Raw genomic sequence first — 72089 nt, 5'->3', positions numbered from 1 at the left:
TGGCACGAGGAGCCATGTTGCCTGGCACACCAAGCTTTCTTGGTTTCTGGCGTTAATATGCGCCGCACATGCGCACAGAAACCGAACGTTAATTGAGCTCCTTTTACATTGTGCAATCCTCTTCTCCCGCTTGCTGCTCCGACTCCTTTCTCTTGAGTGTAAATTGACCAAATTAGATGGGCTAGCGGAGGGGTGACTGGAGGGGGCGATGGCTGTGAAGCCTCGGGGCTCCTGGAGCTTATGGTTGCATCTCGCCCCAAAGAATGAGGGGGGTCTGTTTTTCCCCCCGCAGCTGCGAAGACTGGGCCGGGCCGAACAAACAGCCCAAGAGACCACAAGAGGAGCACCGCGCCTATCTGCCGGCAGCTTCTTTGGAGGAAGGGAAAGAGGAAGGAGAAGCCAAGACAGGGAGGAGGCTACCAGGAAAGGGAGAGAGCAGGAGAAAGAAAGGCTGGGTGGAGGGAGGGCTGAAGGGTGCTTGTGGGGCTCGTTTGTGAATATTAACGAGGGTACTCCAAGCAGAGAGAGACAACGCAGAGGAGCTGAAGTGACCTCCTCTGGGCATCTTCCATTCCTCCCCCAGCCCTGCACGTCTAGGTTTAAAGCCGACTCTCCTTAGCTGGGCAAGGCTCGATTCCTCCCACAGCGATTCCCTCACAATGCAGCAGGGAAAGAGAGGAGCCCACCCATTCACACTTGTTTGACTCATCAGGTGCCCTCGTGCGAAGCCCAGCAAAGGTGGGCGAATGCCTCTCACCTTTGCAACCCGAAGAGTTGGCATTTCGCCTCTGCAGCGTGAATTGGGCCTCGAGCCGTGCCCCCCCTGCCTTCCCTTGTAGCTGCCGGCTGCCCATGGAAGACAGGAGGTGTGTAAGACAAGGCAGGCGAGTGGGCAGGTGACTCTGCCCGGGAAAATGTAGAAGCTCTGCCTGAAGGTTTGGAGCTTTTGGGGAAAGGGTTTGGAGCTTTTGGGGAGACGCGCTGCCTTATTCTTTTTATTCTTGCAACCCAAGTATCACAAAGCAATAAAACTGGATGGAGTGGTTGAAAAGGCTTGAAGCTCCCCCTCCCTGTCAGCTGATGCCTCCCTAGAGGAGCAAAGGAGAAGCCTCTTTTTTGGCTAGTGAGCAAGGTGGGGGAGCTCCCAGCCTTCTCGCCTTCAGGAAGAACTGATTTCCCTCATGCCTCTTGCAGCCCCCGACTGCTCAGAGAAGAAGAGACACGTGTAGGACAAGATCGGCGGGCAGGCAGCAACTCCTTTGCTCCTCTAGGGAGGCGTCAGCTGGTGGTGGTGGTGGGGGAAGCTTCGAGCCTTCTCAACCACTCTGTCCTGTTTTATTGCTTTGTGACACTTGGGTTGCAAGAATAAAAAGAATAAGGCAGCGTGTCTCCCCAAAAGCTCCAAGCCTTTTCGTCTTCAGGCAGAGCTTCTACATTTTCCCGGGCAGAGTCACCTGCCCCCCGCTTGCCTGTCTTGTCCCTGAGCAGCCGGGGGCTGCAAGAGGCATGAGGGAAATCAGTTCTTCCTGAAGGTGCTCCAAAGGCATCAGGGAAGCCTCCTGATGGTCCCTGAAGCCTTCGGAGCGCTCAAAACGACCCTTCGAGCAAACCGGAAGTCACTTCTGGTTTGCTCGGAGGGTCATTTTGACTGATCCGGAGGCTTCAGGGAAGCCTCCTGAAGCCTCCGGAGGGCGTCTGGAGGGGCGGGGGAGGCTGTTTTCACACTCCCCAGGGTCCTATAAAGACTTTGGAGCCTGGGGAGGGTGAAAAAAGCATGTAAAAATGGGGGGGAGCACCTGTAGCGCACGCATGCGCACTGAGGGGCGCATTGCATTATGGGTGCGGCACGCCCGCACACGACCCCCCTGCGCTCCCCCCACTTATGGCACGCGAGCCCAAAAAGGTTCACCATTGCTGATCTAGGTGATGCTACTTGTTTTAATTATACCACTCTTGCTACTCCAAACCTTCCATTAAAATTGTAATTTTCAAAAAGTCTTTAGTGCAGTTTTGTAATTACTGAGTCTATAATTTAATCTATGTACATGTAATCAAAGCTGCGTATATTTTCACTGTTTACCCATTCTCCCTCCCTTCCTCTGTTATTTTTCCTGTTTAAGATTCTAAATCAGCAATAGATGCTGTATTAGATGATCAACAGTAAGAACATGTCTTTGTCTATTTTCATTTATTTCCAGTGAATAAATAAATTATTTTTAGTTCCCTAAATTTTCTATTGGTTTCTATTTTTATGTTCTTTCTTCTTTTCTACCCCATCCATATTTTAAAAATTTGTTATTTCTTGTCTCTTTCCACTTTGTTTAGTTTTTTTCCGAATGACACTACAATGCAAATTTCATGTTGGTAGGATGACGTAAGTCTTTTTAAAATTGGAGTGGGAATTTATTTATGGAGGACAGAAGGAGAAACTGTTATATATGCCAAATTCAGAATATTGTTAAATTATCATTGTTCAATGTATGAAAGCAGAAAAAATAGATAGGAAAAGGGATCAAGAGTATGGACATGAAGAGCAAGTTTGAAAGAGGCAGCAGAATTAAAATCATATGTTAAACTTGTAAATATATTTTAGCATGCATTAGTAAATTTGAAAAAATGTATATAAATGTGCAGCATGTAAGTTTAACCATGTGTCATAGTTACTTAATACAATTATTAGACCAAATTGGTCAAAGAGGTTTACAATATGGTAGTGGCCTGTTATTTGTCTTCACACTATTTTCCATCATGCTGCAGGCGCCAACTTGCATGCAAACTCTGAATATGTGATTTAGAGAAGCCTGTTGTTGACTTTCAACCAAGAAAGTGCTGAAATAGTCAAAAATGAAAGTACAGTGCTTTTACTATCCAATAAGAATATCATGTGTAATTTTTTTTAAAAAAAGATTTATTCACTGACAGGGACCAATGATATTAAACATGTGTGGGAAGAATATTGTGCAATATATAATACTGAATTCTTTTTATTGGAGCACTACTTTGGGTAGTAATATGATGCTAAATTTAGTGTTATTTGAATAACTTTGCTGCATCTAGATTCTTTCCTAGACTCTTTCTTTAGAATGTTCCTATTAACATTGAAAAACATTGAAATCAGTAGATCTGAGGATAAGAGAAGTTGCATTAAGTAAGCCATTGTTATAATTGGCTTCTGATTAAAGCGAATGAGTGGATTAAAAAACCTGGAAGCTCCACTTAAAAAACAATTCACTTTGAAGTATTTCTTAGGGTCTTTGATTTTACAGAGAGATGGGAAGGAAGCAAAAGCATGTGAAGTTTGGACCGAACATGATTAGTCACTCAAAAAATTATGCTTCTATCATCTTTGCAGTCACTTTAACAAAATGAAAGGTTATATACCTTCATTAAAACTCACATTGATTTAAGCAAAATGTCTATGTTGGATCCTAGGACTTTTCCCAATGATTTTAAGGCCAGCAAATTTTATCGTCTGATTCATTTCTAGCTATAGTAGTGTGGGAACTAATTCTGCATGGTACAGTAATATTCAGTTTTAATAATATATGATGGAGATGGAGAAGGAGGAGGAGGAAGCAGCTATTAAATGCCTATTAAATGACCAGAGCAATGAAGAATCAAATAGCAGATAATAATCTCCTTGTGGCAATGACATGTTAAAGACAATAATACATAGTTGTGAATAAAAGTTTTCTTTGCATCATTTTATCGATTGAATGACATAGTAACAGGTGACAAAATCTGAAAGCTCAGGACAGTACATCGTTGGTTTGGGAACCTATTTTATGATTTTATTTAATGTCTATAAATCAAGAGTATTACTAGAGATCACATGCTAATTAATTCTTCTCTAATAATAATAATAATAATAATAATAATAATAATAATAATAATAATAATAATAATAATAATCTTTTATTTCTAGACCGCACCCTTTCCTAAGCAGGACTCGGGGCGGTGTACAGTCATTATTAAAACCATATACAAATACATAGACATAGACATAGACGTAGACGGAAGAGGTAGAAAATACTGTACAATACTTAGTTAAAATATAAATAAAATTAAAATTCCCTTAAAAAATTCCCCAATAAAATGTTTGCCAGGAGGTGGAAGATGGAGCTATAAATCGGCTAAGCCAGCTAATTGGAACAGGTGGGTCTTGAGCTTCTGTCGGAAGGAGCGGAGGTCGTTAGTGGTTCTAATATCGGGGGGGAGGTCATTCCAGAGGGTTGGGCCCATCACAGAGAAGGCTCTACTCCTAGGCGTCACCCACTGGCACTGCTTGGCAGATGGCACCTGGAGGAGTCCCTCCCTGTGAGAGCGGATAGGTCGTAGAGATGTGTGAGGTGAGATGCGGTCCCGCAGGTAACTAGGTCCCATGCCATGGAGCGCTTTGAAGATAGTAACCAACATCTTGAAATGCACCCGAAAAACCACAGGCAGCCAGTGCAGCTCGCGCAGGAATGGTGTTATATGGGAGTATCTTGTTCCTCCCATGATAACCCGTGCGGCCGCATTCTGAACTAGTTGTAGTCTTCGGGTGCATCTCAAGGGGAGCCCCATGTAGAGAGCATTGCAGTAGTCCAGGCGAGACGTCACCAGCGCATGAGTGACTGTGCGTAGGGCGTCCCGATCCAATAGGGGGCGCAATTGGCGCACCAGGCGAACCTGGTGGAACGCCCCCTCTGTTATTTTCTTATTAAAAACATGAGTTTCTTATTATTATTTAATAATAATAATAATAATAATAATAATAATAATAATAATAATAATAATAATAATAATAATAATAATAATTTATTATTAATAATTATTATTATTAATTATTATTATTAATTATTATTATTAATTATTATTATTAATTATTATTATTATTATTATTATTATTATTATATAAAAACATGAGATTCTTATTAAAAACATGAGATTCTTATTATTAAAAACATGAGATTCTAATGCCATATAAATTCAGAGCTGTGAACATGTTTTAAGAGAAACAAAATCTTTACACTCACTATTTTCCTTCAGAGAAATATGTAGACTGTATTCATCCTTCAACCATAGAAATAAATAAACTAAAACAATCAACTACAATGCATCTCTCAGATTAAGATCACAGATTTCTGTTCAAATAAAGCTGCACCTCCAAACAAGACTTGCCAGGCTATAAGCCCCATTGGAACATAATGATATTTATTCAAGAAAATTAAATACGGGTAGTCCTTGACTTATGATCACAATTGACTCTGCACATTTATGTTGTTCACTGCAGTTGTTGAGTTAGTAAATGCATCTGGCTTTTCCATTGACTTTGCTTGTCAGAAGGTCGCAAAATTGACCTTCTGTCAATTCACATGACTCTTAGGCAGAGCAATGGTCATAAATATGAACCAGTTGCCAAGCATCTTAATGTTGATCACATGATTAAGGGAATGCTGCAAAGTTTGTTACTGTGAAAAATAGTCATAAGTCAATTTTTTCAGTGCCGTTCTAACTTTGAATGGTTATTAAATAAACTGTTGTAAGTCAAGAACTACCTATATACATAATTGTGCTAATAGTGAACAATGATAAAGTATACCTTATCTATACATTCAGGAGAAGTCATTTCAGTCTATGTGTATGTGGGGCAGAGGGAAATGCTCACAGAAAATATTTCATCTGAGCGGTGGTTGAATTCTGAAGTGATCAAATGGATTAATTTTTTCATTAAATTTAGTAAAACATGTTGGTTAAAATATAATTTCAACAGTTATAGTATTTTTAATATTTCAACACATTCATACTTTGTAAAAAAGCAGGTTAGACTTACAATTATATAGATAATCAGATGAATTTAAATTAACACAAGCACTTAAATTAACATAATTTCCTAGGATATTTCCCAACAGCTGTTACCAAAACAAGATACCAAAAAATCCCCTCTCAAAAGAGATGGAATCCATGTGGCAGACAAATAATTGCATCAATAAATATGTTGTTCTGTATTTTTCTCCTTGTGCAGCTCACCAGGAATTATTATTTCTACTGTTATTGAATATCCTGGTTGCTCCAATTTGTTTTACCTCAAAATAATATTATCAATCTGATTTTATTGTTTTGATCACAACCAAGTACTTGCTGTTCTGTACTTTGCACAGTACAACATACACTATTAACTTTAACCACTTTAAGGTATTTCAATATATATCTATTTTTTTCTTTAATCTTAATTGTTTTATTTACTGGTCTACAATCAAATGAAGATTGATTTGATGTGATTCCAAATGTTTTAAATTCAGAATATTTGTTGCATTATTTATATTATAATGCAATAATAAATTAAATAATCAATATTTTACAGGGTCTTTACATTTACAAATTAAATTCAAAGACTAGAGCATATTTCTGTGTTTAGGACAGAAACGTAGTAATTTCTTACTGAGATTAATCAAATTCAATTTAGTTACTTATAAAAATTTTCTCTGATACTTCAGTAAGATTCAAACATAGCTAAGTATATTTTTAAGAAAAGAAAGTTGGCAACTTTATTAGTTGAAGTTAAAGATACACTTATGAGTACGCCCTCTGTATGAAGGAGAAGAAAGAACATTGTTTACCTTGAAATATACTATGAGTTACATATTGTTATTTTCTCACCTTTCCAATAAAGTAGGCCACCAGACACTTAGTCGTAAATATAGATTGTAATTAATCAAAAAGCATTTGCTACTTTAAAAAAAACAACTGAAACAATTTACACTCATTTTAGGAGTATAGATCTTAGTTAAAAGTATTGGATTTGTATTCGTTTCTGCTTCTTGTACAATGTACTAACTTGAAGAGTTCTTATAAATTATGAATCAATGCTTTCTAATCTAATCAAGATAATCAAGGAGAGAATCAATTTAGAACTAGGGAGAAATTTCCTGACAGTGAGAATAATTAATGAAAGGAATAGCTTGCCATCAGAAATTGTGAGTGGTCCATCACTAAAGATTTTTAAGAAGAAACTGAACAGCCATTTATCTGAAATGGCATAGGACAGTGATGGTTAACCTTTTCGGCACTGATTGCCGAAACTGGAGGGTGGGCACCAGTGGTGGGATTCAAATTTTTTTTACTACCGGTTCTGTGGGTGTGGCTTAGTGGGTGTGGCATGGCTTGGTGGGCATGGTAGGGGAAGTATACTGCAAAATCCCCATTCCCTCATAATCAGCTGAGACTCAGGAGGCAGAGAATAGATGGGGTGGAGCCAGTCAGAGGTGCTATTTATTGGTTCTCCGAACTGCTCCAAAGTTTCTCTACCAATTCTCCTGACTGGTCAGAACGTGCTAAATACCACCTTTGGCATTCTGGAACTCGGAAGAGAGCAGCTGGCTGGTGAGCATGTGCACTGCATGTGCTCTGGCCAGCTTCTATCTTCCAGGTTCCGGCATTCCAGTGCATGCGCTGCTCCAGTTTCCACACTTGGTGCCAAAAAGGTTAACCATCACTGGCTATACCAGTGGTGGGCAACCTTTTTTTTCAACTGAGCCAAATCTCGCCAAAACCACGATTGAAATTTATTTTGAGAGCCACATTTTTAAAACCGAAAATACATAGGATGGTACACTGCTTTTAGTTTCAATAAGTTTTTATTGAGAATATTCTGCATGCAAGTATCCACATAGGTCGGGAGGATACAAATAACACAACTAATAAAACAAAAACTTTAGAACGATATTATTTATCGATAACGTTAAATTCCGTAAAATTTGCCTTACAATGTAGAGAAAATTACATCCTGACAATGACTGACAAAGTCACAACCACTAATGTGAACATTGGCCTTGCATTTCCTTGGATAGTTTGAGTAAGTCAGGTTTGTATGTTGTTGTTTTTAATTTCATCTCTCTCTCCCACTTTCTTTCTTTTTTTCTTTTTCTTTCTCTCTCTCTCTCTCTGGCTCTTTGCTCTCTCTCCCTCCCTCCCTGTCTCCCTCTGTCATTTTCTCTGGGTGTCTATCTGTCTGTCTGTCTCTCTGTATCTCTGTCTCTCTCTCCTCCTTCCCCCATCTCTGTCACTCTGTGTGTGTGTGTGTCTGTCTGTCTGTCTCTCACTCACTCTGTGTGTGTGTGTGTGTCTGTCTCTGTCTCTCCCTCTGTCTCTCTCCCCTCCCTTCCTCTCTCTCTGTCACTCTGTGTATGTGGGTGTGTCTGTCTCTCACTCATTCACTTAATCACTCACTCTGTGTGTGTTTCTCTCTCTGTCTGTCTATCTTTCTCTCCCTCCCTCCCCTTCTCTGTCTCTCTCTGTCTGTCTGTGTGTGTGTGTCTGTCAGTCTCTCTCTGATTCCCTCCCTCACTCCCTCTCTCTGTTCCTCTCTCTGTCTGTCTGTCTCACTCACTCACACACACACACACACTGTGGTCACCTTGTTGAGTGTTCCAATCACATTTGAAACACTCAACAACTGGCCTGCATTTATGGTATTTTGCAGCATTCTGCAGTCATAGGACCAAAATCAGAACATCCCAAGACTTCAGAGGGAAGCTTACAACCCGGAGCAGGAGCAAAGCCCCTTTCCCAACTGGCCCTTCCTCCCTCGGAACGCTTCGGAGGAAAGCTTCTGCAAAAGCCCGGGTGAGTGACAACAAGTTCCCGCCGTTACGAAGTCTCCAAGGCTGTAATTTTCTGAGCTGCGCCTGTTTTCCAAGGCGTAGAGCAGTGGCGAGATTCTGCGCGGTGAGCGATGATTCCGGGGGCCATCCGGGAAGATGAGGAATGTGAGGGGGGACTCTGCCCCCCCACTGATGGCCTCCGGAATCATCGCTCGCCGCTGCTCCACGCCGTGGAAAACAGGCGCGCGCACACAGCTCAAAAAATTACAGCCTCGGAGACTTCATAACGGCAGGAACTTGTTGTCACTCGCCCGGGCTTTTGCAGAAGCTTCCCTCCGAATCCCGAGAGGAGGGAGGGGAGCGGGCGCCCGGCACACAGAAGAGCCGCATTAAAGGGTGTAAAGAGCCGCATGTGGCTCACGAGCCGCGGCTTGCCGACCACTGGTCTATACCATTTTAGACAAATGACTGTTCAGTTTCTTCTTAAATATCTTTAGTGATTGACCATTCAAAATTTCTGAAGGCAAGTTGTCCAGAAGAGAACAGCTGGACAACATGCATGTGTGTTAAGTAATTAAGCTCCCCGTTCGAAGAGCGAGTATGCAGAGAAACGTAATGAGAGTGATATGGAATAACGCACACAAACCAGCATACAGAGACACTGAATAGTATAAAAATATAGTAGTTTACTATGTAGAAATATAGAAGTATTCAGAGTCCGGTTAACAGTCCAAGTCATACACGGTTCAGTAATTCAGTTATCAAAATAGTCAGTCTGTTCTGTAGGGAGAACGAGGCAGACAGGGACTGAGGCAAGGCAGGTTGAAGCTAACACAACCTTTATTAACAGTGACAAACAGCTCAGAAGTACAGCAAATCTCAGATAGGCAAACAGCAAGCAAATGACAGATGACAGCTCTTTTATAGTCGAGCTGTCAGATGATAGACCAATCAGGTGGCTGTATTCTCCCGCCGGCTGGCTGCTGTTTCTTGGCCAATCAGGGGCGATCAATGTAAGTCTATGGCAGGAGAAGTTAGCAAGGCAAGTCTATGGCAGGAGAGTTTAATACACAACACCCCTCCCCTCCCAGTTGGCACATGCGTAGTCCGCCAAGTACGCAGGCTGACGTCGGATCCGCCCTGATCGTCTTAGTTCAGGGGCGGCAGCCATAGGAGGAGTCTCTGCTGGCTGAGCCTGCAGAACTGCTGGAGACTGAGCGGCAGAGACGGCGGGAAGTGAAGCCATTGCTGGACCAACTGGACTTCCAGGTAGGGTTGCCAAATGGATTCGTGCCCATGGAGCCTGGGGCATGTCCCACTCTCTGATGGGCACTGATGGGGGAGCTGGCCTCGACTGCTGGCACTGCTAGCAGCAGCAACCCAGTCTTCAATCTGTTGGTCAATTTTGGGCCACCACACATAGCTCCTGCCCAGTGCCTTCATGCACACGATTCCTGGGTGAGCGGTGTGCAGGCAGTTCAAAATTGGCACCCTGAACTTGGGGGGAGCTACTATCCGGTTTCCCCACAGCAGGCATCCATTGAGGATGGATAGCTTGTGCTGACGAATGGAGAAGGGCTGGAACTCCTGCCTAACTGGCCTTGTGGCCACCCCCTGTGCACCCAGTCCAGCACTTGGGAGAGAACAGGGTCTTTGGCGGATATTGGCAATGCTAATTCCTCTACCAGGAGGATAGAGGTAGTGGGAGCCGGGTCAACCACTGGCGCTGGCAAAGGGCAGCGGCTGAGGGCATCAGCATGCCCCAAGTTCTTCCCTGGTCTGTAAAGCAGCTGGTAGTTGTAGGCAGCCAGGAAAACTGTCCACCTTGACATTCTAGGGGACAGGATCTGCGGGGTCTGACAGTCTCCAGCAAAAAGACCCAAGAGGGGTTTGTGGTCAGTGACCAATTGAAAAAAACGACCATAAAGGTAATCATGAAAGTGCTTGACACCAGCGACAGCAGCTAGGGCCTCTTTGTCAATCTGGCTGTAGTTGCGTTCCGCAGCTGAGAGAGTGCGGGAATAGTAGGCAATCGAGGCTTCTGAAGAACGTGGCTCAGAACAGCCCCTATGCCAAAAGGTGATCCATCGCACGCCAAAATCAGAGGGAGGTGGTCGCTGTATTGGACCAACAGAGACTGGGACATGAGGACTGTCAGGGGAAGATTTATTTCACCCTGAACTAGACGAGGTCTTAGACCGCGGCTGTTTCCAACAGCATATTCTTTAAGGTGCGAAGAAAAGAAATAAACATTCTGGAGAAACATATTCTAATTAATAAACAAACTTTAATACAAAAATAATAAAAGGAAATAAAACAAATACTAACTAATTGTTACATTTTGATAAAAGAGTTCCGTCTTCCAGTTTTCCTGGCAGCCGGACAAAAAATCAGAAGTAGCTCAGGAATGTGTGAAGCATGCGCAGTACATCACTGTCAGATAAGACTTTTATGACCTGCGCAATAACTCTTTCAGTTTAACTATTTAGTGTCAATTCAGTCAGTTCAGGCTAGCAAACAATTTAACACAGTGACAAGGACATCCTTAACTGCTCTGAAGGCATGGGCTTCCTTAGGACCCCAGTGCCAGAGTCCAATAACCTGTGTAGGGGCTTGGCTAAGGAAGCCTTATGTGGCAAAAAAATTGTGTAAAAATTGAGGAGCCCAAGAAAAGCTTGGAGCTCCACTTTAGACGTGGGCATGGGGGCCTTTTTGATTGCCTCAACCTTTGACGGGGTAGGGTGGATGCCTTTGGCATCCACGAGGTACCCCAAAAATTCAACGCTGAGAACCCCTAATTTGCATTTCCCTCGTTTGAGTTTAAGCCCCGCCTGGTGAAACCTAAGCAGGACAGCCCTTAATTTGATGATGAGGTCGGCTTGATCCTTGGCGGATACAAGCACATCATTGAAATAAGGCACCACCCCAGGCAGCCCTTGGAGCAATCGCTCCATCAGGCTTTGAAAGATGCCTGGGGCAATGCTGACCCCAAACTGCAACCTCTTGCACTTGAAAGCTCCCCGGTGGGTCACTATGGTCTGGGCCAATGCAGTGGCCTCGTCAACAGGGAGCTGCTGATAGGCTTGAACTAAGTCTAATTTAGCAAAAATATTACCCCAACCCAGGGATTGGAGCACGTGCTGCACCACAGGTACAGAGTAAGGGTTGGCTTGTAACCCCCTATTAATGATGCATTTAAAGTCACCACAGATCCTAATGCTTCCATCCTGCTTGATGGGGATGACAATGGGGGTCTCCCAGGGGGAGTGGTCCACTGCCTCTAGCACCCCTTGCGTTATTAGTTTACCTAATTCAATGTCTACCTTAGGCCGTAGGGCGAATGGCACCCTCCTAGGTTTAAGGCGGATTGGTGCCACCTGGGGATCCAAATTAAACGAGATAGGTGTCCCCATATATTTACCCAGCCGGTCGTCGAAAACGTCCACGAACTTGCTGGTCAGCGCAGCAAAAGGGTCTGGAACCACGGAGTGGATGCTGGAAACGTTGAGCCCCAGCGCAGAGAACCAGTCCAGCCCCAGGAGGCTGGGCAGTTGGCCATCAACAATGACGAGAGGGAGAGGCCCCTTGAAGTTTTGACAGGCAACCTGGAATGTGCCACAGCCCACAATAGGGATCTGCTGCCCTTGATAGTCTCTGAGGCGAATTTGGCATTGCCTCAGGGTAGCCTTAGTAAGGCTGGACAGTATCTGCTTAATAGTGGCCACGAGACAAGGGATTTTGAAGACCCTGGGTCCACCTCCATTTTACAGGGCTTCCCTTTGATTTTGACAGTCAGAAAAATTTTTGGAGTCAGCTTTGAGAGCGATGTGTGACTGACAGCCCATTCAGATAGCTGCTGGCAATCGGCAATAGCAAAACAGTCCCGGCGGCATGTAGGCGCTTGCCTTGTGGCTTGCTTTGGCAAGGCAGGTTCAGGAGTCCGGAGAGTAGCTGGCATGGCCGTCCTGCACAGCTTAGCCAAATGTCCCTTCCTGTCACAACGTTGACAGGTGGTGGCTTTGAACCTGCAATTCGCCCTTGCATGGTTCCCACCACAGCTGAGGCAATCTGACTGAGGCAAAAAGTCTCTCTGTGACCGGCTTTTTCGGGTTGTGAGGTTGAGGTGGCTAATGTCCTTTTCAATGTCTGAGAGATCATCTGCTTCGACCTCGTCATAGTGGACAGCATGGCCCCTGCTGGCATGGGTGGCCAGTGGCAGAAATCTTTGAATCTCTGGAGTAGATTTGTCAGACATTTTGTACGCCATGGCTTCATCCATGGCTGTCTGAAGTGTCAGCTCTTTTCGCGCCAGCAAACGACGCTGAAGTCTGAGGTCTCTGATACCACAGACCAGCTGTTCGAGTAGGGCATCGTCCAGAACAGGAAAATTGCAGTGAAGAGCTGCCGTTCTGAGAGACGCCATGTAATCCGACACAGATTCGTCCTCTCTCTGGACTCTCTTTGGAAAGCATAGCGCCTCGCCATGTGTGAGGGATTTGGAGAATAGTGGTTCTTCAGCTTCTCCAATAGCATATCCCAAGGCATGGAGTGCACTGACTGAGGGGCTGCTAAGGCCCTGGCTGTGCCAAACATCTCGTGGCCACAGGCACTGAGGAAATAGCCTATTTTACGGCCGCTAGACAAACCCGTGAAGTTGTTTGCCTCTAGGAAGCACTCAAACCTTTCGAGGTAAGCGTCCCACATTTCGGTGGCCAGGCTGAATGCCGAGAATGCCAGTTAGGTAGCCATCCTGAAAAGGACGGTGTGTTTGAAGTATCAGAGAGGGAAAACAAAATTCAGCAATGAGAGACATCTCGTCGCTTCGTGACTTGAGACAGCTCTGACAATGACTTCGCCTTTGTCCTTTACCTCAGACCTGATCCCACCTTCGTCGCCAGTGTTCTGTAGGGAGAACGAGGCAGACAGGGACTGAGGCAAGGCAGGTTGAAGCTAACACAACCTTTATTTTTTATTTTTTTGAAAAAAATTTTTATTGGTTTTTACAAATGTTTTAAGGAAAAGGGTAAATAGGTATAGAAAATTTTGACAGCTACATCATGCGGAAGGTAGAAATCCCCCCAAATCTCACAACTTTTACATAAAAGAAAAAGAAAACATCAAAATTTGAATAAACATTGGCAGCTTTTGGTTTTACATTAAATCATCAATATATTCAATCATCTTTTATGTCACTTCCAACTAACACAACCTTTATTAACAGTGACAAACAGCTCAGAAGTACGGCAAATCTCAGATAGGCAAACAGCAAGCAAATGATAGCTGACAGCTCTTTTATAGTCGAGCTGTCAGACAATAGACCAATCAGGTGGCTGGATTCTCCCGCCGGCTGGCTGCTGCGTCTTGGCCAATCAGGCGACCAATGTAAGTCTATGGCAGGAGAAGTTAGCAAGGCAAGTCTATGGCAGGAGAGTTTAATACACAACACAGTCTAACATACAAAGTATAGCTAAACAATAGCAAACCACAATACCTCAAAATACACCGACCAGCATCTAACAAAACAGAGAGCTAACAGTGATTCTGGCTGCCTCTTATAGCTGCTTGAGGTAACAATTACATCTGTGAATCATTTAAAGTAACAGATACATTTGTTAGAATCATGGCTTATATACATTGCCAAGCCAAGCCTAGGGTTACATCCCTAACAATGTGCATGCCAGAATCCAGAAGATAGCCAGGGTTCATGTGCGCTGGACCAGCTGGTTGGTGTGCATGAGTGCAACGGAACCTGGAAGAACACTGGGAATGGTGCACATGCTCACAGAGAGGCTCTGCGTGCCACCTCTGGCACATGTGCCATAGGTTCGCTGTATAGGATCTTCTATTTGAGCAGGGGATTGTAGTAGAAGACCTCCAAAATCCCTTCCAATTCTATTATTCTGTTATTCTTTGTTCAAACAGCATAAGCCACAGTGCTTAATTTTGGTTTGTAGTAAGCCTTATAGTTTGTTGCACGACAAGAATGTATGTATAATTTAGATAACATGGATTGGATACTATGTGTGACTAGAGAGAAAATACTACAAGATGCCAAAAACCATCCTAGACCCAAAATGTAGAATAGTATGTAAACTGAGAGATTAGTGGCTGTCACAAGCTATAATTGGTTTGTTTTTAGCTTAGCATTATAAGTGAGCCATCTATTATGACCTATTTAGTAATCCAGTTTTACAAAATCTGCCTTATTGTTACATGTATGCGAGTTCAGCCAACACTTATTGGAGTAAATACCTGGGGGAAAGGGAGGGAGTTTCCTTGGTTTGTAAAAAGGTACTTTCCATTCATTCATCTATTAAAAGAAACCTTTGTTCATTGCTGTTTGCTCATCAAGCACTATTCTCATCAAGTGAGAATTGTAAATTTGTAATGTGGAAAACCATCCATGCGTTTTTCTGCATTTGTATCCTTAATCCAGGGTAGCCCATTAAGACATATTAAACTATTATTTTAAATGATTTACAGGAAATGGAGAAAAAGCATTATGTTCAGCTTTACAGAGGGATATGAAAGAAGACATCCACGGTTAATAATTGTTAGAAGAATTAGTATGAGAAAAGACAGAATGAATCATATTTATTACTCCTAATAGTGGGAAGAAAAACACATGGCCCTTTATTTTGTATTCTCTCTTTTTTCACATTGGAAGTATCTAGCAATAATGTCTATATCTATTTCTCTCTGCTAGTATTTGTGTATTTCTCTGAATGTGTGTGTGTGTGTGTGTGTGTAGTCTTCCAATGTTTATGGAGTCTTTCAGTCCAAGTTAATTATTCTGCGGTCTTAATGTTACAACCATGAAAACTTTGCACGAGCTGTCAATTACAGCCCAATTTGGAACAGAGTTGGTAACGCTTTGAATTATGGGAAGAACCATTATAGCTCAATGCTAAACCCATGTAGATAATCCCAGTTAAGCTGTATGCACTAATCAGCTAGATTTAAGGGGTTGGGAGAAAATAACTGCAATCGAAGTAAACAGTATTGGGCTGGACAAGTAATATGATCTAGATTATAATGGCTTCCGGATATAAATCAGGACCGGATAATTATGGGCTTTAATAAACTGAATAACAGTACTAATTGTTTTCATATCATGTTACATATTAAGCTGTGTGATACATTTGAATGGGATATAGTCTTGAAGGCATTCCACAATTATAAATTTCATTCAAGCAGAGATTTCTCATGGTCTGGAGAGAATCAGTATAGCTGAGACTTAATTTTGATCTAAACAAGAGGCAGAAAATTTTTGGGCAACTAGGGATTTGCACCGAAATCTTATTTGCCCCTGAAAGGATGAAAGCAAGAATAAGGGGGGCAAACCTTATGTGATGATGCATATGGGTAGTCTTTGATTTACAACACTTCATTAATGACCATTCAGTGTTACAACAGCACTGAAAAAAATGATTTATGAACATCTTTCACACAACTGTTTCAGCATCCTCATGGTAATGTGATCAAAATTGTTTTGTAATGGACTCATATTTATGATGGTTGCAATGTTCCCGGAGTCATGTGATGACCTTCGGACAAGCAGAGTCAATGGGGAAGCCAGATTCATTTAACAACTGCTTTGATTCACTTAAGAACTGTGGCAAGAAAGGTTAAAAAATGGTAGGGAATTCATTTAACAACTCTTAGCCTTACTTAGCAACAGAAGTTTGGGGCTCAATTGTGGTCATAAATCGAGGGCTACCTGCACGGATTAGGATTTTTTGGACACTTCTTCAAAAGGGGAAGGGGAAGTTTCAGAAATATTAGTTTTAGAATCTTCGCTTTAAGCCTTACTGGGAGATGCAAAGAGGGTCTGTATGTGTAGGTACACATTTGGATATCAAAAGTATATTCGGGAGGGGGGGCAGTTTACTGCTAAGGCAGCAGGCTAGATTCTAATCTTGCTTTAGGCATGAAAGCCAACTTGCAAACTACAAAAATAATAAAGTATATATGTTGTATTTGTGCTGATAAATAAATAAAGGGAGACTAGTATAGATCTATTTCAAGCTATTTAGCTCTCATCAGGTAGCCATACCCTTACTGGGATTCGAACCTGGACTGTATTACATATTAGGCAGAAGTATTAGCCACTAAGCCACAGGCTCTCCTCCTTATCATCTGAGCCAGGGAAATAGGTATGTATTTGTGTTACAACCCCTGGTATGCCCAAATATGGTAAGGAACTCACTACTCCCCCTTTCTGGCTATCAGCTCACTACAGGAGACCATCTAGGCAGAAAACCATATTTTTAATGTTGCCTTTTTATAATAACAAATATAAAAAGGCAACATTAAAAATATGGTTTTCTGCCTGGATGGTCTCCTGTTGTGAGCTGATAGCCAGAAAGGGGGAGTAGTGAGTTCCCTCCCATATTTGGGCATACCAGGGGTTGTAACACACATACATACATACATGCATACATGCATACATACATACATGCATACATACAGACTGAAAAAGAGCTGATGTGGTTCCCATCTTCAAAAAAGGGAAAAAGATACATCCAGGAAACTACAGACCTATCAGCCTGACCTCAATACCAGGAAAGATTCTGGAAAAGATAATCAAGCAACGAATTAACGAACACCTAGAAGTAAACAAAGTAATAGCCAAAAGCCAACATGGGTTTGTCAAAAACAGATCATGCCAGACTAATCTTATTGTCTTCTTCGACAAAGTGACAAAATTAGTGGACCAGAGGAATGCCATCGATATAGTTTACTTGGACTTCAGTAAGGCATTTGACAAGGTAGACCATAACCTATTACTAGATAAAGTAGAAGAATGTGGGTTAGACAGCATCACCACCAGATGGATTCATAACTGGCTGACGAACCACACTCAATGTATAGTCCTCAGTAGAACTGCATCTCCATGGAGGGAAGTATGCAGTGGAGTATCCCAAGGCTCTGTTTTAGGTCCAGTACTCTTCAACATCCTCATCAATGATTTGGATGAGGAAATAAATGGGGAATTCATCAAATTTGCAGATGACACCAAACTGGCAGGAATAACCGTGTTGAAGATAGGCTTAAGATACAGAAGGATCTTGACAAACTTGAACATTGGGCACTATCTAATAAAATGAAATTCAATGGTGAAAAGAGTAAGGGTCTACATTTAGGCAAGAAAAATAAAATGCACAGGTACAGAATAGGTTGTACCTTGCTCAATAGTAGTAACTGTGAGAGGGATCTTGGAATCCTAATGGACAACCATTTAAATATGAGCCAGCAGTGTGCAGCAGCTGCCAAAAAAGCCAACACAGTTCTAGGTTACATAAACAGACGGATAGAATCAAGATCACGTGAAGTGTTAATACCACTTTATAATGCCTTGGTAAGGCCACACTTGGAATACTGCATTCAGTTCTGGTCGCCATGATGTAGAAAAGATGTGGAGACTCTAGAAAGAGTGCAGAGAAGAGCAACAAAGATGATTAGGGGACTGGAGACTAAAACATATGAAGAACGGTTGCAGGAACTGGATATGTCTAGTTTAATAGAAAGAAGGACTACGGGAGACATGATAGCAGTGTTCCATATGTCAGGGGTTGCCACAAAGAAGAGGGAGTCAAACTATTCTCCAGGGCATCCGAGGGTAGAACAAGAAGCAATGAGTGGAAACTAATCAAGGAGAGAAGCAACATAGAACTGAGGAGAAATTTCCTGACAGTTAGAACAATTAATCAGTGGAACAGCTTGCCTCCAGAGGTTGTGAATGCCCCAACACTGGAAGTCTTTAAGAAGATGTTGGATAGCCATTTGTCTGAAACGGTATAGGGTTTCCTGCCTAGGCAGGGGGTTGGACTAGAAGACCTCCAAAGTCCCTTCCAACTCTGTTATTGTATTGTATTATATTGTATTGTATTGTATTGTATTGTGTGTGTGTGTGTGTGTGTGTGTGTGTGTGTATGTCTCTCTCTGTTTGTCTGTTTGTGTATCATCTATATATCCATCCATCCATCCACCTATCCCTCCATATGTGACACCTGACCTATTCATGGAGTAGAATTATTAGGAATGAGTCAGTCATTGAACCAAAGTAAATACTGGGCTGTAGATGTTCTAGAACAACTTATAGAAAATATCCTGGCTGCATTCATATATTGTGCTAAGATGTAAAATGGTTTGTTTCATTTAACAAAGTGTATTCCATGTTACTGTACTTGGCTAATCATTATTTATAGGCCTTACAAGCCTTACCAGCCACTTGCGGACACATTGTGGACAGCCCACAACCTGTTCGAACACCATTTATCGCTTAAATATATTCTAGAATTAGGCTGCTGAGTTGAAACCATGGTTAAAAACTGGCTTGTGAAATTGGAACATAGGAATGAATTGGAGCTACATTTAGTTACACTTTTAAAGCTGACTCACTTATACAATATAATTAATCCAAAATACATTGAGTTAAATCCAGGTTAAAATAGTGGAAGTGAATCCCACTATTCGGTACTTAGTGGGAATTTTTACAGCATTGTTTATAAATGCAGCAAAACCTAATTTCTGACTGATGTAAGAATATACATGCCTGGTTTACCCTAAGGCAACATGAAGCAATTACTTCAAATAAACTACAGAGTGCAATTTTCATACTTCCTACTCATAAAATCATGGATGATGGTTTTCCTGCCATGTTGGCTTGCCTACCACTAATTATAGTTAATAAACTTTAACACCAGAGATCAGAACTGACAAGCAGAAACAAATATGATCCTTCACATTACCACCCAAGAGGTTTCAGCTTTGCAACCTCTTGTCAAGATTCTGCTTGAAATTACACAATAAAAAAATAACAATATGCTTTGCAACCTCTTGTCAAGATTCTGCTTGAAATTACACAATAAAAAATAACAATATGGTGTTCAACTACAATTCTATTATAGAAAAAGCTTTTCATGTTAGGTTAAGTTTGGTTTCTTTTTCCTTATGAACTGGCTGGAATCCTAGTTTCGGTGCAGAGTTGTCTTGGGAAAGCCACCAAACAGAGAGGAGTTAAATAGATGTGGTTTCATCAACTGGGCTTTCCACATTTCTACCCGCTGTTGTATTACTATTCAGAATGTGGGAGTGGAGGTTCCACGGTTCAAACACTGCAACTTTTCTTTTCACTTTTCTAGTGTGACAAGTGATTCTTCTTGATGAAATGAACATGCTGGACACAAGTGGCTTTAACTTGGTTTAAGCCTGGATTAGATTTATTTGTCACAGCACATCTGGTAACGTATGTGTCTGTCATTTAGAGATGGTTGTGTAGCTGTTGCAATTATATATGTGAGAATGTTAACTCTTTGGGGATCCTCAAGCAGCATAACACAGCAGGAAGTCGGGTGAACCCATCTACACAGGATGTGTACTTCTACAAAGCGCAGTTGGGATTTGGGAGGCCTTTGCGTTGGCTCACCTGCAGCTATCTGCCACCTATACTTACCCATGAAGCCCTTCTCAGCACAGGTATTAAGCAATGCCTACATGCAGTTGCATGGCATTGCTACATACCTACAGTGCAAAGGAGTTGTACATTGGCTGTAGATGACTGCAGATGGCCAACAAGAACATCACCCAAATCCCAAGTGTGCGTTTTGCTGAGGTGCTGATTGGTTGATCCAACTTCTTGTCTGTTTGAACACCCCCTAGCCGGAACGTTTAACGTTCACAGACGTATTCACGAAACAACTATGCAACCGTCTCCGAACGGCAGACGCACACATTCGCTGACGGGCAATGACGGAGAAGTCTAATCTGGGCTTTAGGCGGCTCTCGGAAAGCAGAGCGTGGGTTGATTGTCAAGCGGCAACGGAGAGGAGGGCGGAGAGAGCGGCTCGCGGCTTTGCAGCCCAGAATGGAACAATAGAGGCAGGGGCAAGAGCCTGAGCCGCTGCTACAAAACAAAGAGCGGCTGGAGACACGTCCACGCCCCGCTCTCCACCCACTCCCTGTCTTCCCTCCCTCACGTCTCTTCGATTTTGCTCTAACCTGCGGGAAGGGAAGGGAACAGAGCAGCCGGCCGAGAGTCCCACCGGCATCAAGCGAGCCTTTCGATGCCCAAACACCCGCGCCATTCCTCGACAGTTTCCCCAACACTCCGGAGATCAGAGAAGAGAGCCCTTGGCACAGATAGGCTTTCGTTCTTCACCTTCCTTTCTTCTTTCTAATTCCTCTGCTGCGAACTTGGATTTGGTTGCCTGAACAGGCGGAGGGCAGGCGGACAAAAGGCTTTTGTCAACAGTTGCTTTGCAGGCGGCGGTGGCAGCAGCAGCAGCAGCAACAGCATCCAAATCCAAGAAAGTTAAACGGGGCGCCGAGGCGGATGGAGAGTTTCTCTGGAGAAGCAGGGCGCCGCTTCTGCCGCCTTCGTCCTGTGGTTTCGGCCGAGGGATGGCCCTGTTCTCCCTAACATGCGGCCGCGCTCCCCTTCCGGCTCCGCTGCTTACTACCTGCGTCTCGGTGGGACTGGTAGTTCATCCCCTTGCCGCCTCCGCCGCGGTCTCTACAGGGTTAGCGACTCCGTGACGAGCTTCTGCGCCGGGACCATGCACGACCTCCGAGGAGAACAAAACTGCATTATGTGGATCTCACTCCTGGCTTTCCTAACGGTCGGGCTCGTCTCGCTGCACAAATGCCAGCGGCATCCCGGCCCGGTCCTGGGAATGAGTCGCCTGCTCGCGGTGATTGTGTCAGGCTCGGGGCAGCGCCGTAAGTTTCTTCTTCCCATCCCAAATCGCATCGTGTTTTCCTCTCCCTTCTTCCCTCTTCTCTGCCTGCCTGTCCACACGTAATCCTTGAGATGCACCTGACCGGCTGCTTGCATTTGTATCCGCGTCAGCCGCGTTATAACATTAGTGGGACTTGGTCCAAACACATATGAAATCGAGCTTTAGTTAAATTGAACCCGATAATCCCAAGAAATCTGAGTTTTCTTAGAGTGTAGCTCTAATATAAAGTTACAGTTATATGAATTTATACGTGCACTGTCTCTTTTATACACTTCTAAAGGATTTAATGTTAAAAACAAGGCAGGAGTGACTGATCTAAAGTAAGTCGAACTTAGAAGAGAAAGGAACTTCATATCCTTTGAGTTCATTCTTTGAAAAGTAAACTTTAATAATGTTGGGTGTTTTGATTTTGGGGTCCTAGCAGCTTCTTATCCTGACTTTGGAGAGAGACATTGGCAGTGGTTTAAAAAAAAAATTCCAGATGGTTTGAATAGGATCTCCTGCTTGAGGGGTGGACTAAAATAGTGATCAACAACCAGTGGTCTGTGGATCACTGGTGGTCTGTGAGAAAATTTTGGTGGGCCACATAAAAATTATTTGCATTTTTTATATTTCACTAAATACTATTTATCTTTTTAAAAATCAATATTAGTGGTCTGTGGGATTTAAAATTATGAATTTAGTGGTCCCTGAGGTCCGAAAAGTCCTGCTTGTAGATACAAACAACTGAAATTTAGACTTCTGGAAAATAAACAACATGATGTATCACTGAGTTTAACTATTTGCAGTTTATGTTTTCCATATGCATGAAATGAAAAACTTTAAGATGTTATCACTACTTTTTGGAAGCATATCTGTACTTAACTTCGGATAATTTAATAGTCCTAGACTTTACTTTTTGCATACTATTGCTCTTCAGTTCCATTGGTTATAATATCTATTCCCCCTGAATCCTTTGAATAGGTGTCATCAAATTGCAGGAGATTTTGCTTGATAGGTCTTCCCTGGTCCATGGAGTTGGGATAATTGAATAAGAAAATTCAACTTCTTACAGCTTAACTTCTCTGTTTAAAAAACTATGCCAGACTGAAGAACATTATTGGTTCATGAAGGGTATATGGTTATTTGCATGTTGCACTGAGTAGATCTTGATAAATCAATTATAAACAGGACAAGAATGTTAGGCTTTCTCCACAGATGTATTAATTCATTACCTAAATAAAATATGAGCAATTGTTTTACTCCCTCTCCCATGAAATAATAGTAATGAAAGAGTTTCAATAGAAGAATGGGTAGAAATTTTTAGAAACAATTGAGACTGTTCAAGAAAATAACCTATGTGGAAAAATTCTTTCATCTCTTTCTCCTCCTTATAAAATTATTTCACTAGTCTTCAGTCATCATGTACCACTGACTATATTATGTGATGTACTGATATGTCTTTTGGTGATCAGCACAAGGACACCCATGCAGCCAGGTTATATTTGCAAACTTTGTCAGCACTATGATAATTTCAAATTCTTCTCTAAAATATTTTATTGTATATTTTTAGAGAATCTATTGAACTGTTAAGGATTTTTGAAAAAAGAAACCATATTTAAAATCTTCCCCTATTGTGAAACCCTTAAGATGGTTTTAGGTTGATACCTTTCTTAATTATAATTTATATTCTATGAACTGGCACTATATAAGAAGTAAATATTTGGATTTGGCAGGAAAACTCTTACATGGAAGAAGCCAAAAGGTTCCTGCATATTTATAATTGTTCAATTAGATCTTCAATTAAACTTTTTCTGACCTGATGTTGTCCAGAAATGTTGGGATTACCACTGAGAATTTCTAATCAGAAGGTGGAATCCAACACATCTGGGATGCTTACATTGAGGAATCATGTTTTGGAATGCGACTGGATATTAGGAATGTACCTTATTTTATTTTATTTGTTTATCATATTTGTGTACTTATCCATCTAGTATGAAAGTGATTTGTGGCATACAACATTTAATTATATATATATATATATATATATATATATATATATATATATATATATATGTATGTATGTATGTATGTATGTATGTATGTATGTATTTGTGTTACATATATGTGTGTGTATGTATGTATGTATGTATGTGTATGTATATACGTATATACATATATATGTATATACGTATATATGTATATGCAATTTTAAATGTGCTTTTATTTGCATCTTAGCTAAGAATAACCCAGCAGTAATTGAAATTCAAAGACTAATTGCCATTAAACTTAGTCTGATATTTGAATTAAATGTTATAATATCTATTTAGCTGAAATAAAGACTCAATTTCCCAAATAATTTAACTGAAAGATAAAATTTTCTGGGAACATGATGCTTTTCTTGTCTAAACCTTTTTGGTGAAAGAGCAGAAAGAATTGTCTTAAATGTAGAAGCCTCATTCTTTCTGGTAAACATCTAAATCATTCCATGCCTAAATACTATGGAGAGTATGCCTTTAACTATGACAGATATGAAGCTATCTAAGAATAGGATCTGTATACAGATTACATCATTATGACGTGTGGATTCCAGATTAATTTATTCATTACATTTGCAAATATTCTTGAAACACCAAATTAATCTAATTTGGAAATTGAAGCTAAAATTTTCATTATTGATGTAGTGGATATCATGTTTCATTTCTTGATTTAAAACATAACAATATTTGTTGGGGGATAATAAATGGGTTTTTTTGCATTTATCTTATACACCAAGTTTCTGCCTGGAGTCAATTAAAATATTCATGCTGGAACAAGTATGTTGTTAAATATTTGACAAGTTAATAGCTCATATTGGACATAACAATAAACAAAGGTTTGTGGAATAAATCCCTGGCTTCTATTCTGCCCCTCCCTTTTCTCTTCCAGTGTAGCTATGGGAGGGAATTTGGGAATGTTTGCTTCTGATTTCAATTAATCAGAATTACATAGTGTGCCTCAACTATAAATTATGATCTACTTCATGGCCTGAGCTATCCTCAAAAACTAAAGCTAGCCTCCTTTTACTAATCCAAATTAAAACAAATTGTAGTTTGATTAGGTTAATTCAGATATAATATTTAATTATGTTTAATTAAATATGGAAGCAACACTGAACTTTCCTTCCTATTGTTTTGTCACAGAAGAGGAATGTGAAAACCCAAATTTTACTGTTTTTTAAGTTGTTAGAATATGCTTTTATTATTAAGAATCAAAGATGTATATATCATTTGCCCAAAATGTTATTTTATGCCTCCCCATTTTTATATAATACCTGCTTTTTAAAATTTTAATTCAATACAAAGGAATATAAAATCAAACTGATTTTAAGCCAGATTTAATTATAAAACCTAGATCTGATTTGGGTATCTTTATTTATTCCACTCAAAAAGAATGGAAAACTGTTCTGAATGGCTAGTTAATGACATTTAATACTTACTTTCTTGTAAAGGAGGAAGGAAGACAGAGGAGACTTTGTAAAAATGCGATGTGATGCTTAAATGCAGCTTTTGTAGTAGATGCTACCATTTCAGTGGTGTGCCATCAATTTTAAATCAGCTGGAACCATATCTGTATTTTTAATGCCCAAAATTTTATTTTTAAATACATTTATTAATCTTGAAGGCTTTTATTATGGAAACATATTGATAAAAATAGCTCGTTTCCGCTATTCAAAATTTAATTTAAATAGGATGTAATTAGGGCATCTGGCAAGCAGACAAGAAGCTTTGCCCACTCTTAGTGCTCACCTAGTGTCTTTCTCTACTAAGTCCTTAACTACTAAAGGTGTAAACGTATTGTGCATTGTGTTACTATTGTTAGCACAGATTGGATTCATGCTATGCACGTATACTAGAGTACTAGCAGTACTCTAGTAGAGAGTTCATTTCCATCAAAGTGCTGCCTATTTAAAATGAAAAAGTAAAATATGTAAAGTTTTACCATGTTTTAAGTTAGTATTGTGACCTTGCTATATAGCTTCTGTATGACAACAAGAGCCATTCTCAGACATAAGAATACATTTGTAAACAACGAAAGCCTTGCCTCTCCTTCATAGTAGCAGGTTATTTAGATCTCTTAATGCACTTCTTGAGAAGGACTAGTTTTGAAGTGTACCAGAGTCAGTGAGAAGTTAGCAAATCTATGATTATCATTTCAGCCAGTTCTTTTAGTTACTCCTGCCCACATAAACAAAACAGAGTGCTTAATTTATGAAAAGAAACACAATGTGAAAATAGACCTCAAATCTGGCAATTGTTAGGAAAAAGTTTAGAATGCTGATAAGGAAGAACAGCTTTATGGCCCAGCGACAAAGAATCTCCTGTGACTTTCACCAAATGGTAACTTAATTCAGCCAAATGAAACAAATATCTGGTGTTGGGATTAAAACACAGGTGAATGCTAAAATCATTTCTCACAACAAGTTGTCTTAATTTCCCCCCAAGTAATTTGAAGGTTATCAAATGAATATATTTTAATAGCAAGAACAAAGATAATTGTCTAATATTAATTAACTACATTAATTTAGAATTTGGGAATGGTCTACTTTGGCAGGTATAATGATTCAAAGCTTACTTGAAACTATCTAGAAATGTTTAATGTAAGAAAAACCATGTATAATAAGCAAAAATTGCCCATTTAAAAGAGAAATAGGAGAATTTAGGAGATTCAAAATGTATGTAGATTACACAGAAGAGCTAAAACAAATTGAAGAATGATTCGTTTGAAGTTTTAAGTAAAAATGGTCTTATTCTGTCTAGGGAAACGTCTTCCATTTAGTCTGCCCACCCTTTTTATCTGCTATTATTTCCATTTGCTGCTTTAGTTGAATTAGAAGAAGAAAAAATAAATGTTACAAGAATGAAAACTTCCACAGGATTACATTAAAAAGTGCTGTAAAAGGATGTGTGGAATGTAGGGTAATAGGGGATGCCTTGCATGTAAACCTGTTTTCAGCTTTGATCACTGATAATGGGAAGTTTATTGCCATTTCATCCATTCTTTTGGAGAAAGATAGCCATTTTGAGTGTATCATTTTAAATCTTCCCAGGGACAGAATGGATTGTAGCATTTTCATGATCTTTGGAAGGTTTCACCTAGTGACCATTTGAGGTTACAAAGTCACATTTACAACCATTGCAGCCTCCTCGAGGTCATGTGATCAGAATTCAGATGCTTGGCAACTGGCATGTACTTATGATGGTTTGTGATGTCCCAGGGTCATATGATCACCTTTTGCAACCTTCTGACAAAATCAACAGGGAAGTCAGATTCACTTAACAACAAATATTTTTCCTCTGCTTTCCTTTTACTCTCTGGAAAATGAAGAAAATCCTTTCTGAAAAGTCCGTTCCTACTTTTGTAGGCTGAGATAGGTTTTACAGGCTGTTTATCCATCTATGACTCTTTCTTTATCTCCCAAGGTCATTACCACATGCCGTTTCATAAGGATAGCATTGATCTGTTAGTCTTAATTAATAGTTCAATTATTTGAATGCACACTTTTTGGTTATGTTTGGATATAATTTAAGGCACAGTTTAGTGGCCAGAGAATGAGCTATTCACCCCCCCCCCAAACGATTTGGTCATAAGAGAAATAAGAGTTATTTGTCTATTATTTTCAGGTAAATGTAGTTCGTTGTATCATTTCCCTCCTCTCTCGATTTACTGTCAGCATCAACAATTTTCTCGTCACTTTGTTCATGTTTTTCTGCAATTTTTTGAACTCTGTCTTCAAGTTTCATCATTGTTTCATCAATAGTCTCAGCTCTTCCCTCCATTCCTCTGTTCTTTGTTCTATAAACTCCAGATTCTTTTCTATTCTTTCTGTGCTTATTAGGATTTTTTGAATTTCTAACATGATTCTTTGCAATGTTAATTCCTCTTCTTCTTCATGTTGCACCATCTTTTCAAGTTGTAAACACTTCCACTAGGACATCCAAGACTTTTTGCTAGGTTTCAATAAATTCAGTTTAATCTTTCAAGTCAGGGCTTTCTCTTTACTCCAAAAGAACACCTGTATAAACAAGACGTGTTTTCTCTCTGGCCCTTTCAGTAAGCAAAGCCAATGGAATATAGAAAATAGAAAAAAAAATGTTTAAAAGTTCCGATCTGGCCGAGAATTTAGAGGAAAAGATTCTTAGTCCACAAATACAAATAATGGGAAAAAATAGAAGAAGAAGGAGAAAAGGTACCAGTCCAATTTAAAAGTAAGAGGCATTTGTAAAAATTCCATACATAGAAACAAAATGAAATTAAAGAAAAAAAAAGATAACACAATAGTTTTAATTCAAGCTAATCCACCGCTTGTTCTCTTCTATCTTCAATTTTCGTTTTACTAAAATTACTAAAATACTTTTTGGGTATTGTCTTCTCTAATTATAAAATTTATCTCACCAATTTTGACACACTCTGTTTCCTCTGCTTCCATTGCAGGGGGGCTGTCCCAACCTTATGCAGCTTCGGCTGCTTTTCTTGAAGCTGAAAAAAAGCTTTTCCTGGATTGATCAGGGGCTTTGTGATGCCCCTGAGATCAGCAGGATGTACTCTTCTCTATCACCATCTCTACGGGACGGTTTAGGTCCAAAAAGGACCGTACAGCAACAGAGATTTCAATAGCAATACTGGAGCTCCAAGATTGCATGTTGTGTTGTAGCAGCATCAGCCCTGGAAGTCCATGAAGGCACAGTTCTGACAATGATTTAAGCCAATGATCCAGGGTCATGAATTGCATTTTTGAAGCTGGTTTACTCAGACCTAAGATTTAAGTAATTTCAAAGTATTCAGCTACTCAAGTTAAACTAATTTATTCTATCTAAATCTAAGGTTTCGTTTTCTTAACTTGATTAGTAAGTTCATTAGTATAAATCAGAAATGAATGTTCACACTTTGTAGAATGATAGCTAAGATTATAACACGTAGATGCACTTTTACTTATTTTTACCCTTATTATTTTCACAAATAGCAGTGATCATATCCAACACACCTTCCTTCTCCTATTTTCATCACCACAATAATACTGTGAGGTGAGTTGGGCTGAGAAAGTGTGATTGGCTAATGTCTAAGGTAGGACTTTAACTCACAGTCTCTCATTTTCTAATCTGGTGCCTTAACCATTAGACCAAACTGGCTCTCTTTTTAAATCAAGCACTTTTACCTCTCTTTTTATCTTTAAAATAAACAGATGGTATTTACATTGCAGCCAAACGATTATAGATAAATATGAGAAAGAGCTAATTTGGACATACTTTTCCTTAAACAAATTGCAGAGAGTTTAAGAAAGTTTCTGGAAGTAATAGGGAAGGGTTTGGAGGTCATTGCATATGTTTACCATAGTGTAAAAGAACACTAGCAGAATGTGGTGGGATGTGGTTTCTTCCTGTTCGGAACAGCACTTACAGAGGCCTTGCCAGTGACTCTCTCAAAGGTCTCTTGGTAGGCATAGCCAACAAGGAAATCTTTGTGGTATTCCTGTTGACTTTTTGAAGAGTATAATACCGCCTACAGTAGTATTACATTTATGTATATGAGGATATCATTTGACGTGGCAGTCAACAATTGATGAATTCATGTGCATATTAGCTCAGAGTCTAACATGATTGAATAAGCAGGACTGGTATAAAAAAGCTTGGCAACTGGGTTTTTTTGTTTTTTTTGTTTTTTTTGCTATATTCACAAGAAAGAACTTACTCTTGACATCCTAGGAAACTCCAACTCCAAATTCATTGCTACTTTCAAACTCATTGTTGTCACTCAAGCAAGACAGGAAAAAAAATTAAAGAATTATGAGAAGTGTTACATGAATGATTTCAGTTTATAATTTCTTAAACTATTGGTACTGCAAGAGAAATATTAAGGTGCATGAAAAAAGCTTATAATAATCCTGAAGGAAAACAAAATGGACTAAACATTTTCAAGAATGTTTCAAAGATGAATAATAATTAATATTTTCATGTTTGAATAGTATACATATTAGATTCACTTGAATACTAGGACTTTGCTTAAAAGTGAGCAACATTCATTCTATCAGGAGGAAACATGAGATTTGCATTTGGGTGCAAATAGTATCTTTTGAATTATTTTTGTTGGTGAAGCATATTTAGTTTTTAATGAGAGCCTAATTCAGATATATGCAGATGATTGAAAAGATTAATCTGCTTGCAATGAGGAAATTTTTCAAGAGTAAAATTAATATGAACAAATTTCTCCATAGTATTTGATCAAAATAAACAAAACATACACATTAGCACAAATGGAAAGTATACTTTTGCTAAGAAAATGTACTTATTGTCATAATTAATTCATTTAACATGAGTTAAAGACTGTCCAATACAGTTATTTTAGTAACTTTAAGGCTTCCTGAGATAAAACCTCTAAGATATTGAGATAGGCAAACATTTAATTCCAGAACTGTCTGAAATTTGGACAGATCTAGCTCCTTGTTTCTCCACTACTGCTCCTGATCTAGAATTTGAAAATCAAATGTCTTACTGTGGATTAAATAACCATGTACAGTATTGAGTACTGAGGTTTCCTGCCATTGACTTACATTGCTAGCTTCCGATTGGCTGAGACGCAAGGAGCCTACTGGCGGGAGAATCTAGCTACGTGATTGGCTAAGTGTCTGACAGCTCTAGTATAAAAGAGCTGTCAGCTGTCCTTGCTTTGCTGTTTGCCAGTTCGAGGTTTGCCTTACATATGAGCTATTTGTCACTGTTAATAAATGTTGTGTTAGCTTCAACCTGTCTTGTCTCAGTCCCTGTCTGCCTCGTTCTCCCTACAGAACACTGGCGACCAAGGTGGGATAGGTCTGAGGTAAAGGACAATAGGCTAAGTCACTGTAGAGCTGTCTCAAGTCACCAGGGGATGAGACGTCGCTCAGAGCTGATTCTTTCCGCCCGTCCTTCTCAGGATGGCTATCTTACCGGCATTCAGCCCGGCCACCAAAACATGGGACGCTTACCTCGAGCGGTTTGAGTGCTTCCTGGAGGCAAATGACTTCACTGGTTTGTCTAGTGGCTGTAAAAGAGGCTATTTCCTCAGCGCCTGTGGCCATGAGATGTTCGGCATAGCCAGGGCTTTAGCAGCCCCTCAGTCAGTGCACTCAATGCCCTGGGAGATGCTCTTGGAGAAGTTAAAAAACCATTATTATCCAACTCCCTCACATATGGCGAGGTGCTATGCGTTCCGACAGAGGATCCAGAGAGAGGGGGAATCCGTGACGGACTACATGGCTTCCCTCAAGACAGCGGCTCTACATTGCAACTTCCCTGTGTTGGACGATGCCCTGCTGGAACAGCTGACCTCAGACTTCAGCAACGTTTGCTGGCGCGAAAAGAGCTGACACTTCAGGCAGCCGTGGATGAAGCCACGGCATATGAAATATCTGTTAAGTCTACCGCAGAGATTCAAAAATTTCTGCCACCGGCCACCCATGCCAGCAGGAGCCACGCAGTCCACCACGACGAAGTCAGTTTGCAGGTTCAAAGCCGCCATCTGCCAGCGGTGTGACAGGAAGGGACATTTGGTTAAGGTGTGCAGGGTGGCCATGCCAGTTGCTGCTTGGCCTCCTGTGTCACGACACCCCTTCTTTTGCTAGTCTGAGGACGCCATCTTGTCTTCAAAACAACAGCCTAAGACACACCCCACAGAGTTCATTGGTCAATTAGAACAAAGAGACATGTACACGTCACTGAGGTCACGTGGTCCTTTTGAGTCAACTGAACTTCCGCATATGTATAGACAACTGCAGCCAAAAAGTGAGGCTGCACTGCCATCTGCTGGCGGAGAAAAATTATTACAGCAAAAGATGATGCAGCTTCGTGACAATTTTAAAGAATTGGCTATGAGTCCTTTAGAAGCCAAAACTTTGCCTCCAAAGGTTAAGTCTTCAACACCCCCTGGCGGCATTGAATCCTCCCTAGATGGAAAAAGGCAAAGCCAAAGGCGAATTCGAGGAAGCCAATTTGATGTTGCCACGCAAAGGCCAATGATGCAACCCCAGCATCCCCTGGTTCAACAACCAGCTTTGCAACCAGGACAACAAATTGTTCCAATGCACATTCCTCAGCAGGTATTCACAGTCACCCCCTTGACTGGTGAGTCCAAATTAAAGGAGTCAGGAGAGAATTATAAAGCCTGGGTCAGTGAAATTACGCTCTTGCTTCGAAGAGAAGGCACACATTCCATGGTTTTTAATCCTCCTCCTCAACCCTGGACTGATTCTTTTCAGTTTGGCCAAATGTCCACCAATTCGTTCACCAGGTTTCAACTTCGAACCATGGAACTCAGACATGAGCAAACATGAAGATTCAATTGAAACGGGCCTGTAGCAATCTTCCAAAATAGCCCAAATTTCTTGGGCAGTTGCACCAGGTGGAAAGATACCTTGGATCTCAATTTCCATTGACATGAGCAAAGTCGTGATTGCTCTGTTTTCGAGGTCTCTCATTGCAGGTGTCCAGGGAAGTTTGCTAGGCCTGAACTGAATGAATTGACACTCAAGAGTTAAACTAAGAAAGAGTTATTGCGCAGGTCATAAAAGTTCTTATCCGAAAGTGTTTTATTGCGCATGCGTTACACATTCCAAAATTTCTTTCTTCTTTGTTCGGCTGCCAACTTGGCAACCGGAGATTTTCATTATCAAAATGTAACAATTAGTTATTTTCTGTTTTATTTTATTATTAAAGTTTGTTTATTAATTAGAATACTTGTCAAAGACTTTTATTTATTTTTTTAATATCTCAAAAGATATGCGGAAGGGAATCAGCCTCGGTCCATTGATCTCAGATTTCCCCAGGGCGTTTTTCCCCTGACATCCTGAACGTGTCTTGCCAAGGCAGTCCACAAGACAGGCTCCTCGGGACCGCGAGGACTGTTTCGCCATTGCGGGTGACCAGCAGCATTCTGAATGGGCCATCAGCCACACATCTCTTTCAAAGCCGGCCCACAAAATCTATTTGACTGTCCAAATTGAGGGAGAGCCCTGTAAAATGGAAGTAGACACTGGATCTTCCAAATCCCTCATCTCGTGGGCCACTATCAAGCGAATAGTGCCAAGCCTTACTAAGGCTACTCTTAAGCAGTGCCCGATTCGCCTCAGAGACTATCAAGGGCAGCAGATCCCTACTGTGGGTTGTGGCATATTCCAGGTCGCTAGCCACAATTTCCAGGGGCCTCTTCCCCTCGTCATCATCGACGGCCAGCTGCCCATCCTCCTAGGGCTGGACTGGTTCTTCGCATTGGGGCTCAACGTTTCCGGCATCCACTCCATGGTTCCAGACTGTTTCGCCATGCTGGCCTGTGAGTTCGCAGACGTCTTCGACGACCAGCTCGGTAAATATACAGGGATACCCATTTCATTTAATTTGGACCCCCAGGTGGCACCAATTCGCCTTAAGCCTAGAAGAGTGCCATTTGCCCTACGACCCAAAATAGACCTTGAATTAGACAAGCTAATCGCACAAGGGGTATTAGAGGCAGTGGATCACTCTCCCTGGGAGACGCCCATAGTGATACCCATCAAACAGGATGGCAGCATTGGAATCTGTGGTGACTTTAAATGCACCATCATTAGAGAGTTGCAAGCTAACCCTTACCCTGTACCAGTGGTGCAGCACCTGCTCCACTCCCTGGGGTGGGAAAATGTGTTTGCCAAGTTGAACTTGGCACAAGCCTACCAGCAGCTTCCGGTAGACGAGGCCACTGCCATGGCCCAGACCATCATAACCCACCGGGGAGCTTTCAAGTATAAGAGACTGCAGTTTGGGGTTAGCGTAGCCCCAGGTATTTTTCAGAGCCTGATGGAGTGATTGCTCCAGGAGCTTCCAGGGGTACTACCCTATTTTGAGAATGTGCTTGTATCTGCCAGAGATGAAGCCAAACTCATCGTGAAGCTAAGGCCCGTCCTGAGCCATTTTCGCCAGGCTGGGTTAAAACTTAAGTGGGAGAAATGCAGGATAGGGGTCCCCAGCGTGGAATTTTTGGGGTACCTGGTGGACGCCAAGGGCATCCACCCTACCCCGTCAAAAATAGAGGCCATCAAAAAAGCGCCCACTCCTCATCTAAAGTAGAGCTTCAGGCTTTTCTAGGACTTCTTAATTTTTACACCATATTTTTGCCCCATAAGGCTTCATTGGCAGAACCTCTGCACAGGCTCCTGGACTCTAAGACGCCCTGGCATTGGGGTCCCAAGGAAGCCCATGCTTTTCGGGCGGTTAAGGATGTTCTCACGTCCCAGTCATTGCTTGTCCAATACAGTGACTGCCTCCCTTTGGTTTTGGTGTGCAATGCATTGCCCTACAACATTGGGGCTATTCTGAGCCACGTCCTTCCTAATGGCTCGGAAGCCCCAATTGCCTATTATTCCCGCACACTCTCCATTGCAGAAAGGAACTACAGTCAGCTAGACAAAGAAGCTCTAGCTGCTGTAGCAGGGGTCAAGCGTTTTCATGACTACGTCTATGGTCATTTCTTTCAGTTAATTACAGACCACAAGCCCCTCTTGGGTGTCTTGGTGGGAGAGCGCCAGACCCCACAGATTTTATCACCAAGAATGTCCAGATGGACCGTTTTCCTGGCAGCTTACAATTACCAGCTTATCTATAGGCCAGGTAAAAATTTGGGGCATGCGGATGCCCTCAGTCACTGCCCTTCACCAGCCCCTGTGGAGGACCCTGCTCCCACTGCCTCAGTCCTCCTCATAGAGGAATTAGCTATGCCAGTATCCACCCGGGATATTGCCAGGCTATCTGCATCAGACCCTGTCCTCTCCAAAGTGCTGGACTGGGTGAGCAGGGGGTGGCCACAAGGGCCAGTAGGCCAGGAGTTCCAGTCTTTTTACATACGGCAGCATGAGCTATCTGTTCTCAATGGATGCCTGCTGTGGAGAAACCGGGTACTACCTTCCCCCAAGCTTAGGGCGCCAATTTTGAGTTATCTGCACACTGCTCACCCAGGTATTGTGCGCATGAAGGCGCTGGGCCAGAGCTACATATGGTGGCCCAAAATTGATCAGGAGATAGAGAACTGGGTAGCCGCCTGTCAACAGTGCCAGCAATCTAGACCGGCTCCCCCATCAGTGCCCGTCAGGGAGTGGGACATGCCTCGAGCTCCTTGGGCATGAATACACATGGACTTTGCTGGCCCTTTCTTAAGGCAGAATTTCTTAATTATTGTTGACGCCTACTCAAAGTGAGTGGAGCTGGCACTCATGCCCTCCACCACTTTGGAGGCCATCATTAAGGTGCTGGGGAGACTTTTTGCAACCCATGGGCTGCCTGATGTGGTGGTGACGGACAGCGGGCCCCAGTTCACATCGGCACCCTTCCAAAGGTTTTTAGGCCAGCATGGTATACGGCATACACCCACAGCTCTGTTTCACCTGGCCGGAAACGGCTTGGCAGAACAAACCGACCAGTCGGCTAAGGAGGCATTGGGCCGCCTGGGGCCAGGAAATTGGCATGACAAATTGTCCCAATACCTTCTGGCGCAGCATACAACTTCGTGCCCAGTTACCAACCAAAGTCCCGCAGAACGACTTATGGGTCGCCGGCTCCGGACAATGCTGGACCGGCTGCACCCCGGCTATGCTGCAGAAAAGAGCCCCAACACAGGTGACTCAACTTGAACATTTGACGTGGGAGACCTGGTCTATGCCCAAAACTACGGGGCTCAACCAAGGGGGCTCCCCAGACTAATAACACAGCTAACTGGACCCTACTCTTATAGGGTCCAGGTCGACGATGGGCAAGAGTGGTGCCGGCACATCAATCAGCTTCGTCGGAGACCTCCCAGTGCAGCAGATCAACAGCCAGGACAGCCCAAACCTGCCCTGGCGAACTAATGCCTCTAGAAGCCGCTCCCGCACCCTTCTCCAACGTGTTCTCATCTCCAACCCTACCTGGTAGTCCAGTTGGTCCAGCGGAGGTCACTCTTCCTGCCATCTCAGCTGCTCAGTCTCTGGCAGTTCCACAGGCCCAGCCAGCAGAGACTCCTCCTCTGTTTGTCACTGTTAATAAAGGTTGTGTTAGCTTCAACCTGCCTTGCCTCAGTCCCTGTCTGCTTCGTTCTCCCTACAGAACATACAAGTCTTAGAGAAGAGACTGATTTTAAGAGAGCTAATTATAATGTCAGAGTCTATGTAATTAATTTTCAGAATAAAGAATTTGATTTGAATACTCTGGAGCTTGCACAGTATATATGTCATAATCTAAATCAGGTATATATTGAATTTTATCTTGCCCAAGTAACACATTCCCCACTCTTACTCCATAGTATTCATTCTTGCAATGCCTGGCCTATTAAGTCTTATTTAGGGAAATGAAATGTAATTCTCCTAGAATGCATGTTGATATACAGTTTGACATTGTACAACTAGCTATGCCTGAGGGTTTAATACATACTGTACATAAGACTGTTTAATGTACTGGAGCCAAAATGTGGCTTCTCTTGCTTTAAAATACCCATTGATACATATTTGTTATTTAACTAAAGCCAGTAGAATCTTGCCCAATGATTTTTGACCACATAGATATTCAGTTCTACCAGTTTTGTTTGGATTCTTCTAATAAAATAGTAAAAAAAAAAAATCTACACTAGGCCAAGTTGTAAAAATATTTGCAGCTTTATTATTAGGTTTAGAAAAAAAAAAGAAAAAAATGTAAAGTGCTTTAATTCTAATTCTTTAGAAATGGACTGGCAGAAAAAAAATTCTGAGTGAATGTATCTATAAATGTTATTTCTGTCAGAAATTATTGGAACTTATTATTAACCAAACACATTTTAATGGTATTTTTAAAATTATGGAACCCTAACTCATGTTTGTTTGCTTGCAACACTATTAATATGATCTTAAAACAAATATGGTTCAAAAAGATGGTTACGGGTGATCCTTCTTAACTGTCTTCTGTAGTAGGCAGTAGTTGATTTGTTATTAGAATCTGAGATATGATAGCAAAATTTAGTTGGGCAAAAACTTTATTAACTTTTTTCCCTACTGTCAAAACTTGCACAGTTTTAGAAGGCTAAAAATTCAGCAGAGTGCAATAACAGAATATTATGCCATTGCCAGCTGTATGAAGCAGGCTATATAAAAAAAACCATTCCCACAATAAGACTATAGCCGTGATGGCGAACCTATGGCATTCGTGCAACAGGTGGCACACAGCACCTCTCTGTGGGCACGCAAGCTGTCACCCTAGTTCAGCTACAAAGTGCATGTGTGTGCGCCTCCTGCCAGCCAGCTGGTCATCAGATCTCTGCGGCACATGTTTGGGGGACGGGGTGCGTGGGGGGGGGACTGCGCACATGGGGGGTGCATGGGCATAAATGGGGGTGGGGTACATGTGGGAGGGACTGCACACATGTACAGTGGGTGCATTGGATTTTGAGTGTTCACATGCTTTGGACACTCAATCTGGAAAAAGTTAGCCATCATTAGACTATAGTATACTTTAATGAAATAAGCTGTAATAATAGAATCTTGGAAGTCTTCTTATATTTTATCTTCCATTCCCCTTATATCCTTATTGAGTCAGAGAAGAGGCAATGTAAACCTACATTATAAGCTTCAATTATTAAATAGGGCTGGGATAAACTCCTTTCTAGGATTTTTGGAGTGCTAATGCGCTTTATTGGGAAGACCTGCCTTTCTAACTATGGGCTTGGTGAAAGAAAACATTAGAAGGCATCAGCCAACACTTTAGGAAGGCAACAATTTGCAGAACACAAATAGCGATCATACAAAATTAAATGGACTAATTGTTTGAGAATGATTCATCTTACTGATATACTTTGCCCTATAATATGTCAATACAATACAATACAATACAATAATAGAGTTGGAAGGGACCTTGGAGGTCTTCTAGTCCAACCCCCTGCCTAGGCAGGAAACCCTATACCGTATAGTGTCTTCAGACACTATACATTTTAGTGTTCTAACTTTTGGTTGACTTTATAAAGTTGGTGATAGAGAGAAAGGTAAGTGATTTTTTTAAAAGGTTTTAATCATATGTTAGAAATAATGCAGCATATAAACTGAAGTAATAAATATTATGTAACTTGATTATCTTTCAAATATGAATTTGAATAAACGGACTGAAATGAAGACTTAGAGAAATTTAAACCATCAGATTCTGCACTTCTTGTAATTGGGTTATAAGCATGGAGCTCATGTCCAGCTCTTTGCCATGTGGTTTTAAGTATGTATAACCAAAATATATTTTGGAAGGGTGTTCTGGCTCTGTTTTGGCCTGCTCTAATTTCAAAATTGTTTTTAATATACCGGCATTCACTTTTTAATGAAAAGAGTCATTGACATTTTGGTTTATTCCTTTCATTTCATAGTTGGCTCCTACTGAAAAAAGAGACCTATCGTTTAATAACAAAATGTTACCATTTCTGTTATAGAATTTGAAATAAATGCACCTTTTAATTTCCATCTTCTATGGATATGGTTGCTATACTGAAACTCTGCAAAGTGACTGAACACAAAACAGATTATATTTCAATGGCTGTCTTCCAGTATCCTCTGACAAAGGGATGAAAATAGTTGATGGCATGCTGTCCTTTAGTAGAGTACAAACTTCTAACAACATATCAAATATACAAGGGATATGGTTTGAAAATAAACAGTAGTAGTCACAATAATGTGGCCAGATTAGAGTAGCTTTTTAATCTGAAACATAAATGCTTCATTTATGGCAAGTGATTTAATGTAAGAAAAGTTGAAAGGCAATAGATGTAATAGTAATGTTAGGTAGTAGTTGAATTTTTTGAAATATATATCCCATGCCTTGTTCAGCTTGCCAGTTTGACAAGTATGTTGAAAAAGGTATAATTGTAGCAGAATTGCCATAAATGAACTAAGCAGGAACCAAACTTCATGTAGCAGTTTGCATGTAACTGGATGAGTCAGAATAAGTGACATATGGCATTCTAGCTGTTGATCAAAAATTCTCATCATCCTTAAAAAGCATGAATGCTGGGGATTGTAATTTAATAGCTTCTCTAGTGGTAAACATTGCTTATCCCTGGCTTGAGGATAAAGAAGCAAGCCCAATCTCCAAAAAATCACAAAGAGATTACTACCCACTAACCAAAATTGTTCTGATCCCTTTGCTTGATTGGTTGCTTTTCAAAAACAGAGAGGGTGAAAACTTTACTTCAAATTTGAAGTTTCTAAAAGACTTTCTACCAACAACTCATCATGAATGTCTTTCTTTGTTTGTTATGATTGCATCACTTCCTATTTTGGTTAAGATCAGAAGGCTGATAATATTGTCTTCATGCTTTCCAGAAGAGTTGCCTAGTTCTAAAATAAAAGATATAAGTACAAGGATTAACATTTTATAAATTATGGCTTGGTTCTTCAAATGTTTGCAATCAGTTTAATAGTTTATTTCTTTTTGTAGCAGACAACAGATGTGTCGTATCAAATGCAGCAACATGTACTGCCTGTCTTGCGGTGGGTCCTGAATGTGGTTGGTGTGTTCAAGAGGTAAACAGTTTCTTTGTATTAGTCAGCTGTTATTTATTTGTTCATGTTTCTTTCTCCACCTATACAGTAGGATTTTGCAACACATCAACTTTGAAAGAATGGTGTTTAGGAAATTCCTGGGATTTCTCACACTTAGAAAATTCCAGTTACCTGGAGTCAACACTGACTTGAAGGCACACACATACACAAAAACAACACAAAACTGACATGAACATTGTCTTGAGGGCAGATACACATGAAAGACACAGTAGGCTCAAACTTTTTCCCATGTTTGGTCATTCATTCTCTTTTTTTTAAACAGCCTCACTCCGTTACAGTGAGATGGGTGGCAAGCAAATTTAATAAGTAAATTAAAAAATCTACTCTGGTGCTTCATCTAATAAAGCTCTTTATTAAAGTAAGGAGCTATCTTGAGTCAGTGGACAGATAGAGGCCACTAACCTTCCTGCCCAAGGTTTTAGTTGTCTCTATATTCCAACAAGTTGTCTCTATATTCCAAAGGGATGCGATCACTCAGTGGCTAAGACGCTGAACTTGTCGATCACAAATGTCAGCAGTTCGAATCCCTAGTGCCACGTAAGGGATTGAGTTCCCACTACCTGTCCCAGCTTTTGCCTACCTAGCAGTTTGAAAGCACGTAAAATTGCAAGTAGAAAAATAGGAACCACCTTTGGTGGGAAGGTAACAACGTTCCATGCTCCTTCGGCATTTAGTCATGCTGGCCACAGGATCCCGGAGACATCTTCGGACAAAGCTGGTTCTTTGGCCCTGAAACGGAAATGAGCACCGCCCCATAGAGTCAGGAATGACTGGCACATATGTGCAAGGAGAACCTTTATCTTTATATTCCAACAAGTAACCAAATCTTTGGCAAAACAACATGTAGGAATAAGCTTCTTTATGATCTCCTAATTATAAAAAGACTGAATTAATAATGTGCAGTGCTTTCTCCAAAAGAAAAGAAAGAAATAATTTTTATCTCTTTAATGAGGAATTCTACAAAGTTCATCTTTTCTCCTATGAGCACACGAAAGGGCTTCAGATTTGCTAGGCAGCTCTAAACAATCCTTTAGATAAAATTTCATCTACTATTACAGGCATTAAAGATGAATACCGGCATTTGTACTTGGTCTTAAAGTTATGTACTTTACCTTTACTACTGATGCTGATTTCTTATAAAATAGCCTGAATAGCTTTATTCCCACCTGCATCCAGTTTTGTTGCAATGCGCAGTAATATCTCCCGTCTTCAAAAACAATGGTATTATAAATGGTTTGGTTATGTTGGCTTTATTGCTGGTTTGGGATAATAACTTTTTGTTTATGTGATATTATATTTTCTGGAAATTAAAGTTCTCCAACTTCTTATACTTTTATTATGTATTTTGCTCCCCCCCCCCCCCCCAATTCAAACAGGATTTCATGGCGGGAACAAAGCTGAAAGAAAGATGTGACATAGTTTTACATTTAATCCAAAGAGGCTGCAAGCCAGATTTCCTAGAAAGTCCTAAGGTTGATGTAACAGTGCCCAGCAATGAGGCTAACATTCAAGTTATACCAGGAGAAGCTTCAGTGCACCTGCGTCCAGGTTTGGATATCAGAAATATTGTTTAATATAAAAACTACATTTTGCCTTTGGCACAGACTAGGAGACTGAAGATAAAGGATCTTGGATAAAGATTCTAACATGTTTTTCCATAATAAAAAATAGATTATGAAGATGTACTCAGTTTTGAGAAAACAAATGAAATGATTCTAATTTATTCAAAAATTACAACTTCATAATCTTTTGGATACACTAATTCAGTTAGTTGTGTACTTGATATAAAATTACTTAGAATAATTGGTTCCAACAATTTTTAATGTCCTTGCTGTCTTCTTAAATAACTAATGAGTGGCTGATGTGATTATCTATTGTCTTAATTTCTACTAGCCGTTGGTCAAAATTGGATCATTAAAGTTAATCACTCTATATTTAGTTACTGTTCTCTACATCCAAATTCTGTAAACACTTTATTTATATTGCCTATATTTCTTAGGTAGATTTTGTCTTCTTAAATTGAAGACAGGAATATTCTTCCAGGTGTGAAACCTGACTCTGATTCTAAAATGCATCTTCTGTGTGCATCATGTGCAGACGCACAAATACACACACATAAACGCATACAAAGTGGATATCTCCAGTAAACATAATACTTCACTTCTGCTGCACAATGCCTGTCATTCATTCAGTGCTGGCTGCAAAGTAGCCTTGATGTATTGCCAGGAGCAAAATATTCCAGCTGCTCTGCAAACTTGGAAAACCAGCCCCCCCTGCCCCCCCCGGTCTTTCATCCCCCCCCTCATTGGTTGGAACCTGCATTTTTCCTACCGGTATGCCTTGCTTTTTTACTGGGATCACTGACAAGCTCACCATGCTCCCAATTTCCAATTTTGTTTCACACTAACTTGATAGCAAACTCAAAAGGATCTGAATTCTGCAGCTGGTGGGGACAAAAGCAAAGGAGGCTGAATTTACAATGCACTAGGAATAGCTTGCAAATTCAATAGTTATGGCATAGCAAGGTTTCCTGTTATATGTACATATTTAGATATGATTTAAGCATTTTAATAGATTCTTGTTTTCTCTTAAGCATCTAGGTCAGTGGCGGGCCTGTGCATGTGTGTGTTCAGCTCAATTTGCATGATGGCAGGCCAGCACAGGTGCACATGCACAAGCAGTTCAACTTGAGTACATTGAACTGTGCATGCATGTGCATTCACCCCCTCCTGCTGCTTACCCAAGTCAAGCGGTGCATTTGCACCCCGGTTCACCACTCACATGGTTCCAGATAGGTCACAGCCTTGGGGTTGAGGACCCCTTATTGAGATGATCTATTTATGCTTCCTGTATGATCATTTGATGGGATGTTCATTAGTTTGAGACTCTGAGTAAAATATGCACTGTATTTGAACTTGGCAGAATTGTCAGAAAAGGCAATCAATGATAAACCATTTGGATGAGGCAGTGGGAAGAAGAAAGGTCAACCAATAAGATTACATGTTGTGTTGCATGTTGCAGCTGTTAATGCATTTGAGGATACTTGAAGCACATTGGAGGCAATATATTTTCAGAATTGAATACAGATTGGTTTGTTGTAAATATCCTCCCTTTAAGTTAATAGCATGTAGATATAAGCTTGTTTTAATGCCAAAGATACGTTCATACAGACAAGAATAGAAATCATTGTTTATTCGGATTACTCTTGGTTTGGAAATTCAGATATTGAATTTGATCATTAAAATGAAGGAAAACAAAAACTCCATTCTGACAGGCTAATTCAGTTTCTGGGAGTTATCTAGAAGTTTGAGAGCTGGTGAACTACATTTGTAAAAACATAAGGTTAAAATGAGCATTAACATACTGAATTCTGGTTTATTCAGAAATCTTGCTCCAAAAATTAGATGTATGAACCAGATACATATAAAGAATTTTCTCTGAGTTATTATTTAACTGTAGCAGAATTACTTGCCAAACATATACCTTGTCCCTAATCCTTTGTAAGTGAAGGGGAACTTCAGACTATTATTCATCTGCCTAAACTTTCCCTACCCAAATATTATTGTTTTCAACATTAACACAATTCATCATTGGTCTAGTGAATTGTACCAAGACTCCTCATTCTTCTTGGTAAATTAACTTGCTTACAATAATATTTTCTAAGTTGATGATTCCAGCTGCATTGAAAGCCTAATTTCTAGTTTTGCCTATGATCAAAGAAAGTACAATACAATCAATTTACAAGCCTAACTTGAAAAACTTTGGGTTTCATAACTGTGGTATTTCAGTGGGCATCACCTTGCAAGATTAGTGTTGGCTCATGTGGAATTGACCACAGTATAAATCTAATAAATACATAAAACAGCATTGTGCATTGCATTGATGTATGCAGACCTCCTTTTTGATATTTGTACTGATTTTAGTGATAGCTTTCATTCCTCAGTACTAGAGAAAGTTCTAATCTCAGCATTTGGATAGCTCACTTATTACAACCATCTGGCATTATCATAATAAATATGTCATTTGAATGTTGCAAGCAATATAGATTTTCTACTATTTCAACATAAGTAGAATTAAGGCAAATACCAGTACCTTTTTTGCAGTCATGGAGAAACATGGAAGAAACAAATGTAGCCCAACTGATACTGATTGCAAGTACCTCTATTAATGGTCCCTTCTTTTAGAATCCTCTACTTCAGGGGTCCCCAACCCGGGTCCATGGACCTGCACCAGTCCACGGCATGCCATAAACTGGGCTGCAAAACAGGTAAAGATTATCTGCAGGATGCAAGCAGCATACAAAACCATGCCCCCTCTCTCTATGGAACCAATCCCTGGTGCCCAAAAGTTTGGGGGACACAGCTCTATTTCACATAAAATCTCACACAAAATTGTAGAGTAGACAACCACTCAGCTATGAACATTACCCAGACAATGGAAATTTTAAAATGCATCAGTGTGCTTAATTAGCATTGTGAAATTTCCGCCAACTTAATACATCTACAGTACTGTCAGTAAGGGAGAACTACTTAATTGCTCCCTATTAAGAAAAGATTATAGGTTTTCCTCACAACCATCCGTTTAATGACCATTCAAAGTTACAACTGCATTGAAAATAGTAACTTATAACCAAGTTTCACACTTGCATCTGTTGTAGCATCATCATAGTCACACAAAACAAAAGTTGGGCATTTGGCAACTGCCATATATTTATGACAGCTGTACTGCCCATGGTCATGTGATCCGCATCCGTAACTTTCACAACTGGCTTCCGACAAGCAAAATCAATGTGGGAAGACAGATTTGCTTAAAAATTGAATGATTCACTTAACAGCTGTGGCAAAAATGTCATAAAATGAGGCACAACTCACTTAACAACTGCCTTGCTTATCAACAGAAATTTTGAGCCCAGTTATGGTCATAGGTCAAGGTTTAGTTATTCACGTTTCTGGTATAAAAAGGTATATTAAATAAAAGCCTAGGTAACTATAGTGCTGTTGAAGGGCTTTGCTACAGGGTCCGTCAGTGTTTTATTTCTACCTTAGGGAACTATAAATATATGTAGAACATGAATATCTGCAAAGGGGAACCTACTCTGGATTAATTGTGATGGGATAAACCCAGTTGTACCAGATTTCTGTACATGCACATGGGCCTTCATGCATAGGCAGAAATGCACATAGTAGTATGAAAATGGTCTGTTGTTAACCATGGAAAACTCATGCTATAGTTCTAAAATCTAGTCATAGATGATTATAAGGCAGTTTAAGTTGATTTCAGCCAATAAGAATGATCTTATAAATTTAGATTATTTTTCAGGGCAACTTGGCCAATCTTTTCATTATCCTATTCCATTCTATCCCCTTATAATAGATGTCTGTGTGCCTGAAAATAAAAGAATGCAGTATTCTGAGTCAGCTGACATTGTAGGGGAAAAATCTTTAGTCCGTAGAAAACCAGCTTTTTAAAGTTCTAACATATTTCACATTTTATCCTCTTTCAAGGAAATTGGCATAAAATAGATGAGTTAATCCCAATGTCCCTGGCCTGTAGCAACCCTGTTAGAAATAGTAGGAGTTGCCTAAAGCCACATAGTTTGTCTGTTTATATAAAGTACATAATTTTCTTAGCATCATTGGCAAAACACAGGATATTACAGTTGTGGCAGAGATAATATTTCATTGAAGTAGTGTTATGAAGTAGATTAATACTAATTCTGCTACAAGAAATGAGTTTGCATAAATTCGGATGGAAAGTGCTAAGGAGAAAAATATCTCAGATACTTTTCATTACTTTCTATCAAAGGAGCAGGAACAGTAATAAGTGAGGATACACAGTATGACTTACAGTTTTTTAATTACTATAATAATAATAATAATAAAATTTTATTTGTTAGCCGCACCCTCTCCAGAAGGACTCGGGGCGGCGTACAATAAAAACACGTAAAATACAAATATAGACAATACATACACATAAATATAGACGTATACGTGGAGGAGGTAGACAAATAAATGGAAAAGAATTAAAATTGCAATTTAAAATCCCCTAAGTAAAATTACAAAATTAAAAACCCGTCAGGAGCGATATGATCAAACTATGGTTGAGCCAGGCCAGCTACTTGGAAAAGGTGGGTCTTGAGCTTTGTTCTGAAGGAGCGGAGGTCAGAGGTAGTCCTAATATCCGGGGGGAGGTCATTCCACAGGGCTGGGCCCGCCACAGAGAAGGCTCTGCTCCTAGGCGCCGCCCCCCGACACTGTCTGGTGGACGGCACCTGGAGAAGTCCCTCTCTGTGCGAGCGAATTGGTTGCAGGGATGTATGGGGCAGGATACGATCCCGCAAGTAGCTAGGTCCTGTGCCATGGAGCGCTTTGAAGATCGTTATCAAAACCTTGAAACGCATAGAAGTACAGTGCAGAGATTGGTTCCTACCGGTTTGGCCGAACCGGTTGTGGTACGCGGGCCTGGGTCACAGAACCGGTAGAGACCCAGGCTGGCCACACTCCCCAACCGGTTCCCCAGTCATCGCTGTCACCACTGCCGCCATCTTTTTTTGGAGTTCTGCACATGCACAGAACAATTTCCATTGAAATGAATGTGCAGTGCACATCCAGCATGCGCACAAGCAAGCCAGCAGCAATGCTGGCTAGAACCCACCCTTGGTACAGTGTTGTACTTTCCCCCCCACTATTGAAAAAATGCCAACCCTGATGTAAAATGGATTTATCTTAATGATATCTTTTGATACCTTTAGAATACAAAACATCCATTTTTAAAAATAATATAAACATCCAGATAATACAGCTACCATCAGAGAGACAGATACAATATTTATTCCTATCTTATTTTTTGGTCAAAGTGACATACATACAGTACCTAATGCTGATAACCTAAGATAGCAGTTGCTTTTTCTAAAGGTGTGACCCCAGCAAAGGAGGAGAGCAGACGGGATGGGCATATATTAAATTTCATTTGAGAATTATCCTTATTAATGCTAGACTACAGTTGGTGCCCCCCTCCCTTTCCATGCGGGAAATTAGGTAAAAGGAGTCCTTGGTGCTCTCTGAGCTTGCTTGATTTCTTGCAGACCTTTCATTACTCAAGCAAGATAACATCATCAGTGCTAGTGTAAGAGATGAGAATTTATTTATTTATTATTTACTTATATTCTGTCACGTTTCTGTCGTGACTCTTGAAAACAACAGTTCCCTTATTTGTTATGGACTATCCAAGTGGGAAACTGCCATTGAAATAATATTTATTCCAACCACAAGAATGTCATGCCACATACAGTAGTCCAGGCAATTGAAAAAAATGACAGTGAATCTAAATTGACATAGAACCATCAGAAGAAGAGGAAAAGTGGTTCACAGCAACAGCATCATAATCACAGTGTTGTGATACAAAGTTCAGCTCTTTTCTTAGCCCATGGAAATATTACATGCCTGAATGGGGCAGAGCTAGGCAAAATGATGCTGGTTTTTTGTGTGTGTATGTGCACCACTTGTGTACACCAACTTCCCAATAAGGGCTAAAAGCAACAAATAGATTCATTCACAATTCTGAATTGTTAAATGCAGATATTTCACAATTTGAAACATAAACATTATTTCATCACATAATACTAGAGTAATTTATATACTTTAAAACTGCATAAGTTTTAACATTCAATTTCTTTCATCCAGTAAATCTTGTTTATTTTTTAAATAATCAATTTGAAATCTATCATAAAATATCTTATTTCTTAGAATAACCTTTTGATCCAAATTTGCTTTCTTTGTGCTTTGATTTCCTTAGGAACTGTTCTCTGTATTTATGCATTGGTAGATTTTTTTCACTAGTATTGGCCAGGTTGTTTCTTCTGTCTTTTTCCTGCTTTATTTCTAGAAGAAAGGTATGCAAACATTTTTATTGGACCATGATCCTAATGAAATCCCAACTTTTGTCCTTCTAAATGCAGTTTAATGTATGTCAATTTAATCACCTTTGTTGGGAAAATAACTGCTTCTAAGGTAAATTATTTGGTGAGGGGGAAGACATTTCTTTTAGCATTTTAGGAGATGGATATCACTAGATGATATTCTATTAGCAAATAATTGAACAAAGGGAATAGAATTGGGGCATTTTCTCCTTTTGGAGCTGCAGTGAAACCCTCCCCACCCCCAAATAATAACTAAGGGATAGTAATTTCAGCTACATTTTGTTATTTTCACCTGCATGTACAGTTTGCTTTCACTACCAGAAGGAGGAGCACTTGACTCCAGTTTATAAGGAAAGAAAACAATAACCCAGAAGCTAGCATGGAAGGGATCACTTTGTCATTGGTAGATGTTTTGCTTAGAAAAGTGATGGTTAACTGAGCAGCTGACCAGTGCGAATGCGTAACCCAGAAGAGAGCAACTGGGTTCCGGCCTATGCATGCACACCGGCCATCTGCTCTCTTCTGTGTTCCGGCATTCCAGCAGGCGCCCATGGCAGTAATCAGTGCCAAAAAAATTAACCATCACTGTGATAGGGCATTGCATTCACTCAGGATTGGAAAGTTTTTGTAAATACAGTTTATGACCATAGCCTCGATTTATGACCACAGTTGAGTCTAAATTTTCTGTTGCAAATTAAGTGAATTTTGCCCCATTTTACAACATTTGGTTAAGTAAATCACTGCAGTTGTTAAGTTAGTGACACTGTTGTTAAGTGAACCTTGCTTCCCCATTGACTTGTCAGAAGGTCACAAAAGATGATCACATGACCCTGAAAGGACATAAGTCACTTTTTCAGTAGCTTTGTAACTTTGAATGGTCACTAAATGAACTGTTGAAAGTCAAAGATTACCTGTACATATCTGAAATCCAAAGTTTTGCTATACTTAGTAATATACACTGTATAATTATATAATTTTTAACTAAACTGCCTCTTTGTCAGTAAGATAATGAGGAAAGCATAGAAAATGGAATGGCTTGAAAAGGTGTGTGTGTGTGTAATACACTTAATGCTGGTCTAGAAATTTAATAAATTATTATTATTATTATTATCATTATTATTATTATTATTATTATTATTACTACTACTACTACTACTACTACTACTACTACTACTACTACTACTACTACTATAGGATTGTATCTCAGCGGCCAGTTGATTTGCCGGATTTGGCATTGATTACTAGTCGGGCCCCACCCAGGGGCCTAGGACGTCGTAACGTATTTTCGTAATATACGTGCAGATCCAAGCAGTGCAGCTTTTTGCATTTGACTGATGGTGATTTTGTCAAGTTTTAACTGTTTTAAATGTAATTCCAGTGCTTTTGGAATAGCACCCAGTGTGCCGATTACCACTGGAATTACCACTGCTGGTTTGTGCCATAATCGTTGGATTTCAATTTTTAAGTCCTGGTATTTCGCGACTTTTTCATGTTCCTTCTCCTCAACTCTGCTATCACCTGGTATTGCGATGTCTATGATTGTAACCTTCTTTTTCTCAACCAGTGTGATGTCTGGTGTGTTATGCGCTAGTACTTTGTCTGTTTGTATACGAAAATCCCACAGGATCTTGACCATCTGATTTTCGGTGACTTTTTCAGGCTTATGTTCCCACCAGTTTGTTGTTGTTTTAATATTATAATTTTTGCACAAGTTCCAGTGGATCATTTGTGCTACTGAATTGTGCCGCAATTTATAATCAGTCTGCGCGATTTTTTTACAGCAGCTGAGTATGTGGTCAACAGTTTCATCAACTTCTTTGCAAAGTCTGCATTTGGCATCATCAGAGGATTTTTCGATTTTGGCCTTAATGGCATTTGTTCGGATAGCTTGTTCTTGCGCAGCCAGGATTAGTGACTCTGTTTCTTTCTTTAATGTACCTGTTGTTAACCATAACCAAGTTTTTTCACTGTCCACTTTATCTTTTATTTTTTCCAGAAATTGACCATGTAAGGCTTTGTTCTGCCAACTCTCCATTCTTGATTTTATCACATCTTTTCTGTATTCTTGTTTCGTCTGTTGGGCCTTCAGTAGATTTTTGTTCTTTACTTCGATTAATAGATGTTCTTGACTTTCTTTTAAATAATCAGCTAGTGCATGTTTTTCTTCTTCAACTATTTGCTTCACTTGTAATAATCCTCTGCCACCTGATTTTCGGGGCAGGTATAGTCTATCAGTGTCACCACGTGGATGTAAACTGTAGTGCATTGTCATTAGTTTCCTTGTTTTTCGGTCCAAAATGTCCAAATCAGCTTGTGTCCAGTTAACTATACCAGCTGTGTATCTTATAATTGGTATTGCCCAGGTATTTATGGCCTTGATTGTATTTCCACCATTTAATTTAGATTTCAAAATTTTCCTAACTCTGTTGGTGTACTCTCTCCTGACAATATTTTTTACTTGTCCATGTTTGATGTTATCCAACTGCAAAATGCCTAAGTATTTGTAGGCTTCATTTTCGTTGCATTTAATTAGTTGGCCATTGGGCATTTCAATTCCCTCACATGTAGTGATTTTGCCCCTTTTTATGGATACAGTGGCACATTTTTCCATGCCAAACTGCATTGAAATATCGGTGCTGAATACTCGGACAGTGTTTGTCAGTGATTGGATTTCTATTTCTGACTTTCCATAGAGTTTCAAATCATCCATATATAATAAATGTGAAATTTTTTCAGCTTCTTTGGCTGTTTGGTAGCCTAATTTCATTTTTTTTAAGATTGCTGATAGTGGGATCATCGCAATGATGAAGAGAAGAGGTGAAAGTGAATCACCCTGGAAAATTCCTCGCTTGATATTAACCATTCCATACTTCTCATTCCCTACTGCCAACTCAATTCTCCATTGTTTCATCGCCTTTTCAGTGAAGGATGTAATATTTTTACTAATGCCAGTTGTTTCTAAGCATTTTATGATCCAACTATGTGGCAATGAGTCGAATGCTTTTTTATAATCAATCCAGACCATATTCAAGTTCGTTTTTCTTTTCCTACAATTTTCTAATATCATTTTATCAATTAGGAGCTGATCTTTTGTGCCCCTACTCCTTCTTTTGTTGCCTTTTTGCTCTACTGGCAAGATGTTGTTTGTTTCCAAATAATCCATAATGTTATCTGCAATAATGCCTGTGAGTAATTTAAAGGTTGTTGGCAAGCATGTTATTGGTCTGTAGTTTTCAGGTATTGTTCCTTTAGTTGCATCTTTCTGAATCAAGTATGTTTTTCCAGTTGTCAACCATTCATCAATTTGACCATTTTGTAAAATTTCATTCAGTTGCATGGCCAACATTGCATGTAAACTGGTCAGATATTTGAGCCAGAAACCATGTAATTGATCATTTCCAGGTGATGTCCAATTCTTTACTTTTTTTACTCGATTTTTGACCATCTCAGTTGTTATTTCTAATACTTGCATTTGTTTGTTACCAATGCTTTCCTCAAAGTCATGTATCCACTTTGCTTCCTTATTGTAGTCCTTTGCATTTCCCCACAATTCTTTCCAGAATTCAGCTGTGGCCTGCTTTTCTGGTTTTTGACTTTTGGTGCTACCATTCACATTAAGACTTTGATAAAAACGCCGTTGGTCTGATTGAAATTGTTGATTTTGTTTATACTGGATGATTCGTGCCTCATATCTTTCAATTTTTCTAGCTGTTGCTGTTATCTGCTGTTTTACAATCTCTACAGCTTCATTGATGTTTCTTGTATCCAATCTATATCTTCTGATTAGCTGATCTATGATTTTTCTGTTTTTAAGCCGTTGCTCATGCATGTTCTTTAAGTTGCTAGCATCTGCCCTTAATTTTTTGACTTTTTGTTCTAATCGGATTTTCCACTTTGGCTTTGATGCTTTTTCCATTGTGTGATTAGGTACTTTGATTTTAATGCCTAGTTCATTAGTGACTATTACAGCTGCACTGTACATTAACTGATTTGTTTCCAAGATGGATCCCGATTCAATTGTTGAAAGCACTGCATTAACCATTTTCATGATAGGACCCATAATTATAAATAAATATTATAAAATTATAAAAATTATAAAATTATAAAATAATAATAATAATAATAATAATAATAATTATTATTATTATTATTATTATTATTATTATTATTATTATTATTATTACAGTTTTAAAAGCTAAACTAAATTAAACTAGTAAAACTGGAAACATATTCTGCATAGGATTTGATTTTAAAATAATGTGAATGTTCAGAAGTATTGATTATAGATCTGCTTTTTTGCATTATTAGGCTCTGAAGCAAGTTTTATGCTGAAAGTCCGCCCACTGGAAAAGTATCCTGTTGATCTTTATTATTTAGTTGATGTATCTGCATCTATGCACAGACATATAGAACGATTAAACTCTGTTGGATTTGAATTATCTCAGAAGATGGAAAATATCTCAATTGATTTGCAACTTGGATTTGGATCCTATGTAGATAAAACAGTGTCACCCTATATTAGTATTCATCCAAAAAGAATCCATAATCAGTGCAGGTAAGTGTTAAAAAAATAGATATACATAACTCAAGGGGGCATTCATGCGTGCACATTTATACATTCAGGGTCTAATTCTCTTTTGGAAAAGTAGAGTAACTAATAATTGAATTTGCATTTGCTTTATCTGCTACAAGGTTTAAATAAATATGTATTGTCATATTATAATATGGAGCTTTAGATAGCTGACTACTCCAGTATTGTGGATAAGGCTGGTAATGTATTTGTTTGATCCCAAAAGTTTTTATTTTCCAGGACTATCTGTAGGTAGTCAAGAGCAATTGCAATGATGCAAACAATGCCTGTTGTTTATGCATATGTGTATTAAAAAGAAGAATGTAAATGGCATCATTGGTTGCATTATCAACTTTTTTCTACCATGCTCTTTGGATGCACCTGTTTCATACTATTAATAAATAATATTCATTTATAAAAATCATTTAACTGTAATACTAATTTTGGAAACAAACTTAATTTGCACCCTAGTTTTAAAAGTTTTACATTTCATTTGCTGATACATGTTTAGTAGTAGGTTAGTAGTAGGAGAATGGAAATGATGTTTGTTTTTACTGACAACAATTGCATTAAAAAAAATAATCATTTTTTAAAAATAAAATATGTATATTTATATTATTTTCTCTCTCAAGTAGTATATTTTCGATTTATATAATTCACTTCTGAGACAGAAATTTAGAGGTAGATTTATGAGACCAGCTTAAAGTCACAGTTTTATGAGGCTATACTGTACACATTCAGTGATAGAAAATATAGAGATATTTTTAAAATTGTCTCCTCCTTGATATTTATAGGGACGTTGCCACCAAGTGTAAATAATTGACACACTCTTTCATATCCTTAGGATATCAGGTCCCAAAAATAGTTAAAAGTGTTTTTTTTTTTCTGAACTATGCTGATGTAACCAGTCATAGTGAGAAACCTGAATTAAAGGAAGACTTCTTAAATAAAAGCTTACCAGTGAAGAACAAAGATTATTCCTCTCTCGGTTTATATAAAGCCTTGAAGTTATCAATATAATGTTATAAATATCTATTTGCTGTGCTACATTGCCATATACAACTAGTTTAAAAAAATTCTCTGTGGGAGTTACAAGTTGCTCTTCTTTCATTCCAAACAGTGATTATGAACTTGATTGTATGCCACCTCATGGTTTTATTCATGTTTTATCACTGACTGACAAAATATCAGAATTCAGAAGTGTAATTAATAAGCAGAAAATATCTGGAAATATTGATACACCCGAAGGAGGCTTTGATGCTATGCTTCAGGCAGTGGTTTGTCAGGTAAGCAATAACAGATAATTTGACATTTTATTTTTCTCTTTTGGGGATGATTTACTCTTGTAATGTTGTAATTGTGAGGTTTCCAAAGGATGCCCTAATTAATTTACAAGCCTCGAGACAAAGTTCAAAAGAAATCCAGTCATTTATGAGGAGCAACATTTTGGCATGTTCTTCTGCAGAGCGAAAACTGATTTCCATTTAATGGTCTCTGAACTTTACCCCTGTGTCTTCCATTGCCTCAGTCTGTGTCATAAATCATATTCACCAACAAGGTACTGCAGCAGGCTGTGAACTTTGCGCCTCACACGCCTGCTGTAGAAACCTGAGATCCAACTCTGGTTGAAGGTATGCATGGAATTCTCCCTCCCATGTCAACTTGATAATAGTCATGGAAACACTTTACAAGTTGACAGTAATGTTATATGTAAATGACATATAACATGTTCATTTCCACTACAAGTTTACATTCTTTCATGTATTTATAATCCCATTTTGCCTTCTATAGTCATCAAAATACTTTTGGGGATATATTTACATTGAAACTTTGGATACAAAGAAATTGTCCTTGAAATGAAAGATTTGATACAACCACCAGTGTTTCAGATTCTTGATTTAAACCCTTTTCAATTGTACTGGATCACTATAGTGGAGCTTCTGGTCAACCATGTGACCTTCTCCCTTGGCACTTGCTGTGGTTAGTGTGGTATTTTTGTTTAATTATAGGCCATTTCATTTTTTCTCAGCCATTTTTGTGAGTTGGACATATTCATTCCCCACAACCATAGTGCCCACAGAATTCCAGATGTGCCTGTCATAATGGAATATACAAATGGTTTTTTTTTAAAGCAGTACAATATTTCTTAACACTTGTATTTTCTCTTACATTTCGATTAGAGATCAGTGGCACTCACTCCGATTATCATGAATTGCTTTGAGAAATTGGTCTGCCAGCACATCATTTCTGGTTTTCCGCATACATTTGATAAACACCAGTTTGCATACAGAACAAATTAGATCTACAGAGGATGCTATAGCCATCACTCTTCACATTGCCCTGACTCATTTGGAACGGGGAGGGGGGGAACTATGTCAGGCAGCTTTTTGTAGATTTTAGGTCTGCATTTAACACAATACTTCCACATAGACTAGTGTCTTATGGATCTTGGACTTTCTTATTCAATCTGCCTTTGGATCATGGATTATATGTCCTCAGCCCTTATTCTTAACATTGGTACCTTACAGGTTGCAAGTTGAGTCCCTTACTCTATACTCTTTATGTGCATGACTGCATCCCAACTCATGCCAGTAATACTATTATTAATTTTTTAGATGATACAACAGTGGTGAGACTCATTTCCAGGGTGGGGGGATGGGGATGATTCTGCCTATTGAGATGAGGTGGACCTGTTGCTTTTGTGGTGTGGAGACATAACTTGGTCCTTAACACCAATAAGACCAAGGAGCTTATAGTGGACTATAGAAGGAATAGATCTGACATCCAGCCCTTGATTATCAATGGAGACTGAGAGGAACAAGTGGCCAGTTTTAAGTTGTTGAGTGTTATCATAAAAGAGGACATGCTGTGGGACACTTACATTGCAGCACTGGTCAAAAGGGCCCAGCAGAGATTATACTACCTGAGACTTCTCAGGAAACAACAACTGAATGAAAAATTGCTGGTGATCTTCTACCGCTGCACTATAGAGAGTATTTTAACTTACTACACCTGTGTATGGTTTGCTAATTGCAGTTTGCTAATTGCATAGGACAGCACTCCAGAGGGTTAACATCATTGACCAGAGGATCATTGGTTGCCCTCTCCCTTCCTTGGAAGAGCTTTATAGCTCCTGCTGCCTTAAGAAAGTTCAAAACATTCTTAGAGATCCATCTCATCCTGGGAACCCTTTTTTTCAACTATTACCACCTGGCAGATGGTACAGGATAATAAAAACAAGCCCAAAAACAGCTTCTATCCCAGGGCAGTAACTACATTGAATTCTACCATATAATTCCATTTTAATGCAATATCGGGTTTTCAATTCAACTGTATAGAATGTGAAGGATGTGTGTTTATGTTTTATTTTTATACTTATAATGTACACTGAAGATGGCATTTAATTTTGTTATATGAGGTGTAATGACAATAAAGTAAACTGAAGTAAATTAAACTACATATATTACATTCCTTTATTTATTGCAGAGCCATATTGGTTGGCGTAAAGAAGCAAAACGTCTACTTCTCATGATGACTGATCAGACATCTCATTTGGCTCTTGACAGTAAATTAGCAGGGATAGTAATTCCAAATGATGGAAAATGTCATTTGAAAGAGAACGTATATATCAAAGCAAACAGTATGGTAAGGTATATGTCATAATGCAATGTTACTTTTGGACTAATTCCTAAAACATTAGAAATGTCTTTGTTCTGAGAGATATGAGCTTCTGCTCAAACGATCTTATTCAAATTATTGCATGGTTTTAATTGATCAGAGAGAATACCTAATACATTTGTTCTTGATCAGACTCGCAAGAAAAATATAGAGCAGAGCCTTTCTCTTAGATATTAGGACCATTAAAATTGAAAAATGGCTTTATACAGTTGTTGAAATATGAAAAACTGATGGAAAATTCTCCCCTTCCCCAAATATATCACTTTGCAATAAAATTGAAGTGATTAAGCTTTGACATGCATGCAGGGAGCTCTAGAAGCAATTCCTAAAGTTGTACAAGCTTAGAAAAAGAGTTGCTTTAATGATGCAAACAGAAATGATTTATGCATCTTCCCACATAATGCAAAGTATGTCTCTTAAAGCACTTACATGGTTTTACAAGGTTGTCCCTTTCCTGACTTGCAGAATACCCAATTGTTCTGGAAAACTTAAACCCACTTTATTTCCTCTTTCAGGTTTTCATTGTTTTGAAATTTTTCTTTAAATTTGAAATGTGACTGCACATATTTTGTTGTTGTTGATTGTTGATTAATTGATATCTCATTAGGTTCTGCGTTGTAATCTTTGCTTTGTCTTTTTAAAGTCAAGAAACTTTAGCAATTGTAACTATATCCAGAATGGAAAAATTTACCATAGTAAATATTTTTTGTGACTCCGTTCCTACTACACATGTTTCTTTTGTACATGTGTTGTTATCTTAAAAGACTCAGTTCATTCAGAAAAACAGTGTTCAGAATTTTTAATTACCATAGCATCATATTTCTTCAACTTAAAAGTATTTCATTGTGTGTTTCTAAATGTTTCAAAACTTAAATATCCTAAAAAACTTAGGAATTGAAAACCTACTGCGAAGGTCTATTTATTGAACAAGTAGCATAAATTTAGTGTGTAGCCATGTTCATTTTCTCCATTCTGTATGAAGTTTTGAAACAAAGCTGGAAGATGGCAGTGGCAAGCTGGAATGGCCTTTAAAATTTCCAGATTTAAATATTAGTTAAAATTTATAAAGAGATATGAAACATGCACAGTTTGAAAGGAGACCTAAAAATATTTCTGAGACAGAAGAACTTTGCAAATAATTGTAGTTAAAAAATACTCTAGACAAACTCTCTGATGGTTTGAGAGAACATTTAGAATCTGTTATTTGTCCTAAGGAACTGACTAAAAGTATGTTCAAAATTTTGCACTTGCATTGAGTGTTTTTTTATCTGTAAAAAACTTGTTAACTTTATGCTGTTTAAAGAATGTACCAGCGTTTATTCATGTAAGAATTCATCAAAACATGCAAATTGACCAGGGCTACCTATGATGTATTTTTAAAAAAAATGCAAGTATATGTTCACCAACTTTTCAATCATAAAAAGTTTGGTGACTCGCTCCATGCTCAGATTTGGCATTAAATCTTGCTTGTCCATATACTTTACCTCCTACTAAGAATTTGGCATACACAGTAGAAGACTTACCCAAGATTCAGCTAAATTAGGCTCTTTATTGCAAAGAAGAACAAAGCCATGTATGCACAGCTGATTTGGCCACTGCAGTGCAAAAAAGTCAAACTTTTTATGTAGTCTGTCTCCCAGAGTTTAAACCTTTTTCTTTTGCCTTTTCAAGTAAATGGTTGCTTAGCCAGACTTTTGACAGTCGCAAGAAGCAGCTGGTAAATGTTTGCCCAACAGTTCTGTGGTTTCTGCCTTGCCAGCTTTGGCCCTTATACCTGGGATGATAAATAAATACTTTTGTAACTCATCTATGCTACTAAGCAGGAAAAAAGCTTATCTTGTTAAAGATTATATTAAGTTGCATTGTGGGCTATTGATGTGAAAAGGATGATTTATACAAAATTATCTTAGTAGGAAATTTTGTAGCCTCTCCATTACTTGGCAATGGTTTTGGCGATGGTTGAATTTCAGTAAGTGTTCATAGGTGGCTAGTAAATTGTATGAAGGGCCCTGGTCCTAAATTAAATGTGTGTATGTAGTTTATTTTTTAAAAGGAATAGGAATTTTTAAAGAACTATTTATATTCATGTATATATGAACATAATTTATTTAAGTAAAATGTTAGAACTGCTAATTATAATAATCTATAAAAGCCACATTATGAATCCTCTTTCTGATTTATAGGAGTACCCATCACTTGGCCAACTTTCTGAAAAGCTCATAGACAACAATATTAATGTAATATTTGCAGTCCAAGGAAGCCAATATCACTGGTATAAGGTATATTTAAAAATAAATCAATTATGTTACTTGGGGACAAGCTATACACTGGCATCATAACCATAAACTAATATTTTCCCAGGATCTTTTGCCTCTGCTACCAGGAACTGTTGCAAAACAGATAGAATCAGAGACAGCAAATCTTGGAGATTTGGTACTAGAAGCTTACAAGGTATGCTCCAGTGACACTAATATATCATTATAATATGGTGTTTATTGAAGTTAATATTCTGAGATTCTAAACATATCATACAGGAAGATGTTCAATGTGTTCATGTATCTCTATAAAATATAAAAATACAATTCCCTGTATAAATTAATGTGATTACAGTTTTTGTTTTAAGCAATTGCTTTTGGGGATAACAATTAGAACTGATATATGTACAATAAACTGAATAAAATATATTAAGAGTTCTACAACTTTCATATCAATGATGATCTTTTTAATACTGTGAAACATTGGACTGTTTTGAGAAATAACTAAAAATCCTGCAGATGTTTTGGAATTCAAGTAAACTTTCTGTAACCTCAGATAGCTTGGCTTATGGCAGGATTTTGGAAGGTATGTTTCAAAAAATCTGGAAGGCAGACTGCCTACCTCAATGCTCTTAAAGAAAAAGCCTGCTACTTCTGCAGGTTTGTTTTTACAACTTATCTTTCTGTTTTCTCATGCCAATTTTCAGTTAGGTTGTGCTTCTCATATTGCTAGCTGTATTTTATTATGCACGTATATGACATTTTTTTAGATACCGTGTTTCCCCGAAAATACAACCTGTCCCGAAACTAAACCCATGCCACATTTTTCGCGTGGGCAAAAATATAAGCCCACCCCCGAAAATAAACCCCCTCTCCGGCCAGGCAGAGCACCGCTCACTGACCTAGCGTTATTCCGAAAGTGCCAAGTCGCAGGAGGGGGGGAGCGCTCACGTTGCTTGCTGCCTTCGGGATACCGCTAGGTTGGGGAGTGGCGTTCTGCCTGGCCGAAGGGGAGAGTTGCCGGGCGGCTGCTCCCTTGTGAACTGGCTCCCGAAGAGCCGGGCACAGCCTCAGGGGCGAAGCAGCCATGAGGTAATCATGCCCACGAGCAGCCGCCCGGCAAATCCCCTCTCCAGCCGGGAAGAGCGCCATTCACTGACCTAGGGGGTAATCCCCAAAGTGCCAAGCCATGTGGCGCTCTGCCCGCTCCCCAGCTCCTGCGGCTTGGCACATTCGGGATACCCCTAGGTCAGTGCATGGAGCTCTCCCCGGCTGGAGAAGGGGGTTGCCCGAGCGCCTGTTCCGCTCGCAGCTTCACCAAGCCCTTGCCAGGCTCTCCCAGGCCACCGCCGCTGGCTGCTGCTGCCCGCCGCCGCCGCCCCGCTCCGCTCCGCGCAACTTCAAAACTCGGGCCGAGTCTTTCAGCATCGGCCGCTCTAGGAGTGCTCTCTATGATGGGCCGGCTGCTGGAAAACTCCCTGTCCAGCAGCCAGCCCACCATAGAGAGCACTCCTGGAGCGGCCGATGCTGAAAGACTTGGCCCGAGTTTTGAAGTTGAGCGGGGCGGCGGCGGCAGGGGCGGCGGCGGCGGCGGGCAGCAGCAGCAGCCAGCGGCGGTGGCCTGGGAGAGCCTGGCAAGGGCTTGGTGAAGCTGCGAGCGGAACAGGCGCTCGCGCAACCCCCTTCTCCAGCCGGGCAGAGCTCCATGCACTGACCTAGGGGTATCCCGAATGTGCCAAGCCGCAGGAGCTGGGGAGCGGGCAGAGCGCCACATGGCTTGGCACCTTAGGGATTACCTCCTAGGTCAGTGAATGGCGCTCTTCCCGGCTGGAGAGGGGATTTGCCGGGCGGCAGCTCGTGAGCATGGTTACCTCATGGCTGCTTTGCCCCTGAGGCTGTGCCCGGCACTTCGGGAGCCAGTTCACAAGGGAGCAGCCGCCCGGCAGCCCCAAAACAATAAGCCCTCCCTGATAATAAACCCAAGGGCATATTTCGTGGGGCAAAAGAAAATAAGCCCCTGGCGTATTTTCGGGGAAACACGGTACTTCTTAGCATATTTATGATTTTGCTGTGATTCGTATAATTCAGCATTTTGTTCTTCAACCCTGACAATTGCACAATATGTGCATTTGACAGTGATAATTTTTGTTATTACATAGTACACAAACACATTTTGCTTATATGGTTTACCGAGGAGCTAAGGGTGATGAAACGCCACAAGAGACGCCTAGAGAGTCGTTGGAGATCCTCCCGTTCCGAATTTGACCGAGCACAGGTACGAGCATATTTGAAGACGTACCTTGTGGCATTAAGAGCGGCCAAACGTCAACATTGTGCCGCTCTTATTGCGTCTGCAGATAACCGCCTGCTGCCCTGTTTCGGGTGACCCGTTCCCTCTTGTTTGAGAGACCACGGGAAGCCCCATTACAGGGCAGAGCAGAGGAGTTTGGGAATTATCTACAGGATAAAGTCGCTCAAATCCGGATGGGATGGACCCCTTTCAGTGATTCAGTAGAGACGCCCGTTGCGAGTCTTGAGGGACCGCTTTGGGAGGAGTTCGACTCGGTTGCCATCGAGGATTTGGACAGGTTGCGTGGACGTCTGCGACCTACCACATGTTTATTGGACCCGTGTCCCTCCTGGCTTGTACTGGCATCCTGGGAGGTTACGCGCGACTGGCTCCTGGGCCTGGTGAACGCCTCGCTGGGTGAGGGTTCTCTACCGGCCGCCTTGAAAGAGGCGGTGGTGAGGCCCCTGCTCAAGAAGCCTTCCCTGGACCCAACGGACCTAGTCAATTATCGTCCAGTCTCCAACCTTCCTTTTTTAGCGAAGGTTGTAGAGAGTGTGGTAGCACAGCAGTTCCCACGTCACCTGGAGGAAAATGATTATCTAGACCCGCGCCAGTCCGGCTTCCGACCCGGGCACAGCACAGAGACGGCCTTGGTCGCATTGGTTGATGATCTCTGGAGGGCCAGAGATAGGGGTTGTTCCTCTATCCTGGTCCTATTAGATCTCTCGGCGGCGTTCGATACCATCGACCATGGTATCCTGTTGCACCGGCTAGAGGGGCTGGGAGTCAGGGGCACCGTCTTACGGTGGTTTGGCTCCTACCTCTCTGATCGGACGCAACGTGTGTTGACAGGGGAGCAGAGTTCGACCCGGAGGCCACTCACATGTGGAGTGCCACAGGGATCGGTACTCTCGCCTCTCCTGTTCAACACATATATGAAACCGCTGGGCGAGATCATCCGTGGTTTTGGGGTGGGATATCATCTGTATGCTGATGATACTCAGCTATACATTTCCACCCCGAACCACCCCAATGAGGCCGTCGAAATGATGTCCCGGTGTCTGGAGGCCGTACGGGTCTGGATGGATGGCAACCGACTAAAACTCAACCCTTCCAAGACGGAGTGGCTGTGGCTTCCGGCCTCCCGGTTCAACCAGGTGTTTCCATCTCTGGCCATCGGGGGCGTCCAACTAGCCCCCATGGAACAGGTGCGCAATTTGGGCGTCCTCCTGGATGCCCGGCTGTCCATGGATAACCATGTAACAGCCGTGGCAAGGGGGGCGTTCCATCAGGTCCGCCTGATGCGCCAATTGCGCCCCTTATTGGACCGGGATGCCCTACGCACAGTCACCCATGCGCTAGTGACGTCTCGCCTGGATTACTGCAATGCTCTCTACATGGGGCTTCCCTTGAGATGCACTCGGAGACTACAGTTGGTCCAGAACGCGGCCGCGCGGGTGATTATGGGGAGGACTAGGTACTCCCCTGTAACACCTCTCCTGCGCGAGCTGCACTGGCTTCCTGTGGTCTACCGAGTGCGTTTCAAGGTTTTGATTATGATCTTTAAAGCGCTTCATGGCACAGGGCCTAGTTATATGCAGGATCGCATCCTGCCCCACACATCCCTACGACCAATTCGCTCACACAGAGAGGGACTTCTCCGGGTGCCGTCCGCCAAACAGTGCCGGGGGGCGACACCCAGGAGCAGAGCCTTCTCTGTGGTGGGCCCAGCCCTGTGGAATGACCTCCCCCGTGACATCAGGATTACTTCCGATCTCCGCTCCTTCCGTGTACAGCTGAAGACCCACCTCTTTCAATTATCTGGCCTGGCTCAATCGTAATTATTCTTATTCCTCCTAACTGTTTTTAAATTGTATTTTAAACGTTAAATCTTAATTTTATATCGGGTTTTTACAATTGGGGTATTTTAATGCGGGTCTTTTAACTGTCTATATGATGTAAATTGTTTACCTCCTCCGAGTCCGTGTTTGTGTATCTGTATGTATGTTCTGTATGTACGCCTATGTGTTTTATATATTTTCTGTGTTTTATATGCCCCATTGTACGCCGCCCCGAGTCCTACTTGGAAAGGGAGCGGCTAATAAATTCAAACTTATTATTATAAACTTATTATATGCCGTAAATTTGTGTTGTCATATTTATATTATGAAAATCCCAGCTACATTTTTATTTCTTCTTCTTCTTCAGAGGTAAAAAAATGCCTGTTTAAAGCCATTGAATATATAGCATATATATCCTATGTGCAATTATTGCATAGCATTGTATGCAAATTGAAAAATAGATCATTAGGTATCCCCTTTTTACATTGCTGCTGTATTCTTGTTTTTCGAATGACACACACACACACACACACACACTTCTGCAGGTGTTCTTGTTTTTATATGCTTTAGGTAGTATTGGTGGTTGGACATCAGTCAGGTGAAAAACTCTCATAATCTTGAACTAATAGCAGACAGTTCAGACAAGTTGCTGTTTTAATACCTAAGCTCTTACTTACACATAATGTCCAATTAAGAGGGTAATATGAGAAATCGCCCTGTGGCATCAGAATGAAAAGGAAGGTCATCCTAAAGCATTGAATCACACAGCTGTGAAAACAAAAATCTGTGCAGAAAACAATTGTCTCCTTTATTCCTGGACTAACAGGTTATTTCACTCCAATTGAATTGAGTAGAGCTTGCTAATAAGTAGTATATGTTGCTGCAGCACTATCATTATTTTTATTTTGCTCTTATTTTTTTTTCAGAAGCTGCTTTCTGAAGTGAAAATTCAAGTCGATAACACCCTCAAAGATATACATGTCAAAGTTACTGCAATCTGTCCTGATGGAAGTAGAAAAATGGGTTCAGAGGGATGCAACAATGTAAAATCCTCAACTGAAGTATGAACATTTCTTTTTTTAACAAGGGAGATGAAATATTTTGTTCATGATATTGTGGACATTTTTTAAAAGATTATGGATTTCTGTGGATTTAAAACTGAATTTCAGAGTATTAAAGTTCTTATGTTCCCCATGTTTCTGCCATAGTTTAATTTTTTGGAGCTTTATTTTAAATTAATCTTAAACTAAAAGATTTATTCTTAGACTTTCCAATAAGCTCAAATCAAGTTAACATTTATTTTCTAGAATTCCTGTATGCTCTCATCAAGTCGTCGTAAATCCTCATCATTTTACCAAAAGTCTTACTGACTCAAAGTCATTTATTTATAAGTGGGAATGGCAAATGGGTCAAGCTAGCATTTCTTTTACAGAACAGTGAAGCTTAGGATTCAATCAGAACAGAATCAAAATCAAGAGTCCCTCAGTAGAAAAATAGAAGCACAATATCATTCGTCCAAAATGCTGGTTTCCCATCTCTGCAATGATTCAATTGTCCAAGACAGAAATCCCTGGTTGGTTCCAAATCAGCACAAAATTCTCACATTTATTTCCCCTAAATCTCCATTAAGACATTTTGCATGATGTAGTAATTTGAATACTTCATGTTTTTAATCATAGGTATTCTTTAATATTTCTATTGCCATGAAAGAATGTGGTGCAACTGGCAGAAGAAACCATGTGATGATAAAACCCCTTGGTTTCAACGAATCCTCTAGAATTAACATCCATAAAAGATGTGTGTGTCAATGTGAGGACAGTGGAAAACACAAAAAAATCTGCATCAATGAAAGCCCTCATGATGATGAAATATCCACCTGCAAGGACGGAGTCTGTGGTTCTAGTGAAAAATTATCTTCGGAGCAATGTAAGATGGAACTGGATCATCTTCTATGCAGTGGACAGGGAGAATGTGTAAATGGGAAATGCATTTGCTATAAAAACAAATACGGTACAATATATGGTAAATATTGTGAAAAAGATGACTTTTCCTGCCCGTATTACCTTGGAAAACTATGTGCTGGTAAGGTTGGAATGTTTTATTCATATTTTAGTCTCATATGATTTATAATCTCTCTTAATACTAAGTCCCAGGCTAAGAAGCATATTCTCTCTCACACACACACATCCACACACCCCAGTTGCATTCTTGTAAATCACTTTTAAAACACAGAACTGTATAAGCAAAAATAGAAGTAGTGTAGTAACAATGTTCTAGATTTTTTTTCTCCAAAATACTCCAATTTAGACATTGCAGAATTGGTTTGCCATTTTTGAAAGTAACTCCCCCAGTTCTAGAAGTAGGTCTGGCCACATCTGAAAAGGTTGGCAGAGTTTATATGCAAGAAGAAAGAGAAAGTGTTCAATTATTTTAAAGAATGTACATTGCAGCAAAGGGGGAAAACAGGATCATTTAAAAGAGCCTGAACCTTAATCAAGTTGAACAAGATTTGTAGTGATATATACAAACAATAAGGCCTGAGGTGACAGTACATTTTTAAAGATAATAGCTATTTTGTTGTGCTGGATAAAGCAATTGGAAGCCAGTGAATGAATCTAAGAACTTTGATGTTTTGATGTTAAAGTGCTACTTACAATTCACACCAAGTGTATTGTGCAGGAATAAAATCTAAGCTGAATCAAAGAAATATTTTTCATATTTTTAATATTTTCTTCATGAAAATACTCTTTATGGTTTCATAATGAAGTAGGGTAACATTTGTTCTAAAGAGTCTGCCTAAAAATATAATATGGAATAACTTAATAGGTTGTTCTAGCAAATAATGTAATCAGGTCTATCTATCCTTCCTTCCTTCCTTCCTTCCTTCCTTCCTTCCTTCCTTCCTTCCTTCTTTCTTTCTTTCTTTCTTTCTTTCTTTCTTTCTTTCTTTCTTTCTGGATCTGCTTTTGTAGGCAATGGAGAATGTGAAGCTGGCAAATGCAAGTGTTTTAGGGGCTGGGAAGGTGATCGCTGTCAGTGCGCCTCATCCTTGCAAAAACACTGCATGAACTCAAATGGCCAAATCTGCAGTGGAAGAGGAATTTGTGTGTGTGGGAAATGCAGGTGTGCTGACCCCAACAGCTTAGGACGTTTGTGTGAATTCTGTCCTTCTTGTAGGAAGGTTTGCAATGACAAGCGGTAAGTCTGTGGTTTGGAAAATATTTGTCATTTAAAAAAAAAAAATTCTAAATTCAAATATATTAAATTCTCCATGAACTTTTTGCTTCACAAAGTAGTTTGAGTCTACTTTTTAATTTATATGTGTTTCAGGGGAGAGAAAACATATCAATTGTCTGTAACATAGTTTTTTGGCTTTCAGAAGGGTAGATTAATTGCAATGAGGAGGAGGAAGAGGAAAAGGAGGAGAAGGTGTCTTAAAATGAAATGCCTAAAGAAAAATAGAATTGCCTAGAGTTGCCATTTTCATTCACTATTTATTAAAAAAAACCTTAATAGCTGTTTCTCTCATAAAGTGGTCCTCGGCGGCTCAAAACAACCAATAAAAACAACAATAAAAGTAGAAGAATAAAAATGCTAATCCTTCCCACAAGACAGACGAACCAAACTATTGACCTCCTCGCTTGATTCCCATCCTAGCTCAGAGTTTGGGCTAGGTCAGCTAGGTCTCCATGGCCTTCCAGAAAGCTAAAAGAGTGATAGTCTCCCAAATCAGGTGGGAGGCTGTTCCAGAGGGCTGAGAGGGCTACAGAGAAATCGTATGCCTCCAAAGTCCCACCAGATGACAATCTTTAAGGAGGATTTGGGGTATTTAAAAATAAATAAATATTTTGTTTTGTTTTGCAGTCAAAACCCTTTTAAAAGATCGATCAGACCATCTTTTTCCAACCTTGTTTTCAAAGAGCTGAATGTTCAATATTCTATCTCTTTGCCCAGACTCCTTATACAACTGGGAAGATGTATAAATATATAAATATAATATAATACCAGTGGTGTCTGTTTCAAGCTCAAAATATTTTGTACATTGTCAGAGTCCGTTTAAATGAGATGGTATTGAGAAGGGCTGAGACAAAATAATGATTGTTGTATAAAGTGAACTTTGAAATATATTGTTGCAGCATAGATTCCACCTTTCCATCCAAGAGTCATTGCCAAGCAGGGAAATGTGGCATAATGAGCAGGGCTTCCAAGAAAGACAAAATAAATTATAATATTTCTTGTGAAGCCTTTTCTATTCATAGCTAGCTGAAATCCTGATGATTGCCTATTTGTTTTCAAACCATTTCCTTGATTAAACAGGAAATAATAATTCTTATTCTAATTGGTACTGAAACAATGAATCAATGTTCAGATTTACATCCATGGCTAATATTTTGTATTGCTATGACGTCCAGAGAGAAAAATAAAATTAAAAACCCGGTCTGCTTAATTTTGTCTTATAGCAATTGTGAATCCTGCCGACACTTCAATTCTTCACATAATACACTTGGCCAATGCAAAACCACTTGCAATTATAGAATGCATTATCTTGAAAGATCAGGTATGCAAAAAAATACCAACTGAATTATTTATATATCGGCCTTCTTCAACCTAATTATTAAATTAGAGTTTTCATTGTTATGAGTTTTAAGAAAGAGATTTGTTTATGAAATATTTCTTAATCCTCAGATATGAATTTGCCTGGTATGCAATTCCTTTTATTAGAACTCATAGTTAAAAATGGATACTGTAGATGTCTGTAAATTAATGGCTGTAGATTAATTTCCAATGGTAATCAAATTATATATTTTAGTCTATCTTTTTCTTCTTCCACCCTTTCTTTCACCAGCATGTTGCTAAACACTTAGAATTTCCCTCCTCACATATGAATCACATTCAGTTTTCAGTTTGACTAAGAAATCTCAGAGGAATGTTTATGTATTAATGCTTTAACTGTTCTAAGACTACTATCTTTTTCCTGTGGAAAGCAATATCTAATAACAGTAAAAGTAATATTGAAAAAATATTTTGAGAATTAATTTTGTTACTGGCAAAGCTGGCCAGAATAATTCAAGAAGAAATGGTTCCCTCAGATCATCATTATATTGTCATTTCTGCATATAAGGCTGTCCTTATTGCACATCCCATTGAAAGAAAATATGCAGCTATTTTTTAACTTTTAACAAAAACTCATCTTGTTCCTTCTAGGAATTTTTTCAATGGACAAGCACCACTATAGCAGCTTATAATTCCTTAGGCAAAATATTATCTTGATGACTTTTTCAGTTCTGTTAGTGTCTGTGTATGGTGGGATTCACTTGGAACTCCTGGGCCTTTCCAGAATAATAATTAAGATGCTCACTACATTTAGACCTGTTTAATATTGTTGTCTTTTATGTTGCCTAGGACTAAAGGAGTGTGATTGGCCCAAAGTCACCAAGTATGAGACCATACTTGGTGACTTTGGGCCAATCACTCTCTTTTGATCCTAGGAAGAAGGCAATAAGCAAACTACTCCTAAAAATCTTGCCAATAAACCTACAATCACCAGGACTCACCACTGATTTGAAAGCACAAATATAATTGTCCAGATAATGATGCACTTAGCTGACTTTAGTTAATCTCAGAATGGTAAATCAAATCTCCTTAGTATAAAGATGGGGACTTTTGAAGAAATATATTGAAAGGCACACTGCCAAACCATTTTCTTATTATTCCCTAGAAATTTCCCTTGATGTCATCAAGTCAATCATGTCTGTCAAGTTCAATAAAACTTTATCTTATATATCAAAAACAACTCAGTTACTTGTAATGCAAGAATAATTGCAGATATGGGTAACCCTCAAGAGATTCTAAAAAATGTTAGAAAATAATTGGCAGAAAGCAAGATGCAGTAGAATGGAATGCAGACTTCCAATTAAAAGCTTAGTTGATTATGAAATATTTCTTTATTTTAAGATGTACAGGAGCAGTTCTTTTGGCCATATTTTTAGAGGGAATCTTTTGTGTGTGTCCTGCAAAGATTACAAGTTATTATATATGCATGCTCTTTAAGATGTGCATTAACTACATTCGTTCTTACTTACAAAATCAGTTTAAAAAACCCATAATAATCAGTAATTTTATTGTTTCCCTTCCAATTTTATATAATTTTTGTGTGACCTTAAGTAGTAACTATATTTCAGCAGAAAGACAGGATATATTTCTATAATAAATACTTCATTATCAATTTATTCATATTTATTATTAAAGAGTTCCTCTTAACATGGACAAACTTTGTTAATATAAACTGATTAATTAACTAGTTGACTTAGTAAGGTGTTTGTTTTGCAGTCTAAATATATATCTGGGTTTTCTCACAATATTATAAATGTGATGGTCAATTTTTATTTTTTTGCTTTTACTGTTTCATTGCAGAATGCCTTTCTGATGATCCGAGTTATTTCAGAATATTTTTCATTATATTTATAATAACATTTTTGATTGGTTTGCTTAAAGTGTGCATAATCCGTCAGATAATTGTATATTGTGACCATAGTAGAATCAAGTCTTCAGCAGGTTACAGAGTGCCTGCAGCCAAAAAGGTAACTGATAATTATTTTCTTGAACATAATTATAATGCTGGGTGTGTGTTTATAGCTTCTGACCAGCTATATTTTCTCCTTCAAGGATAAGACCTTCTTGCCCACTGTTTGTGCAAAAACAGTAACTTACCGGCGTGACAAGCCTGAAGAAATAAACATTGACAGGAGACAAGTAAATGAAGCATTCAAATGCAGCTCTTGAAGACAAGAATCTGTTTCTTCAGATCTTTTGTTTTCTGGGTTGAGAATGTTTTTTAAAATATATTATTTAATGCTGTGGGATTTACAATTTTGAACACTGTAATTTTTAAAAAAAACTGACTTGGGAACCTAGTTGCACACTGCCTATGTTTCAGAAAGAGCTGCTTGTTCAAAACAAAAACAAATGTGCATTAACTACTGTTTAATGAGATTAAAATACTGGTTGCAGCTAAAGTGTATTTAGATTAGCAGCCAGTTGAGTCCCATTTAATAATGATAGGATAACATTGGCTTACATGGAAATGTTCTGGAACTTGGATTTTATATTGATTTTTAAGGCCATTTGGTATTGTAGCACTTTAACATAAAATAACTTATTTAGTTGTGTTATAGAATATTAATTAAAACATTTGTGGTAAAAATGCACTGTTCTCACTTTAGAAGTAGCTAACACGGATGAGGATTATAATCACAAACTGCCAAATCCTGTTCTAGAAAACTGTAACTGACAGAAATCAATAAATCAAATATCCATGAGTCTTCCCATTCTGAACATTTGGGACAGAGTGGAAGCAGGGAGAAAACAAATGAATATTAAAAACTGTTAGAAGGGTACAGTTACTCCTTATTCTTCCAACCTTGGTGGATTGGAAGCCCGGTATTTTCTAATTGCACTAGTTTGGAAGAAAGTGAAAAAGTATGCTTTCATCCAGTTTTCTCAAAATATATGGAAGCAATTGTCCCAAACATATTTTATACAGTAGTAATTCTCATGGAATATATTTCCATGACAATATGGCTTGCAAATGTTCAGAAGTTGTAGAAGGAGTCTATTCTTCCTGGCAGCTGAGTATATCTTAGAAGGCAAAACTACTTGTCTAAGGAAGGATGTCTTCAAAGTATGGTAAAAGAAATAAGATGGCGACGTTGACGGTAAAAATAGAAGAAGCTTAGCCTGGTTTTTTGCTGCATCAAACACCAGTGCAGTCGCCATCTTTATGTATTTTTTTTTTACTATAGTCTGCAAATACCCTATTTCCAAATGAAGCACAAATCCTATGAGTCAGGAAATTGATCACTACATAATGTTTATTTACTTTCTTATTTGCATTTAGTTTGCTTCAAAGTCTTCCTAAAATCGGATAGATATTTTTTTCTGTAAAAGATAGGAATAAATGTAATGAATTTTTTAAATTAAAATATTGCAGTCAAATACATTGAATTCTTCATTTGTTATGCAAAAAAATATGGTAAAGTGTTCAGTTGGAGTAATTTTTTATTGCTTTTGTTCAGAAAAAGGTGAGGAGGCAAATTTGCCAGATAAGAATAAATCTAGATCATGATGGTATGATCCAAATTAAAGCTACTCAACTAAAATGAAAATTAATATATTTAAGCCCCAAATTTTATCCAAAAGCAAGTCCAACTGAATTTAGTAGAAGGATTTAATTTTTGGTTAAGCATGCAGAACATACGATAGTATTTAAAACTTGATCGTACATGAAAATCACATCCTAATACCCTGCTGATGGAATTTTTATTGGTATTCTATTGGTATCTTAGATGATAGAAATTTCCAGGCAAATTTGAATATGTGAAAATATGCACATATCCCTTAGATTATTTTTATTTTTAACAGAACTAGGAAATTGGACATATGCTCTGTTAATGCTTAAATTGCACAACTGCAGAACAAATTTTATTATTGAAAAAATAAAATCTGTGGTTTTATTTGGATTGTCCTTAGGTCCCTATTTTGCACACTCATAAAAAGGTACTAAGTGTTAAAATATTTTGTCTAGTACAATATCTAGAATTTCTGATCAGGCTTTTCTACAGTTTCCTATATAGATACAACTAAAATAAACCTAACTGAAAATGTATATTTTTTAGTGTTTCCTAATGCTTTTATATAATGTGTACTGTTTTGTTTTCCTTTTTTAAGCAAAAAAAGGGTGAATCAGTCGTGTTGTTGTGGATTTAGATTTTACTATGTAGTTTCTTTCTAGGAAAGAAATATGCAGAGAATAATATCTTATCAAATTAATAATTTTAAGAAGTTGAATACCTATTCTGTTTTACTAAATATTTTGTAGTGTCTGTGACTAACTCTTGTTTCCATTTATTTATTGATTTGTCACATTAGTATATTGTGAGAAAGTCTATTTTTCTATGAAAGGTATAATAGTTGAACATTAAATTAATACTAGATAACGCCGTCTCAATTATTGTCTCTAATCAGTGTTTGAAGCTTGTTATTTTTCTTTAACAATAAAATTTCAAATAAAACACAAAGCACCAAGTTTGACATCCTACATGTTCTAGTATCAACCATAGTTTGACAGAAATAAAATCAGTAACATTTTGATTTTTATGGACAAAAACAGAATCCAGAAGAATCACCAAAAATGGGCAACACTCTATCCACCTTTCCCAACAATGTCTCCCAAAGTATCCATCAGCATTTTTATTCAGGGCTTTTTCTACTCTCCACTAAATATCTGGATTTAGTGGTCCATTATAAGAACAGAATCTTTCCAGAACCAGAGCAAAATATGTGACTACCCCAATCCACCTGTTGGATACATGGATGTTTTCAGTGACGTGCAGTGAGGTTTACAGCTTGTGAGGCAGCAATTTTTTTAGACTTGTGGACTTCAACTCCCAGAATTCCACAGTCAGGCATGCTCAGTTGCGACCTGCTGCCCTCCGCCCTGGGATTCGGCCACGGCACCGCCTGCCAGAGCTGCACGGAATCCGGGGCGCGCTTGTCGGGCAAGGGCAGCGCAGATGGGGAGCGGACAGAGTGGAGGAAGCCTCCCCCCCAGCTTCCCGCACCCGAAAGAACAAAGGGAACCTCTACCGCCGCCCGGGCAACCTAGCCGGCCTCTCTCGCGGCGGCTCTCTGGTGCCGAGCTTGGGAGTCCTGCAAGCACCGCAGGCTGGACTGGAGCCTCGAGTCTAGGGCAACGAGTCATTCGATAGGAAACTTGCCTCTTGGAAGGAATGACTTGGCTTGGCTCCTGCTTTGCCTCTCCTGCCTCTTCACTTCTCCGTTCGGTCGTTGGGTGGCAGATCGAAAGCGGGAGCCAAGCTGGATCATTCCTCCCAAAAGGCAAGTTTCCCATCGAATGACTCGCTGCCCTGATGATGAGAGGTTAGGCTGTGCCTCACTTGCCTTCACCTGACTGAATGTCACTGGATGTTTTGCACATTAAATGTTTTGCAACATCTAGGTATGCTTCTTAGAGAAATATTCATTGTGATAAAAGTTTGTTTTTATTTTTTGACTATTTTAAAACCCAAGTCACCAACAACCTCAGTGTTGCACTTCGGTTTGTTATGTATCTCTTGAATTCTGCTTGTCATGAGATCTAAAAACATTAAGCTGAATTAAGGTTCTTAAGCAAGCACAAAGCTTTCTTGTCTACTGTTACATAATTGAAAGATCTCTTCCAAGCCTTCTTGCTTGACCGCAACCCAGAAAAATTAGATTGCAGTTTTGAGGCCAGAGAATCTTTTGGATACATCTATTTTCAGATTATACATGTAGATTTTTTGGATTAAACTTTGTGATTTATAACAAGTATTCTGGGTATTTTCAAAAGGGCTATATCTTAAAGGAAAATATTTGCAATTTAAGGGTCTGATATGGTATAAAAGAGATTGTTTAATCTGTCGATCAAAGAATTACACAACCTCATTCCCACCCATTATCCCATTGACTACAACAAAGAATAATGACATTATTAGATTGCTATTTATAACTTATGAAATATGGATTTCAACTGAACTTAAACTGTTAATCTGTTGACATACATTTAACTCTATATAGACTGTATGTATTGGTGACTAGATCTATTTTATTGAATG

At 39.4% G+C, this 72089-nt stretch overlaps 1 protein-coding gene across 1 annotated transcript; it reads left to right on the top strand.

Moving 5' to 3' along the window:
* The first annotated feature begins 20407 nt into the window (after positions 1-20407).
* On the top strand, positions 20408-70430 carry ITGB8 (integrin subunit beta 8). Its single transcript, XM_081932320.1, has 14 exons — positions 20408-21308; positions 38758-38843; positions 40259-40430; positions 51109-51355; positions 52491-52656; positions 54857-55015; positions 57232-57327; positions 57410-57499; positions 62361-62495; positions 63114-63516; positions 64407-64632; positions 65895-65992; positions 67849-68015; positions 68101-70430. The coding sequence occupies exons 1-14, from the start codon at positions 21011-21013 to the stop codon at positions 68215-68217; spliced, it is 2460 nt and encodes an 819-aa protein (XP_081788446.1). The 5' UTR covers positions 20408-21010; the 3' UTR covers positions 68218-70430.
* Positions 70431-72089: the final 1659 nt, after the last annotated feature.

Source organism: Natrix helvetica, assembly GCF_964273705.1.
Source record: "Natrix helvetica genome assembly, chromosome: Z".
In the NCBI taxonomy this organism is placed as follows: domain Eukaryota; kingdom Metazoa; phylum Chordata; class Lepidosauria; order Squamata; family Natricidae; genus Natrix; species Natrix helvetica.
The sequence above is the reverse complement of the archived record's forward strand: the minus strand, read 5'-3'. Positions and strand labels throughout refer to the sequence as shown.

Excerpts from the sequence above, each read along its gene's own strand:
- ITGB8 (XM_081932320.1), top strand. The coding sequence starts at position 21,011 with ATGCGGCCGCGCTCCCCTTCCGGCTCCGCTGCTTACTACCTGCGTCTC. Across the intron at positions 40,431-51,108 it reads TTCAGTGCACCTGCGTCCAG|GCTCTGAAGCAAGTTTTATG; the intron begins GTTTGGATATCA and ends TTGCATTATTAG. Across the intron at positions 62,496-63,113 it reads ATGTAAAATCCTCAACTGAA|GTATTCTTTAATATTTCTAT; the intron begins GTATGAACATTT and ends TTTTAATCATAG.